General features: G+C 46.1%; 1 protein-coding gene across 1 annotated transcript; it reads right to left on the bottom strand.

Moving 5' to 3' along the window:
• Positions 1–6880: 6880 nt before the first annotated feature.
• mrps2 (mitochondrial ribosomal protein S2) lies at positions 6881–30839 on the bottom strand. The gene is made up of 4 exons (XM_060841172.1): positions 30755–30839; positions 23187–23306; positions 10969–11095; positions 6881–7477 (listed from the first exon to the last, which is right to left on the bottom strand). The coding sequence occupies exons 1-4, from the start codon at positions 30771–30773 to the stop codon at positions 6937–6939; spliced, it is 807 nt and encodes a 268-aa protein (XP_060697155.1). The 5' UTR covers positions 30774–30839; the 3' UTR covers positions 6881–6936.
• Positions 30840–64264: the final 33425 nt, after the last annotated feature.

Raw genomic sequence — 64264 nt, 5'->3', positions numbered from 1 at the left:
AGCTGGGATCTTCTGGGGCATCGCGGTCGACACTGCTATTCCCAGATGGGACTTCTTGAGGACCAGAACACCTTGCAGAGACCTAGCAGAAACCTTGAAGCCCCCAATAAGAACAGAAAACAAAATCTTAATTAAGACATTTCTCAAGGTTTGTGTAACTCTGGTGCCATTTGCAGTTGTAGGTATGTTTAGTGAGCTGGTAAGTTGGTTTGCAGACGTTTCATCCCCTTTCTAGCTGACATCCTCAGGACTGTGGAGCCTCCAGTGAAGCACTGCTGTAGTGTTGGTTGGAACTTATTTGGTTTTGGTCCCGCTACTTCTGGTTTCCAGCTCTAGTTGTTGCAGTGGTCGGTATATTGGCACCAGGTTAATGTGTTTATTGATGGAGTCTGTGGATGAGTGCTATGTTTCTAGAAATTCTCTGGCTGTCTTGTGTTTGGCTTGTCCTATTATTGTTGCATTATCCCAGTTGAATTTGTGTGTCCTTGTTGTCTGTGTGTATGGCCGGTAGGCACGGCTGGTCATGGACGTTTAGTGGCTAGTTGGTGTTCATGAATGTGGATTGCTAACTCCCTGCATGGAATCTTGTACACCACGTTTGTCCTGCACATGATGGGTATTGGGTCTTTTGTTCTGATAAGTTGTTGTCCTAGGCTAATTTTCTTATTCTTATTGTATCTCAAAATGGCACATGAAAATGCCCATGACATCTTGACTCTGTCTTTTATTAGTTAGTCGATCCCTTAACCATGTTAATATACTGCCCCAAAACCATGGGCTCTGATCATGGGTTTCCTCTGGGTGCTCCAGAGGAAAGAACATATATACATATGGTGCCTGTTTCAATTTAAACAACCATTTGCTGGTTCATTTGTCAGGGTAATGCCTGAGCCAATTAGAGTCAAACTGCCTGGTTTAAAATTTAAACAAAGACAAGCAGTTAACTGTCAGTTATTACTAATTGGTACACTCTCCATGGCAACACCTTGAACAATCTGAGTTAACTTGCCAACCAACCAGCACTCTCCTGCCTGCACTTGACCATATCCCTCCAAACATTTCTTATTCATGTCCTTCTGTAAATGTCTTTTAAATGTTGTAACTGTATCCACATCCAGCATTTTCCTGTCATGCATTACAAATGGGGTTTCCCCTTAAACTGGCATTCTTGTGAATTGTCCCAGTGAATGGAAGACAAAAAAACTTTGAAAATATGCATCAAGAATAACAAGTTCTATGTAAGTTTGGAGATACAAGTAATAGAGCTCTCATGGTTAGATTAGATTAGATTACTTACAGTGTGGAAACAGGCCATTCAGCGCAAAAAGTCCACACCGACTCGCCGAAGTGCAACCCACCCATTCCCCTACATTTACCCTTTACCTAACACTACAGACATGGCCAAATCACCTGACCCGCACATCTTTTGACTGTGGGAGGAAACTGGAGCACCCAGAGGAAACCCATGCAGGCACGGGGAGAATGTGCAAACTCCACACAGTCAGTCGCCTGAGTCGGGAATTGAACCCGGGTCTCTGCAGCTTTGAGGCAGCAGTGCTAACTGCTGTGCCACCGCGCCGCCCACTCTTGCTCTAAGCTTTTCAGCCCCACTCCAGGACTTAATGGTCATGGAAGATGTGGTTGTAACATGGACAAGCTAAAAACAAAATCCTCCAAATCCATCTGTGGTGGTAAGAGAGTTCCTTGCTAACCATGCAATGGTTCCCAGCCCCAGATAAATGTGAAAGGTACATATATATATAAAATCAGCTGCCAAATCAGTGAAGTAAACCCAACCCAAAGCCCAACGCAGTAAATGGAAGGTAGGAAATATTTGTATTTAGAAAGCAATTCTCAGTTGAAGCAGGCAAACTGAATTGAGTATTTAAAGCCAAGTTATTCGACCTACAATAGACAGTTGTATGGAGGGAAAAAAACCCCAAGAAGTTGTCAGCTCAAACAAATATTACTCTCTCCTGGAAAAGAGGAAAACTTATAAAGATAACCTATACTGATCTCTCTCAGTAAAGTATCTGCTGGGAACCTGAAAAAGTTCCATGATTCAGTATCTTTAAGGTATCCTGTCAAGGTCTGGAAATTGGGCTGTTACTTCCATTCTAATACTAGAATCTAACAGACTTCCCAATTGAACTGATGTCCTGCACCCATCTGCTCCCAATACCTGGCCCAGTGCCTCATGCTACTCCTTGTCTGGCCCTGCCCCACTGTCACTCATCTTTTCACTGTTATGTGTTGAAATAAACTTTCATTTTTCCATTTTATCTTGGATGGTTCTGTTTTCATTGTTCACAAATTATTGTGTCAGTGAAAGGCAATTTCAGAGGCTGAAATCAAATGGTACTTTCACTGATAGTGAAACTGGAATGACAGAGAACAGGAGAGAAAAAGCAAGGTCAAACTGACGGTGAACAGCAATGAAAATGTGGGTTTATTGTGATACGGAAAAATTGTGAAACAGTGTGTCCCCATAACTATACAGAACAATATTAAGGCAATGAGCTCATAGCAATAATGAAGAGTAGTGAAACAAAATATTCCCAGAATAGTGAACAAAATAGTGGGAGAAATAGATAGTGCTAGAAGTTAATTGGTGACATCAGAGTGAGGGAGAAATTAATGAAATGTAAGTGTGCGTGTATATAAATGTGCAGAGTGGTAAAATAAAATTGATCACTTTTAAGCACATGGAAATATTTTCTTTCCATAAATGAGAAAGCAAAAGACTGGATGTTCAATATTTATGGATACTAGGTACACAGGAAAGAAAAGGAAAAGAGGAAGGGTATTGATTAAGGATGACATTGCAATGCTGAAGCAAGAGTGTGTCCCAGAGAGTCAAGGGCTCATTAAAGATCAAAAAGGCTGCCTTATATGTGGAACCACAGGAGATGGAGAAAGATACTAAATGGGTATTTTGCATCAGTGTTTTCTGTGGAGAAAGATATGGAAGATATAGAACATGGGGGAATTAATAGCAACACCATGAAAATATTATAGAGGAGGTGGTGCTGGACGGCTTAAAACGCATTAAAATGGATAAATCCCTGGGATCTGATCAGGTGTACCCTAGACCTCTGTGGGAAGCTAGGGAAGTGATTGCTGGGCCCCTTGCTTTGTATCATCAATAGCCACAGGTGAGGTTCCAGGAGACTGGAAGAGGGCTAACGTGGTGCCACTATTTTGAAAATGGAGTCACAGGTAGATAGGAGAGAAGATAATGTTTCCTTTATTGGTCAATGCATTGAGTATAGGAGTTTGGAGGTCATGTTGTAGCTATACAGGACATTGGTTAAACCATTTTTGGAATACTGCATGCAATTCTGGTCTCCCTGCTATAGGAAGATGGATGTCGCTAGGGTTGGAGGGTTTGAGCTGTAGGGAGAAGCTGAATAGGCTGGAGCTATTTTCTCTGCAGCATCGGAGGCTGAGGGGTAGCGGTTTATAAAATCATGAGGGGGCATATGCTGTAGGTTGATCCTTAATGCCATTAGAGAGGGAATACCGCAGTGCTCTGATCTCTGTTGTTTCTGAGATCCACAAATGATGAGATGAGATAGTGTGTGTGGGTAGAGAGAGGAGATAAGTAAGCTTGTGAACGACATGCAGATTGGTTAGGAGGCACATCAAGGAGGAGGAAGATTTTCAATTATAGGAAGATATAAATTAATTGGTCAGATCAATGCCAGGTGATATTTAACCTTGATAAGTGTGAAATGATTCACTTTGGAAAATGTAACATGTACTGTGTGAGTGGCAGGATACTTAATGGGACAGAGAAACAAGGGGACCGTTAGTGCTTGTCCACAGATCCGTGAGTGTGGCAGGACAGATTAATAGGTAGTTAAGAAGTCATTTGGGACATGTGCCTTTATCAGTCATCACATAGATTATAAGAGCAGGGAAGTTATGTTGGAGCTGTACAGAACTTTATTTAAGCCACACTGGAGCACTGTGCATAGTTCTAGTCACTGCACTTGAGGAAGGATGTGATTGCACTGGACAGGGTGCAGAGCAAGGTTCACCAGGATGTTGGCTGGAATGGAGTAGTTTAACAACAGACTTGGATTCAGGTGCACAGTTCTCTGAAAGTGCAGTCACAGGTAGACAGGGCAGTGAAGAACACTTTTGGCACACTGGCCTTCATCGGTCAGGGCAATGATTATAGAAGTTGGGAAGAGTCAAGAGTGTGTTACTGGAAAAGCACAGCAGGTCGGGCAGCATCCAAGGACCAGGAAAATCAATGTTTCGGGCAAAAGCCCTTCATCAGGAATGAGGCTGGAAGCCTTGGGGATGGAGAGATAAATGAGAAGGGAGTAGGGCTGGGGAGGGGAGTGGAAGGTAGCTGAGAGTGCAATAGGTGGATGGAGGTGGGGGTAAAGGTGATAGGTCAGAGGGGAGGGTGGAGCAGATAGGTGGGAAGGAAGATGGATAGATGGGACAGGTCATGAAGACTGTGCTGAGCTGGAAGGTTGGAACTGGGGTCAGGTGGGGGAAGGGAAATGAGGAAACTGGTGAAATCCACATTGATGCCCTGGGGTTGGAGAGTCCTGAGGCAAAAGATGAGGCGTTCTTCCTCCAGGCGTTGGGTGGTAAGGGAGTGACGATGAAGGGGGTCCAAGACATGCATGTCCTCAGCAGAGTGGGAGGGGAAGTTAAAGTGTTCGGTGGTGGGATTAATTGGTGTGGGTGTCCTGGAGATGTTCTCTGAAGTGCTTTGCAAGTAGGTGTCCTGTCTCCCCAATGTAGAGGAGACCGCATCGGGAGCAATGGATACAGTAAATGCCATGTGAAAGTGCAGGTAAAATTTTGATGGATGTGGAAGGCTCCTTTGGGGCCTTGGATGGAGGTGAAGGAGGAGGTGTGGGCGTAGGTTTTGCAACCCTGCGGTGGCAGGGTAAGGTGCCAGGATGGGAGGGTGGGTTGTTTAGGGGGCGTGGACCTGACCAGGTAGTCGCAGAGGGAACAGTCTTTACGAATGTGGTCAGGGGTGGGGAGGGAAATATATTTCTGGTGGTGGGGTCTGTTTGAAGGTGGCGGAAATGGCAGACGATGATGCGATGTATACGGAGGTTGGTGGGGTGGAAGGCGAGGACCAGGGAGGTTCTGTCCTTGTTGCAGTGGGGGGGGGGGGGGGGGGGGGGGGTTCAAGGACGGAGGTGCGGGACGTAGATGAAATGTGCTGGAGGGCATCATCAACCAATTGAGAGGGGAAATTGCGGTCTTTAAAGAAGGAGGCCATCTGGTGTGTGATGTGTGGTGGAACTGGTCCTCTTGGGAGCAGAAGCAGTGGAGGTTAAGGAATTGGGAATAAGGAATAGCATTTTTGCAGGGGACAGGGTGGGAGGAGGTGTAATCCAGGTAGCTGTGGGAGTCAGTGGGTTTGTAGAAAATGTCATTGTTGAGTCAATCACCGTTGATGGAGATGGAGAAGTGCAGGAAGGGGAGAGAGGTGTCAGAGATGGTCCTGATGAATTTAAGGTCGGGGTGGAATGTGTTGGTGAAGTTGATGAACTGTTCAACCTCCTCGTGGGAGCATGAGGTGGCATCAATGCAGTCATCACTGTAGCGGAGGATAATGTGGGGAGTGGTGCCGGTGTAGCTGCGGATGGCCGAATACTTTAACTCCCCCTCCCATTCTGCTGAGGACATGCAAGTCCTGGGCATCCTCTATTACCACCTGATGCCTGGAGGAAGAACCCTTCATCTTTCGACTCAGGACTCTCCAACACCATGGCATCAATGTGGATTTCACCAGTTTCCTCATTTACCACCCCCCTCTCCCCCCCCCCACCCCCATCCCAACCTTACCCCAGTTTCAACCTTCCAGCTCAGCACTGTCCTCATGGCCTGTCCCATCTGTCCATCTTCCTTCTCACCTATCTGCACCACCCCCACCTCTATCCACCTATTGCATTCTTAGCTACCTTCCACCCCCAGCCCCACCCCCTTCCATTTATTTTCCATTCTCCTAAGCTCCCAGTCTCATTCCTGAAATGTTGACTTTTCCTGCTCGTCGGAAGCTGCCTGACCTACTGTGCTTTTCCAGCACCACACTCTTGACTCTAATCCTTATTTTATCTTGTAACCCGTGGAACAGCGGGACTACAGTGACAGTACACTCTTCCAGAGTAGTCAGTTGCAGAGTTTTACCACTGGTGTCTAAATTTGTGTTTACTAAATTCACAAACATAGCAACTCATACAGTTGAATTAATTTTCAATTATACCATGTGTGTCCAAACAAATAGCATTGCCATGGGGTCTCCTATAGGCTACGCCCTAGCTAACATCGTCATTGACTGGTCTTCCAAGGAATGACCACTCACCTCCGATATCTTTCATATTTTCGATTCCATCAGATGTAGGAACCTGCCTTTCCTCGTTTCCTCCTTTACACAGCTAACATTTGCACCTATTTGACATCCCTATCTCTCCTTTACCACCATCATCACTGGCTTTGTCTTTTGCTCTAATCAGCCTCGCAATCTGTTCCATTCATTCCTCATCCCCCTCTGCCTTAGCATAAAAGAAACACAATTTTCCAGTTCCTTTTAGTTCTTAAGAAGTCATATCACACTGAAACCTCTAACTCTTTACCTCTCCATAGATGCTGCCAGACCTGCTGAGTTTCTCTAGCACTTAGTTTTTATTTATATTTATGGCTTCTAGTTTTATGTTCCCCACAGTGAAAACATTTTTTTCTATTTCTATCCCATCAAATATTTCCATTTCTTTCACACGCAATAAGTCCTTCCTTCCTATCATTCATCCTCCCTGGTCTGTAACAGCATTCAAATGACATCAAGTGCTGTGAGCAGACTAATTTAATGCACTTTTCTAGTTTTCAATGATGGAGATAATCAGAGTTACAAATCGCTGTATTTGATGATAGGAATGGTTTAATATATTAACAGCTTTATTTGGTCAATTTTTTCTGGATTCCATACAGTAGGTCCATTTGACGTCTCTTGTCTTTTGCTCGAAGAATGGTCATTTTAAAAAGTTTACAGTAGAGATTAATTGCCGAAGGAGAGTCATCATTTCCCGGGATGGGATAAGTGATGAGACTGGGATTACAGTTACTGTCTACTATCCCCACTGTTGGAATATTCATCTTGGCAGCATCTCGCACCGCAACATGCTGCTCAAAGATATTATTCAATGTACTCAGAAAGATGATGAGATCAGGCAGGCGAACACCAGTTCCATACTGGACATGTGCGTTAGTCAGCAATCCACCCTGCCAGTATCTGGTGTGAGCATATTCCCCACACTCCTTCGCAGTTTCCTCTATCAGGTGAGTAAACTGACGCATGCGACTCACAAACAGGATAATCCCTTTTCGATAGGCACAATGGGCTGTAAAGTTCAGAGCTTGCTGAAGGTGAAGAATCGACTGATCCAAATCAATGATGTCCTGATCCAATCGACAACCAAAGAGATATGGCTCCATCAGCCTAATGGAAGCGAAAGAATTCCCATAAATGATAATTAACATTCACACTATTATCTTCATTCTTTTTATTTTACTGAGAAATTACTCTCAAGCAGTTGTGACTAGAAACTGTTGAATTACAGATAGTGAAACTTTGTTATTAGACCTAACCAAAAAAACAAAAAAGGTGGTACCGGAGGCCAGAAATTACATAATAGCAGTCATGATTTGAGGTGCCATTAGACTGGGGTGTACAAAGTTAAACATTACACAACTGAAAATGTGTTGCTGGAAAAGCACAGCAGGTCAGGCAGCATCCAAGGAACAGGAGATTCAACGTTTCTGGCATAAGCCTTTCTTCAGGAATGAGGAAAGTGTGTCCAGCAGGCTAAGATAAAAGGTAGGGAGGAGGGACTTGGGGGAGGGGTGATGGAGATGCGATAGGTGGAAGGAGGTCAAGGTGAGGGTGATAGGCCGGAGTGGGTTGGGGGGGCGGAGAGGTCAGGAAGAAGATTGCAGGTTAGGAGGGCGGTGATGAGTTCAAGGGATTTGACTCAGAGAAGGTGGGGGGGAGGGGAAATGAGAAAACTGGAGAAATCTGAGTTCATCCCTTGTGGTTGGAGGGTTCCCAGGCGGAAGATGATGATGCAGGGAAATTATGATGCAGTGAGGCATGACTTAGGTTGTGTGGATTGGAAAAACAGGCTTCAAGAGAAGAACACTAATGAGATGTGGGGATTGTTCAAGGAGCAGCTACTGCGTGTCCTCGATAGGTATGTACCAGTCAGGCATGGTGTAAAGGGCCTTGTGAGGCAGCCGTGGTTTAGTAAGGAATTGGAGTCCCTTGTGAAAGGGAAGAAGGCGGCATATGTAAAGATGAGGCGTGAAGGTTCAGTAGGGGCGATTGAGAGTTATAAGGTAGCCAGGAAGGAGCTAAAGAGGGAGCTAAGAGAAGCGAGAAGGGGACATGAAAAGTCTTTAGCTGGTAGGATTAGGGAAAACCCAAAGGCTTTCTATAGGTATGTCAAGAATAAAAGGATGACTAGGGTAGGTATCGGTCCAGTCAAGGATAGTAGTGGGAAGTTGTGTGTGGAGGCGGAGGAGATTGGAGAGACATTAAATCAGTACTTTTCATCAGTATTCACTCAGGAACAGGACACTGTTGCTGATGTGAATATGGAATCACAAATAATTAGAATGGATGCCCTGGAAATATGCAGGGAAGAGGTTTTGGGAATATTGGAAAGGATGAATATAGATAAGTCTCCTGGGCCTGATGGCATTTACCCCAGGATCCTATGGGAAGCTAGGGAGGAGATAGCAGAGCCATTGGCCTGGATTTTTATGTCGTCATTGTCAACGGGAATAGTACCAGAGGACTGGAGGATAGCGAATGTGGTCCCATTGTTCAAGAAAGGGAGTAGGGATAGCCCTAGTAATTATAGGCCAGTGAGTCTGACTTCAGTGGTGGGCAAAGTCTTAGAGAGAATGGTAAGGGATAAGATTTATGAACATCTGGGTAGGAATAACGTGATCAGGGATAGCCAGCATGGTTTTGTGAAGGGCAGGTCGTGCCTCACAAACCTTATTGAGTTCTTTGAGAAGGTGACTAAGGAAGTGGATGAGGGTAAAGCAGTAGATGTTGTGTATATGGATTTTAGTAAGGCGTTCGATAAGGTTCCCCATGGTAGGCTAATGCTAAAACTTCGGAGGTATGGCATTGAGGATACATTAGAGGTTTGGATTAGGAATTGGCTGGCTGGAAGGAGACAGAGGGTAGTAGTTGATGGATTATGTTCATCTTGGAGCGCAGTTACTAGCGGTGTACCACAAGGATCTGTTTTGGGACCATTGCTTTTTGTTATCTTTATAAATGATCTAGAGGAAGGACTTGAAAGCTGGGTAAGCAAGTTTGCGGATGACACAAAAGTCGGTGGAGTTGTGGATAGTGAGGAAGGAAGTGGTAGGTTACAGCGGGATATAGATAAGTTGCAGAGCTGGGCGGAAATGTGGCAAATGGAATTCAATGTAGCTAAGTGCGAAGTCGTTCACTTTGGTAGGAATAACAAGATGATGGATTACTGGGCTAATGGTAGGCTACTTGGTAGTGTGGATGAGCAGAGGGATCTTGGTGTCTATGTACACAGATCTCTGAAAGTTGCCACCCAGGTAAATAGTGCTGTGAGGAAGGCATATGGTGTACTGGGCTTTATTGGCAGAGGAATTGAGTTCCGGAGTCCTGAGGTCATGTTGCAGTTGTATAAGACTCTGGTGAGGCCTCATCTGGAGTATTGTGTGCAGTTTTGGTCGCCATACTATAGGAAGGATGTGGAAGCTTTAGAACGAGTGCAGAGGAGGTTTACCAGGATGTTGCCTGGAATGGTAGGAAAATCTTATGAGGAAAGGCTGAGGCACTTGGGGCTGTTCTCATTGGAGAAGAGAAGGTTTAGGGGAGATCTGATAGAAGTGTATAAGATGATTAGGGGTTTAGATAGGGTAGATACTAAGAACCTTTTACCGCTAATGGAGTCAGGTGTTACTAGGGGACATAGCTTTAAATTAAGGGGTGGTAGGTATAGGACAGATGTTAGGGGTAGATTCTTCACACAGCGGGTTGTGAGTTCATGGAATGCCCTGCCCGTATCAGTGGTGAACTCTCCTTCTTTATGTTCATTTAAGCGGGCATTGGATAGGCATTTGGAAGTTATTGGGCTAGTATAGGTTAGGTAGGACTCGGTCGGCGCAACATCGAGGGCCGAAGGGCCTGTACTGCGCTGTATCCTTCTATGTTCTATGTTCTATAAGATGAGGCGCTCTTCCTCCAACCGTCGCGTTGTTATGGTCTGGCGATGGAGGAGTCCAAGGACCTGCATGTCCTTGGTGGTGTGGGAGGGGGAGTTAAAGTGTTGAGCCACGGGGTGGTTGGGTTGATTGGTCCGGGTGTCCCAGAGGTGTTCTCTGAAACGTTCCGCAAGTAGGCGGCCTGTCTCCCCAATATAGAGGAGGCCACATTGGGTGCAGCGGATGCAATAGATGATGTGTGTGGAGGTGCAGGTGAACTTGTGGTGGATATGGAAGAATCCTTTGGGGCCTTGGAGAGAGGTAAGGGAGGAGGTGTGGGCGCAAGTTTTGCATTTCTTGCGATTGCAGGGGAAGGTGCCGGGAGTGGAGGTTAGGTTGGTGGGAGGTGTGGACCTGACGAGGGAGTCACGGAGGGAGTGGTCTTTTTGGAACGCTGATAGGGGAGGGGAGGGAAATATATCCCTGGTGGTGGGAAAGATTGACAGGACTATGGGGTAAAAGGCAGGGTTGTGGGACAGATGGATTTCCTGTTGTGAACAAGCCAGCATGAACACCTTGTGGAATTGACTCCTTCAATGGAATAGCCATTCTATGAGACCAAAGTAATGCAATTATACTCTTCCTTTAACCTCCAATCCTCTTCTACAGAACCACCTGCTTGAGTAGTTTCAAAAGAACCTCACCGTCAGTACCAGCACGTTAATCACCTACCTGTTCCGACAACCTCTTTTGTGACCAAAATGCACCCTGGCATCGAAGAGGTCTTTGAGAGAGAAGAGTTCACTGACGTGAAAGAAGTCTGGATGTTTCAGGGGGTCAGTCAATAGCAAGTCATTTTCTAGAATAATTGCATAAGTCAGTGGTTAATATTCATAACAAAGCACAGGATCAGAATTAATAATGAGCCGTCAGTAATGAGCCATCTACATTTTATCATATTTCTGCACATTCACAGACGAAATGGTCATTCATTCCTCTTACTGTAGCTGGTTGCATTGATATGGCAGCTTTGACCGAAAGTAGACTGACAGGTTGGGATACCTAACCTCGACTGAAACGCAATGATACTTTTCACCATCTGCTGACCTAAACAGTCGTTCTCACAATTTGACTCTTATCACCAAATCTCACCCTGCTCCGACCCCTTTATCCAGCTGTACATACTTTTTAATTAACCTGTTCTGATGTGATATGACAAACCTCTGAAGCAGACAGGTACACTACCACTGCACTACAATTACTTCATTCATATATAACCTCACCTCACAGCTTCTGTACAGAGAGATTCCTAATTCCTAAATGTTTTTTAAAGAGGCAGTACAGGCTTGATGGGCTGAATCTAGGATTCAATCTCCATGTCAATGATAGATGAGGCCTGTATTGCTAACTCCCTTCCATCCCTGGAGAAGCAAAATATGTTCCACCATTTCACTTACAACACCACTTTCAATTCTGTGGCTACATTTCCTAGAACTCCATTTCTGAAACCCTTCAATGAACGTTCCACTTCATCATACACCGAAACAGGATGACATTTGTGATTTTAATAACAGCTATGTGACTGTGCCGGTTAACTTTCCTTTCTCAACCTGTTAGTAGCCTTTGTTATTATCCATTACATCATTGTCCTCTAACACCTGTTCACAGTCATCTAACTGAATACAACCATGCAATCTAGGGCTAGGGAATCACTTGCAAGAGCTCCTTTTCCTGCTCTCGTACCATGATCACTCGTGACCCCTGCTGCTTGTCTCTCTCCTCTTTTCCCCAACTTATGAACACTCCATTCCATCCCCCCACTGCTGTCTCAGGTTAATGCAGACTGCTCAAAATTACTGGTGTCATATTTGATGTTACGTTGAGTTATGGAGTCCTGAACTTGTCTGTTAGCAAGACTATTTTGTTCTGTCTTCATTCCATTACCTTCAGTTCACATGCTGTAAGATCAGAAGACATAAGAACAGAATTAGGCCATTCAGTTATCGGTCTGCTCCATCATTTGATCATGGGTAATATGTATTTCAATGCCATTCCCTTGCCTTCTTGTCATAACCTTTGACCCCCTTATTAACCAAGAACCTACCTATCCTCTGTCTTAAATACACTCAATGACTTGGCCTCCACAATCCTCTGTACCAATGAGTTCCACATATTAACCACCCTCTGGCTGAAGGAATTCCTCCTCATCTCTATTCACTCTGAGCCTATGCCCTAGTCTCTCCTCCTTTTTCTCGTTCTTTCTATCCAAGCCTCTCAGTATAAGTTTCAATCAGATCTTCTTCATTCTCAACTCCATCAAATACAGACTCAGTTCTCAACTGCTCCTCATGGACAGGCCTTTCCTCCCCAAAATCATTCTTGTAAAGCTCCTCTGAATCCCCTCAAAGGTCAGCACGTCCTTTCTTAGATACAAGGCCCAAAACTCCTCACAATATTACAAATGTGGTCTGACCAGATCTTAAACTGCCTCAGCTGTATATTTCTGCTCTTGTATTCTAGCCCTCTTGAGATGAATGCTAACATTGTATTTGCCTTCCTAGCTGCCAAGTGAATGTGCCTGTTACCCTTGAGAATCCTGAACTAGGATTCCCAAGTCCCTGTGTGCTCCAGATTTCCGAAGCCGTTCCCCATTTAGAAAAGCCTCTGTTCTTCCTACCAAAGTACATAATTTCATACATTCCTACACTATTCCATTGGCCACTTCCCTAGCCTGATCAGGTCCTTCTGCAGCCTCTCTGCTTCCTCAGCACTACCTGCCCTTCCACCTTTGTGTCATCTACAAACTTAGCAACAATGCCCTCAATTCCTTTGTTCAGGTCATTAAAGTGTAACATAAACAGTTGTGGTCCCAAAATAGTCCCCTGTGGAACTCCACTACTCACCGGCTACCATCCTGAAAAGGACTCCTTTAGCCCCACCCTCTGCCTTCTGCCAGTCAGCCAATCCTCCATCCATGCCAACACCTTCTCCATAACACCAAGGGCTCTTATCTCATCTTATTTAGCAACCTCTTGTGCGATACCTTGTCAAAGGCCTCTTGGAAAACCAAATGGATCATGTCCACTGGCTCTCCTTTGTCTAACTGGCTCATTATCTCCTCAAAGAACTCTAACAGATTTGTCATGCATGATGTCCATCTGACAAAGCCATGCTGACTCAGCTGTATTTTATCAGGACTTCCAAATACTCTACAATTTCATCTTTAATACTGGACTCTGAAATCTTACCAACAACCAAGGTGAAGCTAACCGGCAGATAACTTTGTGTTCTGCCTCCATAACTTCTTAGAGACAAAAAAACTGCAGATGCTGGAATCCAAAGTGTACAGGCAGGAGGCTGGAAAACACAGCAAGCCAGTCAGCATCACGAGGTGCAGAAGTCGACATTTCGGGTGTAACCCTTTTTTGGGACTGGGGGGAGGTGGGGGCAGGGTGAAGTGGGGATTGGGACTTAAGCAGGGGTGTTACATTGTCCATTATCTGGTCCTCTGGGACCCTCCGTGACTGTAGTCATTCCTGAAAGATCACCAATAATGCCTCTACAGCCTCCTTAGCTATCTCTGTCTATGCGGTGTAATACATCCGTTCTGGGTGATTTATCTTCTTTTAGACATTTGAATTTTCCCAACACCACCTCCTTAACGATGGCCACTACATTCATCTCTGCTCCTGACTGTCTCAAAGGTCTGGTATGCTGTTGGTGTCTTCCATAGTGAAAACTGATGCCAAGTACCTGTTCAATTCCTCTGCCATTTCTTTGCTACCATTACTACTTATCTAGTCTTATTTTCCAGTGGTCCAATAAACACTCTTTCCTCTCTCAAAAAAAAAAATTCTTGCATTACACCTTATAACGAAGCAATGCTCAGAAAACCAGTGCTTTCAAATAAACCTGTTGGAGTTCAACCTGGTATCATGTGATTTTTGACCATGTCCAGTCTAGTCCAACACTGGCACCTCCACATCTTGCGATCTTGTTTCATATTACTGGCTAGCTTACTCTCATTTCATCTTCTTCCCCCTTAATGCTTTTTAGTTATCTTTTGCTAGTTTTCATAAAGGCCTCTGGCTTTCCACTAACCTTGAGTGCTGCTGCTGAAACACTCCAGCATGCCTTTGGAACCAGCAGACCTGTCACTTCCAATGAATTTCTGGCAAGTCTGCTTTCCTGTCCTCTCAAAAATTTGAGATCATCCATAACTTGAGGCCCCATAACCAAGCTGGTACGTGGTTTTGTATCCCTCTTCCCTAAGTTCACTGATTTGTATTATCCACAAATACTCAAAGATCTCGGTGTTCCTATTTCAGACTCTTGCATACCACTGACTCTTTTGTGCCACTATTCGCAACTGTGGTCTCAGTGCAGGAGACCATAAAGCTCTGGAGTTCCTCAGTTGGCCCCGCAGTTCCTTAAAGACACTCCTTGAAACACAACCTTTGAAAAGCTGATGGTCACTTGAATGAACCGCCTTATACAGAGGGTCCCTAACTTAGGAACGTACAACTTGTGTAGTGATTGCAATGAGGTCAGCCAGGTGGACCTTGTAGAATATGGTCCAATCAGGGAGCCCTGGCTCACATACAAGAACAACAGAAGTAAACCAGCTTCTCTGCTTTTGGTTGCACTTCAGTCCCTGATCTTCGGGCACCCGGTACGGAGGAGGGAGGGCAGGTCTGAAGACCTCCTCGTGGGTCTGCTCCTGGGCCTGGCCAAACTGGCCATAAACAGGTCCAGGCAGCGGGCCGTGGAGGGGGTCGTTAGGGCCGACTGCCTGCCCCTCTTCCGCGGTTACGTTAGGGCCCGGGTGTCCTTCGAGAAGGAGCACGCGGTGTCCACCAACCCCCTGGAGTTGTTCAGGGAGAGGTGGGCGCCGCAGGGAGTGGAGTGCATCATTTCCCCCTCCAACTCTATTTTGATTTAGTCCCTGCCCTCCCCTTCACTGTTTGTTCACACAGCATTGCCCTTTGACGTGAAGGGCACTGCTTGTCACAGGCCACTCGGGTGTTTTCCTTCTTTTCCTGGTGGTGGATATTGAATAAAGATTTGTGCACTTTGCGTCTCTCACTGTGTCTCACAACTACACACACACACCATGGGTGCTGGGGAAAATAAGCACTACCACAGTTAGGCAGTAGTGTGGGGTTAATAGAAAAAAAAGGAAAAAAAAGAAAAAAAAGAAAAAAAAAGAACAACAGAAGTAAACCAGCTTCTCTGTTTCTGGTTGCACTTCAGTCCCTGATCTTCGGGCACCCGGTACGAAGGAGGGAGGGCAGGTCTGAGGACCTCCTCGTGGGTCTGCACCTGGGCCTGGCCAAACTGGCCATAAACAGGTCCAGGCAGCGGGCCGTGGAGGGGGTTGTTAGGACCGACTGCCTGCCCCTCTTCCACGGTTACGTTAGAGCCCGGGTGTCCTTGGAGAAACACTCGGGTGTTTCCTTTCTTCCTGATTTGTACATGTTGTGTCTTTCACTGTGTCTCACACCTGCACAAACACACACACAACATGGGTGCCGGGGAAAGAAAAAGAAAAAAGAACAGGAGTGTCAGAGGTTCTGTTCACTCAGAGCTGGCTCTGAGGGAACTGGATCAGGGAAAAGAAAATAAACAGCAGTGACAGAGGCTCTGCTCACTCTAAGAAATAATAAAAAACGAACAACGGGAGTAAACCACCTTCTGTTCCTGGCTGCACTTCAGTCCCATGCTACTGATCTTCAGGCACCCGGTACAGAGTGGAGAGGGCAGGTCTGAGGACCCCCTCATGGGTCTGCACCTGGGCCTGGCCAAACTGGCCATAAACAGGTCCAGGCAGTGGGCCGTGGAGGGTCATTAGGGCCAACTGCCTGTCCCTCTTCCACAAGAATGTCAGAGCCCTGATGTCTGTAATAATTAAGCAGTTACCATAAGATATGTGACATTTAAGAAATGTCTTATTTTAAAAAAAGGTTCCACTGTCCAGGCGTTGAACACCTTAGAAAACAATTATGGATAGCATAGCCATAATCCTCTAAAGCCAACTGCACAAAAATGATGACACATGAAGCACCTTCAGAACACCTCCACACATGAGAACAAAATGGAAAACTTGGCATAGATTGGCTTCCTTTTCCCCAGCCTCATTTTATGGATTAAAATATGCTCAGTAAAATTATTGCATCTTAATGTAGTCCACTGTATTCATTCTGCCCTCATGGAGTTGGGGAAACTAGGGAAAAAAATTTGAAGTAATCCATGTAAAACCAGATCTTTATGAAAAGTGATAATAAATAACTTTGTCCTTTTGATAGAATTCTTCAATTCATTTTAAACAAAATGCATATTATTTCAAATATATCAGTAATATTTGTTACTGTTTAATGACATGCAGAATCACAAAGAAGTTGTCTGTCATGAGCATGGGCCTAGATTAAGGCCTGGAATTTCAATACCAAGGCAAGTGGCAAGCATCATTAACAAAAGGGGTGTTAGCTGCAGTCAGGTCAGCAAACACTGGAAAGAGATTAGAGGCAATATTGGGGGCTGTTGGGTGCTGTGATGAGCTGTTCTGACAACCGACTAAACATGGACATCTACTACAAGTCCACCAACTCCCACACCTAGCTAGACTACACCTCTCCCACCCTATCTCCTGTAAAAACGCCATCCCTTATTCTCAATTCGTCCATATCCGCCAGATCTGCTCCCAGGATGACTAATTCCACTTTAGAAAATCTCAGGTGACCTCCTTCTTCTAAGATTGCAATTTTCCTTCCCACATGGCCGACGATACCCTCCAGCGCCTCTCCTCCACCTACACCCTTGACACACACACCCTCGTCATCACTTTCCACCCCACCAACCTCTGTATACATTGCATCATCCTCCACCACTTCTCCCACCTACAAACGGATCCCACCACCAGAAATATATTTCATTTTATAAATTCCTACTTTGGAAATAGAACCGATCCGACTCAAGGTTAGGTACAGGCATATTCTAACCTTACACCTTTAATGCATTGTCTGTACTGCGATGTCACTTTTGTTTTTATAAAACCTTAAATTATCTCGGGACAGTGACTTGAACAAAGTTCTGAGATTTACATATTAATCAATTAAATATATTGACTTCTCAACCCTAACAGAGTTCCGAACAGACCATTCCCTCCACGACTCCCTAATCAGGCCTACACCCCCCACCAGTACACACCGCACACCCACCACATAGGAAGTGCAAAAGCTGCATCCACACTTCCCCCCTCGCCTCCGTCCCAGGCCCCAAAAGATCCTTCCACATCCAACAGAAATTTACCTCTACTTCCACCAATGTCATCTACTATATCCGTTGCATCCATCTCCTCTACATTTGGGAGATAGGACGCCAACTTGTGGATTGTTTCAGAGAACATCTCTGGGACACTTGCACCAAACAAGCCCACCGCATGACTGAACACTTCAACTAGCCCTCCCACCCTGCCAAGGACATGCTGGTCATGGGCCTCCTCCATCGCCAAATCGTTACCACCCAACACCTGGAAGAAGAACGCCTCATATTCCACCTTGGGATCCCGCAACCACATGGGATCAATGTGAATTTCACCAGCTTTCTCTCTTCCCCTCCCACCACATTATCCCAGTCCCACACCTCCAACTCAGCACCATCTTTTTGACCTGTCCATCACCTTTCCTATCTAAACGCTCCACCCTCCTCTTCAACCTATCACTTTCTCCCCCACCTTTATCTACCTATCACATTCTCAGCTATCTTCACCCCAACCCCACCCCCTCCCATTTATCTCTCAGACCCCCGGCCCACAAGCCTCATTCCTGATGAAGGCCTTATACCCAAAACATTGATTCTCCTGCTCCTTGGATGCTGTCTGACCTGCTGTGCTTTTCCAGCACCACACTCTCGACTTTGATCTCCAGCATCTGCAGACCTCATTTTCTCCAACATTTAGAGTCATCGAGTCATAGAGGTGTATAGCACGGAAACAGACACTTCAATCCAAGTCCCGCATGCCGACCAGATATCCCAACCTAATCTAGTCCCATTTGCCAGCACCCGGCTCATATCCCTCCAAACCCTTCCTATTCATATACCCATCCAGATGCCTTGTTAATGTTGTAATTATACCAGCCCCCACCACATCCTCTGGCAGCTCATTCTATACACGCACCACCCTCTGCATGAAAACGTTGCCCCTTAGATTCTGGACTCCTCGACCCCAGGGAAAAGACTTTATCTATTTATCCTATCCATGCCACTCATAATTTTGTAAACCTCTAGAAGGTCACCCCTCAGCCTCTAACGCTCCAGGGAAAACTGCCCCAGCCTGTTCAGCCTCTCCCTATAACTCAAATCCTCCAACCCTGGCAACATTCTTGTAAATCTTTTCTGAACCCTTTCAAGTGTCATAACATCCTTCCGATAGGAAGGAGACCAGAACGGCATACATTATTCCAACAGTGGCCTGACCAATGTCTTATACAACTGCAACATGACCTCCCAACCCCTGTACTCAATACTCTGACCAATACAGGAAAGCATACCAAACGCTTTCTTCACTGTCCTATCTACCTGCAACTCTACTTTCAACGTACTACGAACCTGCACTCCAAGGTCACTTTGTTCAGCAACACTCCCTAGGACCTTACCATTAAGTGGTTAAGTCCTGCTCAGATTTGCTTTCCCAAAATGCAGCACCTCGCATTTATCTACATTAAACTCCATCTACCACTTCTCAGTTCTCTGGCCCATCTGATCAAGATCCTATTGGAATCTGAGGTAATCTTCTTCGCTATCCACTACACCTCCAATTTTGGTGTCATCTGCAAACTTATCAGCCATACCTCCTATGTTTATATCCAAATCATTTATATAAATGACGAAAAGTAATGGACCCAGCACCGATCCTTGTGGCACTCTACTGGTCACAGGCCTCCAGTCTGAAAAGCAACCCTTCACCACCACCTTCTGTCTTCTACCTTTGAGCCAGTTCTGTATCCAAATGGCTAGTTCTCCCTGTATTCCTTGAGATCTAACCTTGCTAATCAGTATCCCATAGGAAACCTTGTCGAACGCCTTACTGAAGTCCATATAGATCACATCTACCGCTCTGCCCTCATCAATCCTCTTTGTTACTTCTTCAAAAAATTCAATCAAGTGTGTGAGACATGATTTCCCATGCACAAAGCCATGTTGACTATCCCTAATCAGTCCTTGCCTTTCCAAATACATGTATATCCTGTCCCTCAGGATTCCCTCCAACAACTTAACCACCATCGATGTCAGGCTCACTGGTCTATAATTCCCTGGCTTGTCCTTACCGCCTTTCTTAAATAATGGCATCACATTAGCCAATCTCTCGTCTTCTGGCACCTCACCTGTGACTATCGATGATACAAATATCTCAGCAAAGGGCCCAGCAATCACTTCTGTAGGTACCCTCAGAATTCGAGGGTACACCTGATCAGGTCCAGGTCCTTTTTGCTCTCCTGGTTTCGCTCTTAAGTAAACTCCTACTGCCTTTATACTCTAAGGATTCACTCAATCTCTCCTGTCTATACCTGACATTTGCTTCCTTCTTTTTCTTAAGCAAAAGCTCAATTTCTCAAGTCATCCAGCATTCCCTATACCTACCAGCCTTTCCTTTCACCCTAACAGGAATATATTGTCTCTGGACTCTTGTTATCTCATTTCTGAAGGCTTCCCATTTTCCAGCCATCCCCTTACATAGAACATAGAACATAGAAGGATACAGCGCAGTACAGGCCCTTCGGCCCTCGATGTTGCGCCGACCGAATCCTACCTAACCTATACTAGCCCAATAACTTCCAAATGCCTATCCAATGCCCGCTTAAATTACCTACAATCATCTGCACCCAAGAACAAAGAGAACAAAGAACAAAGAAAATTTACAGCCCAGGAACAGGCCCTTCGGCCCTCCAAGCCTGAGCCGATCCAAACGTACTGTCTAAACCTGTCGGTTAGTTCCTAAGCATCTGTATCCCTCTGCTCCCCACCTACTCATGCATCTGTCCAGACGCATCTTAAATGAATCTACCGTGCCTGCCTCTACCACCTCTGCTGGCAACGCCTTCCAGACGCCCAGCACCCTCTGTGTGAAGTACTTACCGCATGTATCCCCTTAAACTTCCGACCTCTCACCTTGAAAGCATGACCTCTCGTTATGGAATCCTTCACCCTGGGTAAAAGCTTGTCTTTATCCACCCTGTCTATACCCTTCTGAGTTTACAAAATCATATCAGGTCACCCCTCAATCTCCTTTTTTCTAATGAAAATAAACCTAACCTGCTCAACCTCTCTTCATAGCTAGCACCTTCCATACCAGGCAACATCCTCATAAACCTTCTCTGCACCCTCTCCAAAGCGTCCACATCCTTTTGGTAATGTGGCGCCCAGAACTGTAGACAGTATTCTAAATGCGGTTGAACCAATGTCTTGTACAATTTTAACATGACTTGCCAGCTCTTATACTCAATACCCTGTCCAATGAAGGCAAGCATACTATATGCCTTCTTGACCACTCTATTCACCTGTGCAGGAACCTTCAGGGTACAATGGATCTGCACTCCCAGATCTCTCTACCCATCAACTTTTCCCAAGGCTCTTCTGTTCATTGTATAATTTGCTCTCGAATTAGTCTTGCCTAAATGCATCACTTTACATTTGTCTGGATTGAAATCCATCTGCCACTTTTCCGCCCACTTCTCCAGTATATCTATATCCTCCTGTATTCTTTGACAGTGTCTTATGCTTTCTGCTACTCCACCAATCTTCGTGGAGTTCTGAAAGTTCTTGCCTAATCCCGTCAAAATTAGCCTTCCTCCAATTTAGGATTGCAACTTTTAGATCTGGTCTATCCTTTTCCATCACTAGATCAGAGTCAGCATGGATTTATGAAGGGGAAATCGTGCTTGACTAATCTTCTGGAGTTTTTTGAGGATGTAACTCTGAAGATGGACGAGGGAGATCCAGTAGATGTAGTGTACCTGGACTTTCAGAAAGCTTTTGATAAAGTCCCACATAGGAGGTTAGTGAGTAAACTTAGGGCGCATGGTATTGGGGGCAAAGTACGAACTTGGATTGAAAGTTGGTTGGCTGATAGGAAACAAAGAGTAGTGATAAACGGCTCCATTTCAGAATGGCAGGCAGTGACCAGTGGGGTACCGCAGGGATCCATGCTGGGACCGTAGCTTTTTACAATATATGTTAATGATATAGAGGATAGTATCAGCAATAACATTAGCAAGTTTGCTGATGATACAAAGCTGGGTGTCAGGGTGAAATGTGAGGAGGATGTTAGGAGATTACAGGGTGACCTGGACAGGTTAGGTGAGTGGGCAGAAGCATGGCAGATGCAGTTTAATGTGGATAAATGTATGGTTATCCACTTTGGTGGCAAGAACAGGAAAGCAGATTACTACCTCAATGGAATTAATTTAGGTAAAGGGGCAGTACAGAGAGATCTGGGTGTTCTTGTACACCAGTCAATGAAGGTAAGCATGCAGGTACAGCAGGTAGTGAAGAAGGCTAATAGCATGCTGGCCTTCATAACAAGAGGGATTGAGTATAGAAGCAAAGAGGTGCTTCTGCAGCTGTACAGGGCCCTGGTGAGACCACACCTGGAGTACTGTGTGCAGTTCTGGTCGCCAAATTTGAGGAAAGACAGTCTGGCTATTGAGGGAGTGCAGCGTAGGTTCACAAGGTCAATTCCTGGAAAGGAGGGATTACCTTACACTGAAAGACTGAAGCGACTGGGCTTGCATACCCTTGAGTTTAGAAGACTGAGAGGGGATCTGATTGAAACATATAAGATTATGAAAGGATTGGACACTCTGGCAGCAGGAAACATGTTTCCGCTGATGGGTGAGTGTCGAACCAGAGGACACAGCTTAAAAATACGGGGTAGACCATTTAGGACAGAGATGAGGAGAGACTTCTTCACCCAGAGAGTGGTGGCTGTGTGGAATGCTCTGCCCCAGAGGACAGTGGAGGCCCAGTCTCTGGATTCATTTAAGAAAGAGTTGGATAAAGCTCTCAAAGATAGTGGAATCAAGGGTTATGGAGATAAGGCAGGGACAGGATACTGATTAAGGATGATCAGCCATGATCATATTGAATGGTGGTGCAGGCTCGAAGGGCAGAATGGCCTACTCCTGCACCTATTGTCTATTGTCTATTATCTATTTTAAAATGAGTAGAATTATGGCGCTGGCCCCAAAGTGCTCCCCCCCCAATGACACCTCAGTTACCTGCCCTGCCTTATTTCCCAACAGTAGGTCAAGTTTTGCACCTTCTCTAGTAGGTACATCCACATACTGAATCAGAAAATTGTCTTGTACACACTTAACAAATTCTTCTCCATCTAAACCCTTAACACTATGGCAATCCCAGTCTATGTTTGGAAAGTTGAAATCCCCGATCATAACTACCCTATTATTCTTACAGATAGCTGAGATCTCCTTACAAGTTTGTTTCTCAATTTCCCTCTGACTATTGGGGGTCTATAGTACAATCCCAATAAGGTGATCATCCCTTTCTTATTTCTCAGTTCCACCCAAATAACTTCCCTAGATGTATTTCCGGGAATGTCCTCCCTCAGCACAGCTGTAATGCTATCCCTTATCAAAAACACCACTCCCCCTCCTCACTTGCCTCCCTTTCTATCCTTCCTGTAGCATTTGTATCCTGGAACATTAAGCTTCCAGTCCTGCCCAACCCTATACCACTTTCTGTAATTGCTGTGATATTCCAGTCCCATGTTCCGAACCCTACCCTGAGTTCATCTGCCTTCCCTGTTAGGCCTCTTGCATTAAGATAAATGCAGTTTAATTTAGCGGTCCTACCTTGTTATCTGCTTTGTTCCTGCCTACCCTGACTGTTTGACTGAATATTGAATATTGCCCAGTAATCAGCTCCTCACTGACCTTGTTGTAGTAAAGCAGCAGCAGCAGGAGGAGGAGGCTGGGCCAGGCCATGAAGCTGAGATCTCGGTTGGTATCTGGAAATGGGCACCGTCAGCCTCACACAGGCCAAACGCGGCAGCACTTGAGCGGGGAAGGAAAACAGAAACATAAGATGTAAATGACAGCCATCTCCAGCCCCTCATCCCCTTCACCTGCAGCTCCTCTCCTTCAACACCGAGAGCGACACCGTGTCAGAGTCAGAGTCTGTGTCAGTGTCAGTGTCAGTGTCTGTGTCAGTGTCTGTGTCACTGTCAGTGTCTGTGTCAGAGTCTGTGTCAGTGTCAGTGTCTGTGTCTGTGTCAGTGTCAGTGTCAGAGTCTGTGTCAGTGTCAGTGTCAGAGTCAGTGTCTGTGTCAGTGTCAGTGTCTGTGTCAGTGTCAGTGTCAGTGTCAGTGTCTGTGTCTGTGTCAGTGTCAGTGTCAGTGTCAGAGTCAGTGTCAGTGTCTGTGTCAGTGTCAGTGTCAGAGTCTGTGTCAGTGTCAGTGTCAGTGTCAGTGTCTGTGTCAGTGTCAGTGTCAGTGTCAGTGTCTGTGTCTGTGTCAGTGTCAGTGTCAGAGTCAGTGTCAGTGTCTGTGTCAGTGTCAGTGTCAGAGTCTGTGTCAGTGTCAGTGTCAGAGTCAGTGTCTGTGTCTGTGTCTGTGTCAGTGTCAGTGTCTGTGTCTGTGTCTGTGTCAGTGTCAGAGTCAGTGTCAGTGTCTGTGTCAGTGTCTGTGTCAGTGTCAGTGTCTGTGTCAGTGTCAGTGTCTGTGTCAGTGTCTGTGTCAGTGTCAGAGTCTGTGTCAGAGTCTGTGTCAGTGTCAGTGTCTGTGTCAGTGTCAGTGTCAGAGTCTGTGTCAGTGTCTGTGTCAGTGTCTGTGTCAGTGTCTGTGTCAGTGTCAGTGTCAGAGTCTGTGTCAGTGTCTGTGTCAGTGTCTGTGTCAGTGTCTGTGTCAGTGTCAGTGTCTGTGTCTGTGTCAGTGTCTGTGTCAGAGTCAGTGTCAGTGTCTGTGTCAGTGTCAGTGTCTGTGTCTGTGTCAGTGTCTGTGTCAGTGTCTGTGTCAGAGTCTGTGTCAGTGTCTGTGTCAGTGTCTGTGTCAGTGTCTGTGTCAGTGTCAGTGTCAGAGTCAGTGTCAGTGTCTGTGTCAGTGTCAGTGTCAGAGTCTGTGTCAGTGTCAGTGTCAGTGTCAGTGTCTGTGTCAGTGTCAGTGTCAGTGTCAGTGTCTGTGTCTGTGTCAGTGTCAGTGTCAGAGTCAGTGTCAGTGTCTGTGTCAGTGTCAGTGTCAGAGTCTGTGTCAGTGTCAGTGTCAGAGTCAGTGTCTGTGTCTGTGTCTGTGTCTGTGTCAGTGTCAGTGTCTGTGTCTGTGTCTGTGTCAGTGTCAGAGTCAGTGTCAGTGTCTGTGTCAGTGTCTGTGTCAGTGTCAGTGTCTGTGTCAGTGTCAGTGTCTGTGTCAGTGTCTGTGTCAGTGTCAGAGTCTGTGTCAGAGTCTGTGTCAGTGTCAGTGTCTGTGTCAGTGTCAGTGTCAGAGTCTGTGTCAGTGTCTGTGTCAGTGTCTGTGTCAGTGTCTGTGTCAGTGTCAGTGTCAGAGTCTGTGTCAGTGTCTGTGTCAGTGTCTGTGTCAGTGTCTGTGTCAGTGTCAGTGTCTGTGTCTGTGTCAGTGTCTGTGTCAGAGTCAGTGTCAGTGTCTGTGTCAGTGTCAGTGTCTGTGTCTGTGTCAGTGTCTGTGTCAGTGTCTGTGTCAGAGTCTGTGTCAGTGTCTGTGTCAGTGTCTGTGTCAGTGTCTGTGTCAGTGTCAGTGTCAGAGTCTGTGTCAGTGTCTGTGTCAGTGTCTGTGTCAGTGTCTGTGTCAGTGTCAGTGTCTGTGTCTGTGTCAGTGTCTGTGTCAGAGTCAGTGTCAGTGTCTGTGTCAGTGTCAGTGTCTGTGTCTGTGTCAGTGTCTGTGTCAGTGTCAGTGTCTGTGTCTGTGTCAGTGTCTGTGTCAGAGTCAGTGTCAGTGTCTGTGTCAGTGTCAGTGTCTGTGTCTGTGTCAGTGTCTGTGTCAGTGTCTGTGTCAGAGTCTGTGTCAGTGTCTGTGTCAGTGTCTGTGTCAGTGTCTGTGTCAGTGTCAGTGTCAGAGTCTGTGTCAGTGTCTGTGTCAGTGTCTGTGTCAGTGTCTGTGTCAGTGTCAGTGTCTGTGTCTGTGTCAGTGTCTGTGTCAGAGTCAGTGTCAGTGTCTGTGTCAGTGTCAGTGTCTGTGTCTGTGTCAGTGTCTGTGTCAGTGTCTGTGTCAGTGTCAGTGTCTGTGTCTGTGTCAGTGTCAGTGTCAGTGTCAGAGTCAGTGTCAGTGTCTGTGTCAGTGTCTGTGTCACTGTCTGTGTCAGTGTCAGTGTCTGTGTCTGTGTCAGTGTCAGTGTCAGAGTCTGTGTCAGTGTCAGTGTCAGTGTCAGAGTCAGTGTCAGTGTCTGTGTCAGTGTCTGTGTCACTGTCAGTGTCTGTGTCAGTGTCAGTGTCAGTGTCAGAGTCAGTGTCAGTGTCTGTGTCAGTGTCTGTGTCACTGTCAGTGTCTGTGTCAGTGTCTGTGTCAGTGTCTGTGTCTGTGTCAGTGTCAGTGTCTGTGTCAGTGTCAGTGTCAGAGTCTGTGTCAGTGTCAGTGTCAGTGTCAGAGTCAGTGTCAGTGTCTGTGTCAGTGTCTGTGTCACTGTCAGTGTCAGTGTCAGTGTCTGTGTCAGAGTCTGTGTCAGTGTCAGTGTCAGTGTCAGAGTCAGTGTCTGTGTCAGTGTCTGTGTCACTGTCAGTGTCAGTGTCTGTGTCAGTGTCTGTGTCACTGTCTGTGTCACTGTCAGTGTCAGTGTCAGTGTCTGTGTCAGTGTCTGTGTCACTGTCTGTGTCAGTGTCAGTGTCTGTGTCTGTGTCAGTGTCAGTGTCAGAGTCTGTGTCAGTGTCAGTGTCAGTGTCAGAGTCAGTGTCAGTGTCTGTGTCAGTGTCTGTGTCACTGTCAGTGTCAGTGTCAGTGTCAGTGTCAGTGTCTGTGTCAGTGTCTGTGTCACTGTCAGTGTCTGTGTCAGTGTCTGTGTCTGTGTCAGTGTCAGTGTCTGTGTCAGTGTCAGTGTCAGAGTCTGTGTCAGTGTCAGTGTCAGTGTCAGAGTCAGTGTCAGTGTCTGTGTCAGTGTCTGTGTCACTGTCAGTGTCTGTGTCAGTGTCTGTGTCAGTGTCAGTGTCAGAGTCTGTGTCAGTGTCAGAGTCTGTGTCAGTGTCAGTGTCAGTGTCAGAGTCAGTGTCAGTGTCTGTGTCAGTGTCAGTGTCTGTGTCACTGTCAGTGTCAGTGTCAGTGTCTGTGTCAGTGTCAGTGTCAGAGTCTGTGTCAGTGTCAGTGTCAGAGTCAGTGTCAGTGTCTGTGTCAGTGTCTGTGTCACTGTCAGTGTCTGTGTCAGTGTCAGTGTCTGTGTCTGTGTCAGTGTCAGTGTCAGAGTCTGTGTCAGTGTCAGTGTCAGAGTCAGTGTCAGTGTCTGTGTCAGTGTCTGTGTCACTGTCAGTGTCTGTGTCAGTGTCTGTGTCTGTGTCAGTGTCAGTGTCAGAGTCTGTGTCAGTGTCTGTGTCAGAGTCTGTGTCAGTGTCAGAGTCTGTGTCTGTGTCTGTGTCAGAGTCTGTGTCAGTGTCAGTGTCTGTGTCTGTGTCAGTGTCAGAGTCTGTGTCTGTGTCAGTGTCAGAGTCTGTGTCAGTGTCAGTGTCAGAGTCTGTGTCTGTGTCTGTGTCAGTGTCAGTGTCAGAGTCTGTGTCTGTGTCTGTGTCAGTGTCAGAGTCTGTGTCAGTGTCAGTGTCAGAGTCTGTGTCTGTGTCTGTGTCAGTGTCAGTGTCAGAGTCTGTGTCTGTGTCAGTGTCTGTGTCTGTGTCAGTGTCAGTGTCAGAGTCTGTGTCAGTGTCAGTGTCAGAGTCAGTGTCAGTGTCTGTGTCAGTGTCTGTGTCACTGTCAGTGTCTGTGTCTGTGTCAGTGTCTGTGTCAGTGTCAGTGTCTGTGTCTGTGTCAGTGTCAGTGTCAGAGTCTGTGTCAGTGTCAGTGTCAGAGTCTGTGTCTGTGTCTGTGTCAGTGTCTGTGTCAGTGTCAGAGTCTGTGTCTGTGTCTGTGTCAGAGTCTGTGTCAGTGTCTGTGTCTGTGTCAGTGTCAGAGTCTGTGTCTGTGTCTGTGTCAGAGTCTGTGTCAGTGTCTGTGTCTGTGTCAGTGTCAGAGTCTGTGTCTGTGTCAGTGTCAGTGTCAGAGTCTGTGTCAGTGTCTGTGTCTGTGTCAGTGTCAGAGTCTGTGTCAGTGTCTGTGTCAGTGTCAGTGTCTGTGTCAGTGTCAGTGTCAGTGTCAGAGTCAGTGTCAGTGTCTGTGTCAGTGTCTGTGTCACTGTCAGTGTCTGTGTCAGTGTCAGTGTCAGTGTCAGTGTCTGTGTCAGTGTCTGTGTCACTGTCAGTGTCTGTGTCAGTGTCTGTGTCTGTGTCAGTGTCAGTGTCTGTGTCAGTGTCAGTGTCAGAGTCTGTGTCAGTGTCAGTGTCAGTGTCAGAGTCAGTGTCAGTGTCTGTGTCAGTGTCTGTGTCACTGTCAGTGTCTGTGTCAGTGTCTGTGTCAGTGTCAGTGTCAGAGTCTGTGTCAGTGTCAGTGTCAGAGTCTGTGTCTGTGTCAGTGTCTGTGTCTGTGTCAGTGTCAGTGTCAGAGTCTGTGTCAGTGTCAGTGTCAGAGTCAGTGTCAGTGTCTGTGTCAGTGTCTGTGTCACTGTCAGTGTCTGTGTCTGTGTCAGTGTCTGTGTCAGTGTCAGTGTCTGTGTCTGTGTCAGTGTCAGTGTCAGAGTCTGTGTCAGTGTCAGTGTCAGAGTCTGTGTCTGTGTCTGTGTCAGTGTCTGTGTCAGTGTCAGAGTCTGTGTCTGTGTCAGAGTCTGTGTCAGTGTCTGTGTCTGTGTCAGTGTCAGAGTCTGTGTCTGTGTCTGTGTCAGAGTCTGTGTCAGTGTCTGTGTCTGTGTCAGTGTCAGAGTCTGTGTCTGTGTCAGTGTCAGTGTCAGAGTCTGTGTCAGTGTCTGTGTCTGTGTCAGTGTCAGAGTCAGTGTCAGTGTCTGTGTCAGTGTCTGTGTCAGTGTCAGAGTCTGTGTCAGTGTCTGTGTCAGTGTCAGTGTCAGTGTCAGAGTCAGTGTCAGTGTCTGTGTCAGTGTCTGTGTCACTGTCAGTGTCAGTGTCAGTGTCAGTGTCAGTGTCTGTGTCAGTGTCTGTGTCACTGTCAGTGTCTGTGTCAGTGTCTGTGTCTGTGTCAGTGTCAGTGTCTGTGTCAGTGTCAGTGTCAGAGTCTGTGTCAGTGTCAGTGTCAGTGTCAGAGTCAGTGTCAGTGTCTGTGTCAGTGTCTGTGTCACTGTCAGTGTCTGTGTCAGTGTCTGTGTCAGTGTCAGTGTCAGAGTCTGTGTCAGTGTCAGAGTCTGTGTCAGTGTCAGTGTCAGTGTCAGAGTCAGTGTCAGTGTCTGTGTCAGTGTCAGTGTCTGTGTCACTGTCAGTGTCAGTGTCAGTGTCTGTGTCAGTGTCAGTGTCAGAGTCTGTGTCAGTGTCAGTGTCAGAGTCAGTGTCAGTGTCTGTGTCAGTGTCTGTGTCACTGTCAGTGTCTGTGTCAGTGTCAGTGTCTGTGTCTGTGTCAGTGTCAGTGTCAGAGTCTGTGTCAGTGTCAGTGTCAGAGTCAGTGTCAGTGTCTGTGTCAGTGTCTGTGTCACTGTCAGTGTCTGTGTCAGTGTCTGTGTCTGTGTCAGTGTCAGTGTCAGAGTCTGTGTCAGTGTCTGTGTCAGAGTCTGTGTCAGTGTCAGAGTCTGTGTCTGTGTCTGTGTCAGAGTCTGTGTCAGTGTCAGTGTCTGTGTCTGTGTCAGTGTCAGAGTCTGTGTCAGTGTCAGTGTCAGAGTCTGTGTCTGTGTCTGTGTCAGTGTCAGTGTCAGAGTCTGTGTCTGTGTCTGTGTCAGTGTCAGAGTCTGTGTCAGTGTCAGTGTCAGAGTCTGTGTCTGTGTCTGTGTCAGTGTCAGTGTCAGAGTCTGTGTCTGTGTCAGTGTCTGTGTCTGTGTCAGTGTCAGTGTCAGAGTCTGTGTCAGTGTCAGTGTCAGAGTCAGTGTCAGTGTCTGTGTCAGTGTCTGTGTCACTGTCAGTGTCTGTGTCTGTGTCAGTGTCAGTGTCAGTGTCAGAGTCTGTGTCAGTGTCAGTGTCAGAGTCTGTGTCTGTGTCTGTGTCAGTGTCTGTGTCAGTGTCAGAGTCTGTGTCTGTGTCTGTGTCAGAGTCTGTGTCAGTGTCTGTGTCTGTGTCAGTGTCAGAGTCTGTGTCTGTGTCTGTGTCAGAGTCTGTGTCAGTGTCTGTGTCTGTGTCAGTGTCAGAGTCTGTGTCTGTGTCAGTGTCAGTGTCAGAGTCTGTGTCAGTGTCTGTGTCTGTGTCAGTGTCAGTGTCAGAGTCTGTGTCAGTGTCTGTGTCTGTGTCAGTGTCAGAGTCTGTGTCAGTGTCTGTGTCAGTGTCAGTGTCTGTGTCAGTGTCAGTGTCAGAGTCTGTGTCAGTGTCAGTGTCAGAGTCAGTGTCAGTGTCTGTGTCAGTGTCTGTGTCACTGTCAGTGTCTGTGTCTGTGTCAGTGTCTGTGTCTGTGTCAGTGTCAGTGTCAGAGTCTGTGTCAGTGTCAGTGTCAGTGTCAGAGTCTGTGTCTGTGTCTGTGTCAGTGTCAGTGTCTGTGTCAGTGTCTGTGTCTGTGTCTGTGTCAGAGTCTGTGTCAGTGTCTGTGTCTGTGTCAGTGTCAGAGTCTGTGTCTGTGTCAGAGTCTGTGTCAGTGTCTGTGTCAGTGTCAGTGTCAGTGTCAGAGTCTGTGTCAGTGTCAGTGTCAGTGTCAGAGTCTGTGTCAGTGTCAGTGTCTGTGTCAGTGTCTGTGTCTGTGTCTGTGTCAGTGTCAGAGTCTGTGGGGAAAATATCTGTTTACAAAACCCAGAGCAGGCCCGAGATCTCAGAGAACCAGCTGTACCCGGGGGGAGGGGGGTCACTGATCCCGGGGGGAGGGGGGTCACAGATCCCGGGGGGAGGGGGGTCACAGATCCCGGGGGGGGAAGGGGGGGTCACTGATCCCGGGGGGAGGGGGGTCACAGATCCCGGGGGGAGGGGGGTCACTGATCCCGGGGGGAGGGGGGGGAGGGGGGTCACTGATCCCGGGGGGAGGGGGGTCACAGATCCCGGGGGGGGAAGGGGGGGTCACTGATCCCGGGGGGAGGGGGGTCACAGATCCCGGGGGGAGGGGGGTCACTGATCCCGGGGGGAGGGGGGGGAGGGGGGTCACTGATCCCGGGGGGAGGGGGGTCACTGATCCCGGGGGGAGGGGGGTCACTGATCCCGGGGGGGGAAGGGGGGGTCACTGATCCCGGGGGGAGGGGGGTCACTGATCCCGGGGGGAGGGGGGTCACTGATCCCGGGGGGAGGGGGGTCACTGATCCCGGGGGGAGGGGGGGGAGGGGGGTCACTGATTCCGGGGGGAGGGTGAGGGGGGTCACTGATCCCGGGGGGAGGGGGGGTCACAGATCCCGGGGGGAGGGGGGGGAGGGGGGTCACTTACCGATCCCCAGCAGCTTCATTATCCGTCGCCTCGTCACGTTCAATAAACTTTATCAATACTTCGAGCCACGACAACAGCCACCTGTCCTCACCAAGATGGCGCCCGGGACGCCACTATCCGCCCTCATCAAGATGGCGCCCGGGACGCCACTATCCGCCCTCATCAAGATGGCGCCGGGAACGCCACCATCCGCCCTCATCAAGATGGCACCCGGGACGCCATCATCCGCCCTCATCAAGATGGCGCCATGGGTTCCCTCTACCCCCCCATCTGTCCTTCACTAAAGGGGGTGGTGTCTGAAATAGGCGGGGCTTCTCGCACAGCTCTCACTCTATTTCTAAACCAGTCCAAACAAAGTTAAAAATCACACAACAGCAGGTTATAGTCCAACAGGTTTAACTGGAAGCACACTGGTGTTGTGAGATTTTTAACTTTGTACACCCCAGTCCAACACCGACATCTCTAATGAAGGGCTTTTTCCTGAAACATTGACCCTCCTGCTTCTCGGATGCTGCCTGACCTGCTGTGCTCTCCCAGCAACACTCATCCAGAATCTGGTTTCCAGCATCTGCAGTCATTGTTTTTACCACCGGCATCTGTAAATCAGTCCAAATAAAGATATAAAGGAGCAGAAACAAACCTGTTGACTACTGTCTGTAGATCCTTATTTTGATGGAGGATTAGTGCTGAGGGCTCTCAATTACCTTTGCCCTCAGGTGAAGAACAGTTTGAGACAAAAAAACTACAGATGCTGGAATCCAAAGTAGACAAGCAGGAGGCTGGAAGATCACTGCAAACCAGGCAACGTCAGGAGGTGGAAATGTGGACGTTTGGGTGTAACACTTCTTCAGGACTCCACCTGCTGATGGTGCCTGGCTTGCTGTGTTCTTTCAGCCTCCTGCTTGTCTACCTTAGATGGAGAACAGCAGCTAACTTCTTGTTCAGTCTTTATTTGTACTTTTTGTGGGAGCTTGCTTTGTGCAAATTGTTTGCAGTGTTTATTTCGTTACAAAATAACTAAACTTCGAGAGGTGGGCACCGCAGGGAGTGGAATGTTATTTCTCCCTCCAACTCTATTTTGATTTAATCCCTGCGCTACGCTTCAATGTTTGATCACACAGCATTGCCCTTTGACGTGAAGGGCACTGTTTGTCACTGGCCACTCAGGTGTTTCCCTTCTTCCTGGTGGTGGAAATTGAATAAAGATTTGTACACCTTGTGTCTTTCACTGTCTCCGACACCTGCACACACATGACATGGGTGCTGGGAAAAATATAATCTCTACCGCATTTAGATGGTAGTGTGGGAAAAAAAACTAAACTTCAAAAGCAATTCACTGGCCCAAGGGATTTTTGGCAAGTTCTGAGGTTTCTTTGAGAGGTATATCTTTCTATTTAGCGTAAGGGCCTCAGTTGATGTTATGATCTTGATTCTATAAAATTACATACTGCAGATTCAGGAAATCTGAATAAAAGCACAAATGTTGGAGAAGTTCAGCAGATCAGGCACTGTTTGTAGTGAGAGAAACTTGAGTGCTTCCTCATCCAGTCCACGTGCTGAGTGTGTATCATAGAGTGGTGCAGCATTGGAAATAGATGCTGCTGCTCAACTCGTCATGTCAACTGGGTTTCCTAAACTGAAGTAGCAGAGTCATTAGGGACATTCACATGGATAGCAGTGAGTTGAGGGGTGCATAGGTTAAATTATTACATTTTCCATTAGTGCTAAACCTCGGCACAACATCGTGGGTCAAAGGGCCTGTCCTGTGCTGCACTCTTCTATGTTCTAGTCCCATTTGCCTGCATTTGGCCCATCCCTCTAAACCTTTCTTATTCATGTACACCCCCTTGCAGGGCCTTTCGGTCTCAGGATCCATCAAAAGAATCACTAGGAGTACGGTCTGTTTAAAGCAAGGTTACCACATTAATAAATTAAGGCAGCCTGGCACAGATTTGTCCAGCAACACGGAGCTTAAAAGCTTCTGTATTCCATGGAGAAATGGCACAATTACATTTGAAAAGTACATATTATTTATATTTTTTTAAAGAGATAGTACAGCCTTAATTACAAGAAAAGACCAATCACATATAATAAGGTGACATGATTTACAGTAGGTTAATCCAATGATATTTCCTGGGAAATGGTTCTTAATTACAAGAAAAGTCTAATCAACTGTAATATGGTGACATGATTGACAACAGGCTAATCCAATGATATTCCCTGGGAAAGGGTTCATAATTTACGTAGCTCACCATCTCATGCTAGCAGTTCAAGGTTAGTTTGAATACTAAATCACTGTCTTTTGATTCATATTATGAAAAAATCTATTGTTCTCTCTAAATGCAACCAATCTAGCAAAGCATCAGTTCAAGTTCGCAGAGTCAAATCGTTACTTGCAGCCATTTTGTTGTGTTATTTTAAATTGAAAAGCCATTTTGTGGTTAATAAAAATCCACATATATTTGTTGCTTCTGACAACAGCCTAAATTCAAATTTTAGATCCTCATTCCCCACTTTGGTCATTCTATGACCACACCATAAAGGCATGAATCAAATTAATCCAATTCAATGGCAGCGAAAGACTGCAATACTTTCTCTTCCTCCAAAGGAGAACCGGGGCAGGCGATGATGGAGAAGAAGCATTTTCTAGATGGAACCAATGTTGTCAATAGAAACTAATATTTTAGCAATAATGCACTTAACAGTAGCAATATTGTCTCCACAGGAAGGATGCTATGATATGATTTTAGCAGAAAAAGGGTGTGTGTGTGTGTGTGTGTGTGTGTTGTTAGGAGGAAGCTGTTGTACCTTTATTCCTAATAACACTGCACCTGATGGTTCAATTACTCGGGCCTTAAGGGGATTGACTACCTTAGCAGAGGAACTGGCTGAGAATTCAGGAGTAGACACATCTCTCACAGGATGGCTTGAATCCTGGTTTGGAAGATGGAAGGGGGTGGTAGTTTCCATCCTTACTTCTCTGATAGTAGTAGTCGGGGTATTGGTGGCCATTGGCTGTTGTATCATACCCTGTATATGAGGGCTCACCCAAAGACTGATTGAGACAGCCTTAATGAAACAGATGCCCCTAAAAGGGAATCATGCAGAGGAACTTTATCGACGAAATAATGAGGGGATGAGTGAGACCAAGATGGATGAAACCACCGGTATGATGCTTGCGAATTTTGTGGGCGATGCTTAAAAGAAAAATGCAGAAGATAACAAATGGTAATTAAAGAAAACGGGGAAATTGTGGGATATAGGTAAATTAATGTTACTTCTGCAATTATAATTGCTTATACAAAGTAAATGAACTCACACCAGTGTGTAATTGTTTCAGCCAGGAGCTGAGTCAACAAGAATGGAAACTATGTGGAGGAAATGCATAATTGTTTTTTTGTATTAGCGAAAAATGTATGCAAGAAAGAAACGGGACTGTAAAACAATGGTAGATATTACAGGTGATTAGATAAGATGCTGTGAGGGGAGGCAGTTGAGCTAGATACACCTGCACAAACAGTAGGTATAAACATCTGCTTCCCACTTTTACAGAAACACAGGAACAAACCCCAATTAAAAGGGTCTTAATGATCTGTATGAGAGGGGTGGCACAGATAGAGGGAGTAGATAATGGAAAGGAAAGGATATGCCTAAGAATGATCCACAGCAGGATGAGGTCAAATGGCCTTATGAGGCCAGAAATAAGCATTTTGTCACAGACAAGGCTGGATAAGGCAAGAGATAAACAGGAGTAATGGGTACCGGTCTTAGGGAAGTGGAAGATGTAAACAGGGGAGGAGCAATGAAAAAAAAAATTTTAGGAACCAAATTATTTAAATATCGAGTATTTGTTGAATTCGGTGTGTAAGTCCCTTGCCTTGTACACAGACAGACAGTGTACTTCACACCCTCTTGCAAGAGTAAAATAAAGGACACTGCTGGTTCATATTTTGTCTTGGACTGAAATTATTGAAGTGTGTGAGCTTAGTTTCTCACAAATACCGACACAAAGACCAACTAAAACAATAGCAGCATACATAGCCATATTGATTAGCCAGTTGTACCATGAACCATCCTGCACCTTCATTCATTTGGTTGACAAAAGTGTGGATGCTATCTATATGTCTAGTAATGTTTTTGATAAGATTAGTGACCCCCATGATGCACTTTCCTTTGACTATGGTGCAAACTCCATCTTCCTTCGCAAGTATGTAATCAAGAGCATAACAGTTTTGTTGGGTAAATAGAGGCAATGCTGAAAGCATGTCTCTAATTTCTATTAGGGCAGCAGTTGCTTCACTTCACAAAATCATGAGTCCACAAATGAGATAATTATGGTGTTTATTACTAATAACTCCTGAAGACCCTCCTATGCAAAGACCATTCTACACAAAAGTCAGGAGAAACTGAACGTTTAACAGGGGAATTTGAGTCTCGTTGCCAGTTAATTGGACAGGGAACAAGAATTCCAAGAAAAAGGAACTAATTAGACTGTGGAGACAATATTGTGATGAAACTCATGAAGAATCAGTTTTGTGCTCATGGCAGGAAAATGCCATTAAATTGGGAATTGAACTAACTGCTGGTGTTACTATGAAATCTATTGAGGTCCTCAAAAATGAATGTGCTTGAGCAAAACGCCAACAGAAACAAAAGGAGAAATCACTAGTGGCTGGTAAGCAAACTCCTGTTCCCCCACCCCTTCCCCAGTTCACTGACCCTGTTGCTTTCAACACTCGCAGTCAGTGGAGATTGAAACAGCACACATCCTCGTTAGATTTTTAGATCCTCACAAGTATGTTTTAAAAGTTGTAACATACCAGCCTCCACCACTTCCTCTGGCAGCTCATTCCATACACATACCACCCTCTGTGTGAAAAAGTTGCCCCTCAGGCCCCTTTTAAATTTTCATCCTCTCACCTGATACCTATGCCCTCTAGTTTTGAACTCCTTATCCTGGGAAAAGACCTTGGCTATCATTTTATCTATGCCTTGCATGATTTTATGAACCTCTGTAAAGGTCGCCTTTAGCCTCCTATGCTTCAGAGAAAAAAGTCCCAGTCTTTCTAGCCTCTCCTTATAATTCAAAACCTCCAGTCTTGGCAAAATCCTCATAAATCTTTGTGTACTCTTTCCAATGTAATGACCAGCCTTCCTATCGCAGAACAACCAGAAATGTACAATGTTTACCAAATGTGGTCTTACCAATGTCTTGTACAGCTGTAACATGACATCCCAACTCCTGTGCTGAATGCTGTGATTGATGAAGACAAGCATATCCCTGAGCATAGTGTGTACTTGCAGCAACATTGAAGTCCGTAAGCTAAGTGTGAGTACATCAAAGATGTCTTCTGAGTGTTCTTAGAGGCTGAGTCATGTCCTGTACATGGGCTGTGTATGGCTGGTGCCCATGTTGCATGTCCTTGAATTTTGGTGGGATATTACTCATGCCCCCTACACATTTACAGAGGTGGACCGAGTGGAGAGTGTCAAGCTCCTGGGAGTGGTCATCCACAACAAGCTTTCTTGGACTCTTCATGTGGAAGCACTGGTTACAAAGGCCCAACAATTTCTGTTCTTCCTCAGGCAGCCGAGGGAAATTTGGCATGATGGTGAATACCCTTGCCGACTTTTATAGGTGCGCCATTGAGAGCATTCTGTCTGGACGTATCACTACCTGGTATGACAACTGTACCATTCAAGATCGGAGACGGTTACAGAGAGTGGTGAACTTGGCCCGAACAATCACAAAGGCCAACCTCCCATTGATAGAACCCATCTACCAGGCCCGCTGTCAAGGAAAGGCCACCAGCATTCTCAAAGATCCATCCCACCCTGGCAACGTTTTTCTACAACGTCTATCATCGGGGAGAAGGTACAGAAGCCTGAACACGCACACCAGCCGGTTTCACAACAGTTGCTATGCTACAGTTGTTAGAATACTGAATGGACTCACAAACTCTTAACATTTGCCTGTACCTGTGTTTTTGTTTTTGCCGCTGTTTATTATTATTAACTTATCTATGCCACTTAACTCGGTGATCTGCCTGTATTGCTCACAAGACAAAGCTTTTGTCTATGTACACGTGACAATAAATTCAATTCAATTCAATTCAAAACAGACCCTTCGGTTCAGATTGTCCATGCCAACCAGATATCTCAATCTGACCTAGTCCAATTTGCCAGCATTCGGCCCATATACCTCTCAGTCCTTCCTATTCATTTACCCATCCAGACGCCTTTTAAATGTGGTAATTGTTGCCAGTTGCTCTGGCAGCTCAATCCATTCATACACCATCCTCTGTGAAAAGGTTGCCCTTTGGGTCCTTTTTAAATCTTTCTACTCTCACCTTAAACCTCTGCCCTCTCGTTCTGGACTCCCCCACCCGAGGTAAAACCCCTTGGTTATTCACCCTATCCACGCCACTCATGATTTTATAGGAACATAACAAGTAGGAGCAGGAGTCGGCTATCTGGCCCCTCTGAGCCCACTCTGCCATTCAATAGGATCATGGCTTTTTGTGAACTCAGCTCCACTTACCTGCACTCTCACTATGACCCTTAATTCCTTTACTGTTCAAAAATCTTTCTTCACTGTAAAACATTCAACAAGAGATCCAAGGTGGTGGCAGTCTGTGTGGTCTGCTATGCTGGGTTCTGTGCCATACCCTGGGACAAGGTGGACCTTTACAACGCCCCTTACCAATCACTCCGAGGAGAAAAAAAGTGCTAATTTAAACTTGCTGATCATCTAGAGTTGTTGAAACTGTGTGTGACATCTTTAAGTCCAGAATGAAATCAAATAAAGGAAAGGGGCCGAAAGGAGTATAGCAGACAGGGCACTCCCCGACTGTATCATGGGTGCCTGCAGCCAGTGGTCAAACACCTGGAGTGGGCCCTTTGAACCTAACAGGACAGCAGCAGTTACTCTTGGAGTTTGACAAACTCCGAGAGAAGATCGAAGCAGCAGTAGAGCCACTGTCTGCCACACTAGAAACGCCTGAGCAGGAAATCCGAAGAATGGAGACAGTGCAGGAGAGGAATGCGGCATCAGCAACCGTGACGGAGATCTCAGGAGGAAGGATCCGAACGCTGGAAGACCAGATTTGGGTCCTTCAGGAACAAGACCTGGAGAATAAAAATAGGAGAAAAAACTTGTGGCTTGTGGGTCTTCCGGAATGCGAGGAAGGCAAGGACCTTGTGGGTTTCCTGGAGAAGTGGCTCACGAAGTTACTGGGGCTGGAGTTGGAGTCGGGCCCATTAGATCACAATGTGCAGGTCCAGGTCACACCCGCGTCCCTGAGCATTCCTGGTACAGCTCCTGCATTATAAAGAAAAGCAGTTAATTGTTGAAACAGCAAGAAGACTGGGAAGAAAAGCACAGGCTTTAATGTACAAAGGCTCAAAGATAATGTTTTTTCAGGGCTTCTCAGGAGCCCTAATTAAGATTTGGAGACGCCAGTATTGGACTGGGGTGGACAAAGTTAAAAATCACACAACACCAGGTTATGGTCCAACAGCTTTATTTGGAAGCTCACTAGCTTTCGGAGCGACGCTCCTTCATCAGGTGGTTGTGTTGATGAAGGAGCAGCACTCTGAAAGCTAGCGCTTCCAAATAAACCTGTTGGACTGTAACCTGGTGTTCTGTGATTTTTAATTTTGTCATTAAGAAGAAAAGAGCATTTGGTGACGTCAAAAAAGAATTAAAGGACCTGAACATTCAATATTTCTTGAGGTACCTGGCTGTGTTGTGTTTCGTCCATGGGGGGGGTGGGGGGATGATTCCACAGAAAAGGCGAAGGACTTTGTGAGGGGGCATCATTCCAGACAATGATATGGGTGTTTTTTATTGTGCCTTCTTTTGTCTTCTCTCTCCCCTTATTTTTGTGGTTATTGGCTTTATACGTACCACCTTGATGTAAAACCGGAATTATTTTATATATCGGTCAGTTGGGTATTATCTAGGGCTCCTTTTATTTTACTGCTGTCCTTTCGATTTTGTATTAGGGGTAGCTATATCTGTGTTAAGATGAGTTGTGGGGGATGGGGGGGGGATAATGGGCATCCATTGTCAACTCTCAGAATGTAAATAACAGGTTTTCCTCATTTGTGAATTGCCTGGGTCTAGGGCACAGCCTCAACTACAGGGAGTTAAGATGGTGGCAAGGATTGGGAGGAGTGCCCCCTATGGGCAAAGGTGACAATCTCTAGTGAATTGAGGGTTATTTGGGTGTTTGCTTCAGTTAAATGTAGTGATTAGTTTTTTAGTTGTAGTACTTTTTATAGGAGTAGTTTTCAGACTTCATAGAGTTAACGTCTTAGTTGCTCGCCACACGTCAGATAAGCTCCCTCCTCTTGGGAAACCACAGGTTGCCCTGGACGACCATGGCTAGTGATTTGTTCAGGTGGTGTATGTGGAGTATAAAAGGGAGCCATTCCCCTATTAAAAGAATGAAGATGTTGTCAAGCCTTCGGAAGGAAAGGGTAGACATTGCCCTACTGCAAGAAACGCATCTAATCGATAAGGAACATCTAAAACTGCAGCAGGGAGGCTACGGCAGGCTATTCTTCTCTTTCTTTAGCTCTAGGAGTAGAGGAGCAGCTATACTGGTAAGAAGGAACCTCCCCTTTCAAGTAACGGAACAAATTAAGGACGAACATGGATGGTTTATCATTCTTAAAGCTCTAATACTTGGAGAAGAGTATGGCGTCTTGAATGTTTATTGTCCCCCACCGCACCTTCTTACATTTCTAATTGATGCAGTTGCTAAATTAATGAATCTTGGGGTGCACCACATAGTCAGTTTAATCGCCTAGGATTTTAATCGCCTAATGGATCCCAGGGTAGACAGGACTTGTGTGAAGAGTCAGGACTAGCGGATGTGTGGAGGCATCTCCACCCCAATGGGAGAGACTTTACTTTCTACACCCAACTCACACAAGTGCTGTATGTGAATTGACATGTTTTTATGCCAACTGATGGTTTGGACAAGATATTAGCGTACAAAATTGGGAAAATAGCTGTCTCAGATCATGCGCCAGTGTATTTAGATGTTAAAATCAAGGGTAGGGGAATGGATGCACGTCACTGGGGCATGGACCCATTTCTGTTAAGGGATAGCAAATTTGTTGAGTACATCAGAAGAGAGATCAGGGCCTTCTGGGATATCAAGCCAGGTGCAGCCAGTATTTCGGCAATACTTTGGGAGGCCACTAAGGCATATTTACGAGGCCTGATCATTTTGTATTCTGTGACCAGAAGGAGGCAGAGAGAACAGCAATAACGGATGCTGGAGGCCCGGCTGCAGATAGCTGAGGAAATATATTATAATAGGCCCTCTTTGGTCAAGTTGCAGCTTGTCATGGACCTACAGGCGGCTCTCGACTCAAGTGGCTAAAAAAAAGGTCTCCTTTGCTAAACAAAGACTGTTTGAACTTGGAGATAAGCCTGTTAGATATCTGGCATATTTGGCTAGGAGGAAAAAAGCTTCCCTATCTATTACATCTGTAAGGGAGAAGGTTGGCATGATTACCCGTGAGTTGAAGAAGATTAATGTTAAACTTAGGGAATATTTTGCAGAGCTATATCAGTCGGAGAGATGTGAACATGGTGCAGCAAGAATTCAGTCCTTTTTTGAAAATTTGATGGAGTCCCAAGTGATTTCTATAAAGAATTCATTAATGTGTTGGTGGAGCCACTTCTGGGGATGTGTAGCTATTCACATAGGTAAAAGCAATGACTGCAGATGCTGGAAACCAGATTCTGGATTAGTGGTGCTGGAAGAGCACAGCCGTTGAAGTTCAACCCCAGGGCATCAATGTGGACTTCAACAGTTTCCTCATTTCCCCTTCCCCCACCTCACCCCAGTTCCAAACTTCCAGCTCAGCTCTGTCCCCATGACTTGTCCGGACTTGTCCTACCTGCCTATCTCCTTTTCCACCTATCCACTCCACCCTCTCCTCCCCGACCTATCACCTTCATCCCCTCCCCCACTCACCCATTGTACTCTATGCTACTCTCTCCCCACCCCCACCCTCCTCTAGCTTATCTCTCCACGCTTCAGGCTCACTGCCTTTATTCCTGATGAAGGGCTTTTGCCCGAAACGTCGATTTCGCTGAACTTTGGATGCTGCCTGAACTGCTGTGCTCTTCCAGCACCACTAATCCAGAAATTGCTATTCATATACACAGGATTGTCTGCTGCCGTCTCATAGGGAGGCGAATATCGCCCTCATTTTAAAGAAGGAGAAAGACCCTGAAGAATGTGCCTCGTACAGACCAATCTTACAGTTGAATGTAGATTTTAAAATTCTATCCAAGATGCTGGCCCTGAGATTGGAAAACGTCCTGCCCCATGTTATAAAAGATCAGACAGGTTTTGTTAAGGGCCATAGCTCCTCCAACACATCAGGAGGGGACTGAACATGGTGAGGGTATGCCAGCAAAGATTGATTCCGGGTTTTGTGGTCTCCCTAGACGCAGAAAAGGTGTTTGATCGGATAGAATGGTCATATCTGTTTGGAGTCCTAGAGCACTTTGGTATGGAGGGATCCTTTCCTAGATGGGGGGGGCAGTATTGTATAATGATCCGAAAGTGACAGTCATAACAAACGGTTCTATGTCAGATAACTTTAACATTGGGAGAGGTAATCGACACCTCTCTCACTGCAGCTATTTACCTTGGCAGTTGAGCCGTTAGCTAAGGCTATCAGGAGGGATCCTGAAATAGTGGTGCCAGGGGTGGGAATGGGGGAACATAAGATCACCCTATATGCTAATGACATCCTCTTATTCTTGGCCAATTCGGAGGAGTCCATTCCTCGATTGATTCAAACAATTAATTTATTTGGCAGATTCTCAGGCTACAGGATCAACTTTACAAAATCGGAAGCCATGCCAGAGGGGGGAGTAGTGGAGGTCCCTGATCTGAAGGATGGAATACAATTCCCATTTAGATGGTTGTCAAAAGGTTTTTTGTATTTGGGAATTTTTATTTCCCCTTCTTTCCACCAGCTGTATAACGCTAACTATGTACAACTATTGGAGAGGATAAAACAGGATTTGCAGTCGTGGGAGGGGTTACTGATTGAGCCGAATAGCCCTGATTAAAATGAATGTTTTTCTCCAGCTGTTGTATGCCATGAGAATGCTCCCGTTGCTGCTACCCAGACAAGTATTAGGGAGGCTCAATGGTTGGCTAGGGGCCTTTATTTGGTGCCACAGGTGTCCTCTCATTAAATTCACTAAATTGCAGTTTTCGCAGGGTGGGGGAGGGGTGGACCATCCAGATTTGAAGAAATATCAAATAAGTGCCCCTGTTAGCATATGTTAGTGACTGGGGGGGATTCGGGGGCAATTTAGCTTGATGTTGAAGCCTCGCAGTCGAGATGTCCTCAAGATGTATTATTTATGGATAAGATGAAAGCCATGACCGAGCAGTGTAAGAGTCCAATCATTTTAAATACAGTGACAGGCTGGAGGATAATGGGGCAAGACAAAGGCACTTGGTCTAATACCTCGCCATTTACCCCATTGGTGGGAGCCCAAGGATTTAAACCTGAGGCAATGGACTCTGGCTTTAAGCTATTGGAGAATAGGGGAATCTCATGCCTGGGAAATTTGTTCGAGGGGGAGATCTTGATGTCATTTAGTCAGTTAAGCCAGAAATATGGATTGTCTAACAGGGACCTTTTCTCATACTTTCAGATAAGGGACTACACACAGAGGAAGACCACGCTCCCAGCTCAGTGTTACAAGTCCGACATAGAGAAAAGAGTACTCCGGTGTACAGGCGCTCTTTCAGTTAGTACTTTGTATCATTTACAGAAAGGACGTGTCTTGGGAGACTTGAAAGGACTCTGTAGGGAATGGAATTGAAAGCTAGGAGAGGATATTTCATCAGAGGTATGGGTTGAAATGGGGGAAAATGTAAGGAAAATCTCAGTATGTAACAGAGCGCAGGCCATGCAATTGAAGATCTTACACAGGGCTTATATGGCGCCAGAGAGGCTAGCTAAGTTCAAGAGAGGAGTGTCATCAGGGTGTGTCCCAAATGTAAAATTAATGTAGGCACTCTTACACACTGCTACTAGTCATGTTGTAAGATCCAGAGATACTGGAGCGCTATAGTAAGGGAGCTAAAGGACATCCTGGGGATTGAAATTGAGATGGATCCGGTATTTCTTCTGGGGTTGCAAAATCTGTCCTCTCTGGGGGAATACAGGAATAGAGTGTATAACATTCTTACCCACTGTGCGAGGAAGAATATTCTAGTGAATTGAATGTCAGAAAAGCCACCAGCTCTTATGGGGTGGCGCGGGCTGGTGATGGAGCATCTCCCCCTAGAACTACCTCACAAATACGGTGCACCACAAAATGGAGCAGTTTTACAAGACGTGGTGGCCCTTTTTAAATTATATTGATGCTGACTTATTAGGGCCGTGGTATAGCCGTGGGAAGCAGTATGGACGCCCTTGAGACCCTGGGAGGGGGAGGCTGGGGGAGAAAGAATACGAGTACAATAGCTAGTGCTCCCAGGGTTGGGAGCCTCAGTGGAGGTGTGATAAATGAAATAGAATAAAGTAGTGAGATATAATTTAATTGAAGTTATTTGAATTTAGTTTAATGTAATATTTATTTGTAGTTTAGTTTAAGTTAAGTAGATATGTTTGTTCTGGTAGAATAGTAGGGCGTTCATTACTAAGAGTATTGCGTTATGACTTTGTTGTACTGCCTCTACTTTTCTGTTTTTTTTAGGTTTTTTTGTATATAGATGTTTTGTAAAAGATTTAAAAAGGTCTTTAATAAAAAATATTTATTTAAAAAATTCAGCAAGGTAGCCTCAACTGCTTCAAGATTCACGACCCTTTGGAAGAAGAATTTTATTCTCAACTCAGAGCTAAATCTGCTCCCCCTTATTTTGAGGCTAAGCCTCTTAGTTCTAGTTTCCCCCACCAGTGGAAATGAATCTCCCTGCTTTTTTGTTATAGATTAAAGAAGATAATAGAATCCCTACAGTGTGGAAACAGGCCCTTTATCCCAACAAGTCCATACCGATCCTCTGAAGAGTAACCCACCCACACCCATTCCCCTACATTTAACCCCTGACTAATGCATCTAATGTACATATCCCTGAACACAGTGGACAATTTAGCATGGCCAATCCACCCTGACCTGCACATCTTTGGACTGTGGGAGCAAACTGGAGCACCTGCAGGAAACCCACGCAGACACGGGGAGAATGTGCAACCTCTACACAGACAGTCACCCGAGGCTGGCATTGAACCCAGATTCCAGGCACTGTGAGGCAGCAGTGCTAACCTAACCACTGAACTACCATGCCGCCTTATCTATTCCCTTCATACTATTATATGTTTCTATAAGATCACCCCTCATTCTTTTAAATACCAATGAGTACAATCCCAATCTAGAACAAAGAACAAAGAACAATACAGCACAGGCCATCCGGCGCTCCAAGCCTGGACCGATCCAGACCCTCTATCTAAACCTGTCACTTATTTTCCAAGGCTCTTTACCCCTCTGCTTCCTGCCTATTCTGTCTAGATACATCTTAAATGACAATCCTCTACCACCCCTGTTGACAACACATTCCAGATATGTGGAACAGTCCATCTTCTGCAACTACACTGGCACCACCCCCCACCTTTTCCTCCGCTACATCGATGACTGTATCGGCGCTGCCTCGTGCTCCCACGAGGAGGTTGACCAGTTTATCAACTTTACTAACACCTTCCATCCCGACCTGAAATTCACCTGGACTGTCTCAGACTCCTCCCTCCCCTTCCTAGACCTTTCCATTTCTATCTCGGGCGACCGACTCAACACAGACATCTATTATAAACCGACTGACTCCCACAGCTACCTGGACTACACCTCCTCCCACCCTGCCCCCTGTAAAAACGCCATCCCATATTCCCAATTCCTTCGCCTCCGCCGCATCTGCTCCCAGGAGGACCAATTCCAACACCGCACAGCCCAGATGGCCTCCTTCTTTAAGGACCGCAGATTCCCCCCAGACGTGATCGACGATGCCCTCCACCGCATCTCCTCCACTTCCCGCTCCTCCGCCCTTGAGCCCCGCTCCTCCAACCGCCACCAAGACAGAACCCCACTGGTTCTCACCTACCACCCCACCAACCTCCGCATACAACGTATCATCCGCCGCCATTTCCGCCACCTCCAAACGGACCCCACCACCAAGGATATATTTCTCTCCCCTCCCCTATCAGCGTTCCGCAAGGACCACTCCCTTCGTGACTCCCTCGTCAGATCCACACCCCCCACCAACCCAACCTCCACCCCCGGCACCTTCCCCTGCAACCGCAGGAAATGTAAAACTTGCGCCCACACCTCCACACTCACTTCCCTCCAAGGCCCCAAGGGATCCTTCCATATCCGCCACAAGTTCACCTGTACCTCCACAAACATCATCTATTGCATCCGCTGCACACGATGTGGCCTCCTCTATATTGGTGAGACAGGCCGCTTACTTGCGGAACGCTTCAGAGAACACCTCCGGGCCGCCCGAACCAACCAACCCAATCACCCCGTGGCTCAACACTTTAACTCTCCCTCCCACTCCACCGAGGACATGCAGGTCCTTGGACTCCTCCACCGGCAGAACACAACAACACGACGGCTGGAGGAGGAGCGCCTCATCTTCCGCCTGGGAACCCTCCAACCACAAGGTATGAATTCAGATTTCTCCAGTTTCCTCATTTCCCCTCCCCCCACCTTGTCTCAGTCGGTTCCCTCAACTCAGCACCGCCCTCCTAACCTGCAATCCTCTTCCTGACCTCTCCGCCCCCACCCCACTCCGGCCTATCACCCTCACCTTGACCTCCTTCCACCTATCCCACCTCCATCGCCCCTCCCCCTAGTCCCTCCTCCCTACCTTTTATCTTAGCCTGCTTGGCTCTCTCTCTCTCATTCCTGATGAAGGGCTTATGCTCGAAACGTCGAATTCTCTATTCCTGAGATGCTGCCTGACCTGCTGTGCTTTGACCAGCAACACATTTGCAACACATTCCAGATACCCACCACCCTCTGTGAAAAGAACTTTCCACACATCTCCTTTAAACTTATCCCCTCTCACTTTGAACTCATCACCCCTGGCTAGGGGTCCTCTTAGCTAGTCTTACAATTTCACTGTCATCCATGGTTCCCTACTCTTGCCATTTCTAACCCTAATTTTTACAGGGACGTGTCTGTCCCGCACTCTAATCAACCTCTCTTTAAAAGTCTACTCAATCTGTCCTCATAAACTAACCGTCTCAACTTCAAAATCAACTTAGTGACCCTCCTCTGCACCCCCTCCAGTATCAGTACATCCTTTCTCAAGTAAGGAGACCAAAACTGTACATAGTGCTCCAGGTATGGCCTCACCCTCACCTATACAGCTGCAACATAACCTCCCTATTTTCAAACTCCGTCCTCTTTAGCAATGATAAACAATATACTATTTGCCTTCTTAATCACGTGCTGCACCTGCAAACAACTTTTTAATTCATGCGCACATACCTCGGAGTGCAGGTTCATAGCTCCTTGAAAGTGGACTCGCAGACAGACAGGATAGTGAAAAAGGTGCTTAGTATGATTTCCTTTATTGATCAGAGAATTGAGTATAGGAGTTGGGGGATCATGTTGCAGCTGTACAGGACATTGGTTAGGAAAGATATCATGGAACTTGAAAGGGTTCAGAAAAGATTTTCAAGGATGTTGCCAGGGTTGGAGGGTTTGAGTGATAGGGAGAAGCTGAACAGACTTGGGTTGTTTTCCCTGGAGTGTCAGATGCTGAGGGGTGACTTTATAGAGGTTTATAAAATCTTGAGGGGCATGGATATGGTAAATAGATAAGGTGTTTTCCCTGGGATAGTGGAGTCCAAAGCTAGAGGGCATAGGTTTAATGTGAGAGGGGAAAGATTTAAAAGGACCTAAGGGGCAATTTTTTAACGCAGAGAGTGGTGTGTGAATGGAATGAGCTGCCGGAGGAAATGGTGGAGGCTGGTACATTTACAGCATTTAAAAGGCATTGGGATGAGTATATGAATAGGAAGGGTTTAAAGGGATATAGGCCAAGTGCTGGCAAATGGACTAGGTTTATCTAGGATGTCTGGTCAGCATGGAAAAGTTGGACTGAAGGGTCTTTTCTTTCTTGTACATCTCTATGATTCTATGACACTCCACTGCACAGCAGCAAGCTGCAATTTTTCACTACTTAAATAATACATCATTTTGCTGTTATTCAAAATGGATTTCCTCCCATTTAATAACATAGTACTCTATCAGCCAGACTCTTGCCCTCTCACTTAAACTGTCTATATCCTGCTGCACAGTTTGCTGTACCAATTACCTTCATGTCATCTGCAAACCATGACACACTGCACTTAGTCCACAACTCCAAAATATCTATGTATATTGAAAGAAGAGATAGGTGAGGTCCTAAACAAATATTTTGTCCTGGTATTCAACAAAGACAAGGAATTGATGGAGAAGGAAGTGTCAAATTTCTAAGCCAAGTTACTATTAAAAAGGAAGAGGCTTTGTGCATCTTAAAAAGTATTAAGATAGATAGGTCCCTGGGGCCTGATGGGATTGATCCCAGAATATTGAGGGAGGCAAGAGAACAAATTGCTGGAGCATTGACCGACATTTTTGGATCCTCTTTGGCCACAGGTGAGGTCCCAGAGAACTGGAGAATAGCCAATGTTGTCCTTTAGTTTAAGAAGGGAGGCAGGGAGAATCCTGGAAATAACAGGCCTGTGAGCTCACATTGGTGGTAGGGAAATTATTGGAAAGATTCTGAGGGACAAGATCGATATGTATTTAGAAGCAAATGAACTTATTAATGATCAGTGGTGCTGGAAGAGCACAGCAGTTCAGGCAGCATCCAAAGTGCAGCGAAATCGACGTTTCGGGCTAAAGCCCTTCATCAGGGGTCCTCACCCTTAACAATTTCTCCTTCAAATCCTCCCACTTCCTCCAGACCAAAAGGGGTAGCCATGGGCACACGTATGGGTCCCAGCTATGCCTGTCTTCTTGTTGGCTACGTAGAACAGTCCATCTTCCGTAATTACACCGGCACCACTCCCCACCTCTTCCTCTGCTACATTGATGACTGCATTGGTCCCACCTCATGCTCCCGCGAGGAGGTTGAGCAATTCACAACTTCACCAACACATTCCACCCTGACCTTAAATTTACCTGGACCATCTCTGACACCTCCCTCCCCTTCCTGAACCTCTCCATCTCCATTAATGACGACTGACTTGACACTGACATTTTTTAAAAACCCACTGACTCCCACAGCTACCTGGATTACACCTCTTCCCACCCTACCTCTTGCAAAAATGCCATCCCGTATTCCCAATTCCTCCGCCTCCGCCGTATCTGCTCCCAGGAGGACCAGTTCCACCACAGAACACACCAGATGGCCTCCTTCTTTAGAGACCGCAAATTCTCTTCCCACGTGGTTAAAGATGCCCTCCAACGCATCTTGTCCACATCCCGCACCTCCGCCCTCAGACCCCACCCCTCCAACTGTAACAAGGACAGAACGCCCCTGGTGCTCACCTTCCACCCTACCAACCTTCACATAAACCAAATCATCCGCCGACATTTCCGCCACCTCCAAAAAGACCCCACCACCAGGGATATATTTCCCTTCCCACCCCTTTCCACCTTCCGCAAAGACTGTTCCCTCCGTGACTACCTGGTCAGGTCAACACCCCCCCCCACAACCCACTCTCCCATCCTGGCACTTTCCCCTGCCACCGCAGGAACTGTAAAACCTGTGCCCACACCTCCTCCCTCACCTCTATCCAAGGCCCCAAAGGAGCCTTTCACATCCATCAAAGTTTTACCTGCACATCCAACAATATCATTTATTGTATCCGTTGCTCCCGATGCGGTCTCCTCTACATTGGGGAGACTGGGCGCCTCCTAACAGAGCGCTTTAGGGAACATCTCCGGGACACCAGCACCAATCAACCACACCGCCCCGTGGCCCAATATTTCAACTCCCCCTCCCACTCTGCCGAGGACATGGAGGTCCTGGGCCTCCTTCACCGCCGCTCCCTCACCACCAGACGCCTGGAGGAAGAATGCCTCATCTTCCGCCTTGTAACACTTCAACCCCAGGGCATCAATGTGGACTTCAACAGTTTCCTCATTTCCCCTTCCCCCACCTCACCCTAGTTCCAAACTTCCAGCTCAGCACTGTCCCCATGACTTGTCCGGACTTATCCTACCTGCCTATCTTCTTTTCCACCTATCCACTCCACCCTCTCCTCCCTGACCTATCACCTTCATCCCCTCCCTCACTCACCCATTGCACTCTATGCTACTTTCTCCCCACTCCCACCCTCCTCTAGCTTATCTCTCCACGCTACAGGCTCACTGCCTTTATTCCTGATGAAGGGCTTTTGCCCGAAACGTCGATTTTGCTGCTCGTTGGATGCTGCCTGAACTGCAGTGCTCTTCCAGCACCATTAATCCAGAATCTGGTTTCCACCATCTGCAGTCATTGGTTTTGCCTTATTAATGATTAGACAGAGTGGGCTTGTGTTGGGGCATTGTGCCTCACTAACGTGATCGAGTGTTTTGTGGAGGTGACAAAGATGATCAATGAGGGAAAGTGGTTGATGTTGTCTGCATGAACTTCAGTAAAGCCTTTGACCAGGACCTCACTGTACAAAAGGTGAAGTCACATGATACCGTGGTGTCAGGAGGTGAGTTGATAAGAACTGGCTGAGTCATAGGATACAGAGGTACTAGAAATAAAGATTAGTATATTTGAATTGCAGCTTACTAATACCTTTCTTATCTCCCTAAAATCCTCCGAGAGTATCTTATTTTTTATATTTGGAGATGTTGGTGTTAGACTGGGGTGTACAAAGTTAAAAATCACACAACACCAGGTGTGTGACGCTCCTTCATCAGGTGGTTATGGAGTATAAGATCGTAAGACATGGAATTTTTAGCAAAAGTTTACAACGTGATGTAACTAGAATTATATACTGAAAAAGACCTGGATTGTTTGTTAAGTCTCTCATCTGTTAGAATGACCATGTTGGTTTCAGTTTTTTCATATGCAAATCACAACATTTTTTAAAAAGTTACATTCTCAAGTGATCTTTAACAATTGGTGTCATGTTGGCCCAGAGAATGTATTAACCTTCAATACTGGGCCAACATGACAACCTCCACAACCACCGCCCGATAAAGGAGCCACGCTCCAAAAGCTAGTGCTTCTAATTAAACCTGTTGGACTATAACCTGGTGTTGTGTGATTTTTAACTTTATTTTTTATACCTTTTGTAGCTGGTACCAATATGAACTGCAATCACTGACTGTTCATCCTTCCCCAAAATAATTCCCTGCAGCTGCACAATGACATCCCTGATTCTGGCATCAAGGACACAGAATAACATCCTGAATTCTCAAAAGTAAAATACTGTGCATGCTGGAAAAATGAAATAAAAACAAGGTGCTGGAGAATCCCAGCAGATCTGGCAGCATCTGTGCAGAGAGAAACAGAGTTAACATTTTGACTCTGCATGACTGTGCTTTAGAACTCCTGGGTCCATGTCTGCCTGTTCCTGTGACTCTGTAATTTAAGACCATAAGACCATAAGACATAGGAGTGGAAGTAAGGCCATTTGGCCCATCGAGTCCACTCCACCATTCAATCATGGCTGATGGGCATTTCAACTCCACTTACCAGCGTTCTCCCCGTATCCCTTAATTCCTCGTGACATCAAGAATTTATCAATCTCTGCCTTGAAGACATTTAGCGTCTCGGCCTCCACTGCACTCTGCGGCAATGAATTCCACAGGCCCACCACTCTCTGGCTGAAGAAATGTCTCCGTATTTCTGGTCTGAATTGATCCCCTCTAACTCTAAGGCCGTTTACAAGGGGTCTTAGTCTCCTCGCCTAACGGAAACAATTTCCGAGCGTCCACCCTTTCCAAGCCATGTATTATCTTGTAAGTTTCTATTAGATCTCCCCTTAATCTTCTAAACTCCAATGAATACAATCCCAGGATCCTCAGCCATTCCTCGTATGTTAGACCTACCATTCCAGGGATCATCCGTGTGAATCTCCGCTGGACACGTTCCAGTGCCAGTATGTCCTTCCTGAGGTGTGGGGACCAAAACTGGACACAGTACTCCAAATGGGGCCTAACCAGGGCTTTATAAAGTCTCAGTAGCACAACGGTGCTTTTATATTCCAACCCTCTTGAGATAAGTGACAACATTGCATTCGCTTACTTAATCACAGACTCAACCTGCATGTTTACCTTTAGAGAATCCTTGACTAGCACTCCCAGATCCCTTTGTACTTTGGCTTTATGAATTTTCTCACCGTTTAGAAAGTAGTCTATGCTTTTATTCTTTTTTCCAAAGTGCAAGACCTCACATTTGCTCATGTTGAATTCCATCAGCCATTTCCTGGACCACTCTCCCAAACTGTCTAGATCCTTCTGCAGCCTCCCCACTTCCTCAGTACTACCTGCCTGTCCACCTAACTTCGTATCATCGGCAAACTTCACTAGAATGCCCCCAGTCCCTTCATCCAAATCATTAATACATAATGCAAACAGCTGTGGCTCCAACACTGAACCCTGCGGGACACCGCTTGTCACCGGCTGCCATTCCGAAAAAGAACCTTTTATCCCAACTCTCTGCCTTCTGTCAGACAGCCAATCCTCAATCCATACCAGTAGCTCACCTCGAACACCATGGGCCCTCACCTTGCTCAGCAGCCTTCCGTGTGGCAGCTTATCAAAGGCCTTTTGGAAGTCTAGATAGACCACATCCACTGGGTTTCCCTGGTCTAACCTACTTGTCACCTCTTCAAAGAATGCCAACAGGTTTGTCAGGCACAACCTCCCCTTACTAAATCCATGTTGACTTGTTCTAATCAGACTCTGCTCTTCCAAGAATTTAGAAACCTCATCCTTAATGATGGATTCTAGAATTTTCCCAACAACCGAGGTTAGGCTAATTGGCCTATAATTTTCCATCTTTTGTCTTGATCCTTTCTTGAACAAGGGGGTTACAACAGCGATCTTCCAAACATCTGAGACTTTTCCTGACTCCAGTGACTTTAGAAAGATCTCAACCAATGCCTCCGCTATTTCCTCAGCCACCTCTCTCAGAACTCTAGGATGTATCCCATCGAGGCCAGGAGATTTATCAATCTTAAGACCTTTTAGCTTTTCTAGCACTTTCTCTTTTGTAATGGCAACCATACTCAACTCAGCCCCCTGACTCCCTTTAATTGTTGGGATATTACTCATGTCTTCCACTGTGAAGACTGACGCAAAGTACTTGTTAAGTTCTCCTGCTATTTCCTTATCTCCTATCACTGGGCTTCCAGCATCAGTTTGAAGTGGCCCAATGTCTACTTTTGCCTGTTGTTTGTTTCTTATGTATTGAAAGAAACTTTTACTATCATTTCTAATATTACTGGCTAGTCTACCTTCATATTTGATCCTCTCTTTCCTTATTACTCTCTTTGTTATCCTCTGTTTGTTTGTGCAGCCTTCCCAATCTTCTGATTTCCCACTGTTCTTGGCCACTTAATAGGATCTCTCTTTTTCTTTAATACATTTCCTGACTTCCTTTGTCAGCCATGGCTGTCTAATCCCTCCCCGGATAATCTTTCTTTTCTTGGGGATGAACCTCTGTACAGTGTCCTCAATTATACCCACAAACTCCTGCCATTTTTGCTCTACTGTCTTCCCCGCTAGGCTCTGCTTTCAGTCTATTTTTGTCAGTTCCTCTCTCATGCCCTCATAATTACCTTTATTTAACTGTAACACCATTACTTCCGATTTTGCCTTCTCTCTTTCAAACTCCAGACTGAACTCTACCATATTATGATCGCTGCTTCCTAAGTGTTCCCTTACTTTAAGATTTTTTATAAAGTCTGGTTCATTACATAGCACTAGGTCCAGAATAGCCTGCTCCCTTGTGGGCTCCATGACAAGCTGTTCCAAAGAGCCATCCTGTAAGCATTCCATGAATTCCCTTTCTTTGGATCCAGTGGCAACATTATTTACCCAGTCCACCTGCATATTGAAGTCTCCCGTGATCACCGTGACCTTGCCTTTCTGACATGCCTTCTCTATTTCCCGGTACATGTTGCGTCCCTGGTCCTGACCAATGTTAGGAGGTCTGTACATAACTCCCATTATGGTTTTTTTGCCTTTGTGGTTCCTCAATTCCACCCACACAGACTCCACATCATCCGACGTTATGCCGTTCAGTGCCATAGATTTAATTTTGTTCTTAACTAACAAGGCAACCCCACCCCCTCTGCCCACCTCCCTGTCTTTTCGATAAGTTGTAAATCCTTGGAGGTTTAACTGCCAGTCCTGACCCTCCTGTAACCACGTCTCCGTGATGCCTACCACATCATAATCATTCACGATGATCTGTGCCATTAGTTCATTTGCTTTGTTACGAATGCTACGAGCATTCAGGTAAAGTGCCTTAATGCTAACTTTCTTATCATTAGAGATATTGGAAGTCATAAGATGTTCTAAGTTATCCTTCCTTTTATGCTGCATTCCCAGTCTGCCTCGAGTTTAAATCCGCCTGCACATATGCTATCCTGTTACTTACCTTTCCATTTAACTCCATACTCCTGTCGCTTTCACTTTCCCTTCCCCCAGCTCAGAAGCTTAAAGTCCTACTGACCACCCTATTTATCCTCTTCGCTAGAACATTGGTACCTGATAGGTTCAGGTGGAGACCGTCCCAACGGTACAGATCCCCCCGGTTCCAAAACTGCTGCCAATGCCCCTTTAAGTGGAATCCCTCTTTCCCACACCAATTTCTTTCAGTATTGCCCCAATCCTGTTTCCTGCCCCTGGAACTATCCCTCTCCATTCCACCCCAACAAAATTGCTGTTCACTCTGATTGAAATGAGCATTTACACATGTGCTGAAATGACCAGGTGACACCTGTAGGAGAGGCAGAGGACTGAGTGCAGGCTCTGGCTCTAGCATTGGTTCCACCAGTTTATCCAGTAACTGTGAGTGGAACCAGACAGACTGATCCTGGATTCATGTTTCCATGAGAATCTGGCATTCACAGATATACCTGGGCCAGGACTCCTTCAGATGAGGAAGGGTAGAGGAAGTATGTTGCAGTTCCTGCATCTTCTCCTCAGGTCCTGCCTCCTGGACCCTCCTGTTGCCTCCAGGGAGGGAGTATTGCCTCCCATACTCTTCCTGCCTGGGTGAACCTCCAGTGGCTGAGCAGACAGAGGACAGGTCATGTTCTGAAAACCTGGAAACAGATCACATTGTGGGACTGTCTTGGCAAATGTGAGACATTGAATGACCCTGGAGAGTATTCCCCAACTGCCACCTCCCCCCACTCCCATTCTTCACCTTTCCGCACATGCAAAGCCTCTTCCTCCATCCCTGCATGAATGCCTGAGTGCCTCTTTCTCCCTCACTAGTTGGTCACCCCAATTGGAAGGTTCTTGGGAGGGATTTTTTTAAACAAAATTAGAAATTGTTGGAAAAGCTCAGCAGGTCTGATAACACCTGTGGAGAGTGAGCAGAGTTTGTGTTTCAGGTCCAATAGGTTCAGAAGGGTCTCTTGGCCTGAACTCATCAGACCTGAGACATTAACTCTGCTTTCTCTTCACTGAGTCAAACAGTGTGCTGCTGGAAAAGCACAGCCTGTCGGGCAGCATCCGAGGAGCAGGGGAGTCGACATTTCAGGAATGGCAAACATTCCTGATGAAGAGCTAATGCTCGAAACATCGACTCTCCTGCTCCTCAGATGCTGCCTGACCGGCTGTGCTTTTCCAGCGTCACATTTTTTGACTGATCACCAGCATCTGCAGTCTTCATTTTCTCCTAGTTTACTTCACAGATGCTTCCAGATCTACTGAGCTTTTCCAGCAATTCCTGTTTTTGTTTCAAATTTCCAGGATCTACAATTCTTTGGGTTTTTTTGGATGGGACTTTTCTCTGTTTGATCAGCTGGGGGTCAGGTGTGGCCACCTGTTGGGATAAACTGTATTCCTTACTTCCAATGTGCTTAATATTTTTCATAATGTGACTCTCATCATCAAAAATTGGTACACAAACATCTTCGTCTCTCTGTTCTTGTAGCTCATTTTAAAGCTAAACCTTTTGGAATGTTGATCTTTCCTCATACTTTCTTCACAATGTATCAGTTCATATATTTCTGTGGTGGATTTAATCTGCCTAGCATGTTTTATCAGCCTAACTGCCCTGTTTATCTGTCTAGTACAGTATTTGACCTGTCCCTCAGACTACCTTTATGTTGTACCTGCATTTGACTATATTTTGTTTTAATTGATGTACTTCAATGTATTTGAGAGAAGAGATCATTAATAAATAAATGCAAGCCTTTCACCTTTAATATTTATCACAGATGAGACTAGCTTCATGGATGTGTTTCATGAAAAGGCAGCAGAGGCTTGGTGCAGCAGTTTTGAACATAGCTGTTACTGCTATGAAACACAATCCAGTCAGCAGACTCAGCGTGAAGTGTCTCTGGAGTCTGACTTTTCTGCTTCAATAAAACTCATTGCCATCTTGAATTTGTTCTTTGTAACTGTCACAACCATTTTCTCACCCGCCCTGACTTTGATAAAGTATTCTAGGAGAAAGGGAGGACTGCAGATGCTGGAGATCAGAGCTGAAAATGTGTTGCTGGAAAAGTGCAGCAGGTCAGGCAGTATCCAAGGAGCAGGAGAATCAACGTTTCGGGCATGAGCCCTTCTTCAGGAATGAGGAGAGTGTGTCCAGCAGGCTAAGATAAAAGGTAGGGAGGAGGGACTTGGCGGAGGGGCGTTGGAAATGCGATAGGTGGAAGGAGGTCAAGGTGAGGGTGATAGGCCAGAGTGGGGGTTGGGGTGGAGAGGTCAGGAAGAAGATTGCAGGTTAGGAAGGCGGTGCTGAGTTCGAGGGATTTGACTGAGACAAGGTGGGGGGAGGGAAATGAGGAAACTGGAGAAATCTGAATTCATCCCTTGTGGTTGGAGGGTTCCTAGGCGGAAGATGAAGCTCTTCCTCCAACCGTCGTGTTGCTATGGTCTGGCGATGGAGGAGTCCAAGGACCTGCATGTCCTTGGTGGAGTGGGAGGGGGAGTTGAAGTGTTGAGCCACGGGGTGGTTGGGTTGGTTGGTCCGGGTGTCCCAGAGGTGTTCTCTGAAACGTTCCACAAGTAGGCGGCATGTCTCCCCAATATAGAGGAGGCCACATCGGGTGCAGCGGATGCAGTAAATGATGTGTGTGGAGGTGCAGGTGAATTTGTGGCGGATATGGAAGGATCCCTTGGGGTCTTGGAGGGAAGTGAGGGAGGAGGTGTGGGCGCAAGTTTTACATTTCTTGCGGTTGCAGGGGAAGGTGCCAGGAGTGGAGGTTGAGTTGGTGGGGGGTGTGGACCTGACGAGGGAGTCATGGAGGGAGTGGTCTTTTCGGAATGCTGATAGGGGAGGGGAGGGAAATATATCCCTGGTGGTGGGGTCCGTTTGGAGGTGGCGGAAGTGACGACGGATGATACAATGTATCTGGAGGTTGGTGGGGTGGTATGTGAGGACCAGTGGGGTTCTGTCCTGCTGGCGATTGGAGGGGCGGGGCTCAAGGGCGGAGGAGCGGGAAGTGGAGGAGATGCGGTGGAGAATCGTTGATCACGTCTGGGGGGAAATTGCGGTCCTTGAAGAAGGAGGCCATCTGGGTTGTTCGGTGTTGGAACTGGTCCTCCTGGGAGCAGATGCAGCGAAGACAAAGGAATTGGGAATATGGGATGGAGTTTTTACAGGGGGCAGGGTGGGAGGAGGTGTAATCTAGGTAGCTGTGGGAGTCAGTCGGTTTATAGTAAATGTCCGTGTTGATTCAGTCACCTGATATAGAAATGGAGAGGTCTAGGAAAGGGAGGGAGGAGTCTGAGACAGTCCAGGTAAATTTGAGGTCAGGGTGGAGTATAACTGACAACATTCTTGGAATTACAGGCTCAGGATGTCATAGAATCCCTACAGTGTGGAAGCAGGTCAATTGGCCCATCAAGTCCACACCAACCCTCCAAACAGCATCCCATCCAGATCCCCCAGTCCTGTAACTCTGCATTTCCCTTGTCAACAACCTAAACTACATATCCCTTGACTCCATAGGCAATTTCCCATGGCCAATCCACCTGACCTGTAAATATTTGGACTGTGGGAGGAAAACCACGCAGACACAGGGAGAACGTGCAAACTCCGCACGGGCAGTCACTGAGACTTGAATCGAACCTGGGTCTCTGGCACTGTGAGGCAGCAGTGCTAACCACTGAGCTACTTTGCTGCTCTTTCCAAGTCAGTCAGAAAGTTTCTGGAAGGTTCTGGAAAATGTTTTCAAATCTTGACTCACTGGAAATTCAGTTACTTCGAGTTGGTTTGACGATTCTTGGAATACAATGCTTTGTTTTTCTAGGATTAGTGTCAAGTTCCTATTAATCACAGATGGTGATTCTGCTTCCATGACAATGAGCATGGTGCTGGATTACAGCCTGATTCTTTGCTCACAACCCAGTCCTGCTCCCAATCAGGCACTTCCACCCTTGTCATTGTGAAACGTCAAAGCCAGTTTTGTAATGTTACCTTGAGCTTTCATCCTGTTGCCATCTTAACAGCTGCGCAGCTCAACCCTACCTCAGCATGGTGTTTTAATGCAGGGCCTATGCCCTTTTGTGGAGCAGTAGTAGTGTCCCTATCCCAGGACCAAGAGACCCAGGTTTAAGTCACATGTGATCCAGAGGTGCATAAAAACATCTCTGAACAACTTGATTAGAAAAATAGGTTCAATATTTATTAATGCAGAGCCTGGGGTACAAAGGTTTCTTGCTCAGAACTTTGCATTGCCTCAAACTCAGTGCACCAACCAAATCCCAAACACACATATTGTGGTGAAACCTGAAGTCTATTTGCAAAGTGGCTCTCTGTGCTAAATCTGGTTTAGTCTGCCCCTTGAGCACTGCTTTCACCAGCTATTTCAATTGATAAATGGATCTGAAACAAAACTGAATATGAACAGCCATTTGGTTGCAAAATTAGCTAGAAGGTAGGAAACAGAGGGTGGTGGTAGAGGGTTGCTTTTTGGACTAGACCCCTGTGACCAGTGGTGTGCCACAAGTTTTGTTATTTGTGTAAATGATTTGGAAGTGAATTTAGGAGGCACGCGTAGCAAGTTTGCTGATGACATCCAATGTTATCTCAGAGTACACAGAGTCAGATGGGTCAATGGGTTAAGGACTGGCAGATAGAGTTTAATCTAGATAAATATGAAATGCTACATTTTGGTAGGACAGGAGTTACATACTTAATGGTAAGATCTCAGGGAATGTTGCCAAACAAAGAGACCATTGAGTTATACAGCACAGAAACAGATCCATTGGTCCAACTTTTCTATGCTGATCAGATTCTAAACTCCTCCTATTCATATATCCATCCAGATGCCTTTTAAATGTTGTAATTGTACTAGCCTCTACCACTTCCTCTGGCAGCTCATTGCATACACGTACCACCCTCTGTGTGAAAAAGTTGCCTGGCAGGTCCCTTTTACATTTTTCCATCTCACCTTAAACCTTTGGGTTGGAGGATCTGAGCTATAGGGAGAGGCTGAACAGGCTGGGGCTGTTTTCCCTAGAGCGTTGGAGGCTGAGGGGTGACCTTACAGAGGTTTACAAAATTATGAGGGACATGGATAGGATAAATAGACAAAGTCTTTTCCCTGGAATCGGGGAGTCCAGAACTAGAGGGCATAGGTTTAGGGTGAGAGGGGAAAGATATAAAAGAGACCTAAGGGGCAACTTTTTCACTCAGAGGGTGGTACGTGTATGGAATGAGCTGCCAGAGGAAGTGGTGGAGGCTGGTACAATTGCAACATTTAAGAGGCAGTTGGATAGATATATGAATAGGAAGCGTTTGGAGGGATATGGGCCGGGTGCTGGCAGGTGGGACTAGATTGGGTTGGGATATCTGGTTGGCATGGATGGGTTGGACCAAAGGGTCTGTTTCCATGCTGTATATTTCTATGACTCTAAACCTGCTTGGATGCACCAACAAATTCTGCCCCATCCAAATCCCTGGCAGTATTGGAATCCCAGTCAATATGGGGGAAGTTAAATTCACCCACTGCAACAACCCTGTCGTTTTTCCATCTTTCCATGATCTGTCACATATCTCTTCCTCTATCCCCCGATGGCTATTGGGAGGCCTATAATATAACCCTATCATCATGATTGCATCTTTCTTAATCCTAAACTCTAGCCATATGGCCTTGTTGGTTGAGCTCTCCAAGATGTCCTCTCTTTGTGCAGCTCTGACACTCTCCTTAATCAGTAACGTAACTCCCCCACCCCTTTTACATCCCTCTCTATCATGCCTGAAACATCGAAATGTTGTAATGCTGAGCTGCCAGTCCTACCTGTCTCTCAACTAAGTTTCTCTAATGGCAACATTATAGTTCCATGTACTAATCCAGGCTCGAAGCTCATCTGCTTTACCCCTTGCATTAAAATAAATACACTTCAGCCCCACCCTGTTTATTAACCTGGCCCTGCCTGTCTTTCTTATTAGACTTTTTTAACTGAACCTCTACTTTCTTCTCAAGACTTCAATATGTGCATTGAGGAGATTGAGCTTATTTGGTAACTGTGGCCAAGACTTGTTAGGCTAAACAAATGAAATGAAATTTGAAACACACAAAAAAACTTGCTGGTGAAACTCAGCAGATCCAGTTGCAGCTATGAAGAAAAACAGAGTTAACGTTTGGGGTCCAGTGACCCTTCCTCAGAACAGATATGACCTTCCTCTATTGTCACAATCTCAAATACTGTGATTCATAATCATTAATTATTAATTATGGTGCAGTCATTCATTGCATTTAATTCTATTGTAAGTTAAAGCTATTATATTGTTGAACATATCCTGCACAAACCATTTTCAACAGAGGAACTTTCTTAGAGAGGCCAAAAAATGGAGTGAATTGAAATTAAGCAAAATTGCAACCTTAACATGCTGTCCTTAATATGGAGGAGCCAGTGTTTGATGGAGTAGACAAAGTCAAAAACTTTCCAGATGAAGGCCTTTTGCCTGAAACATTGATTTTCCTGCTCCTCAGCTGCTGCCTGACCTGCTGTGCTTTCCCAGAACCACACTCTCGACTCTAACCTCCAGCATCTGCAGTCCTCACTTTTGCAAAGTCAGAAACCACACCACACCAGATTGTAGTCCAACAGGTTTATTTGAAATTACAAGCTTTCAGAGCGTAGCCCCTTCGTAACGTGAGGTGAGAGGGAAGCACACAGACCACAGACTTTATGGGCAGAGAGATCAAAGAACCATACAAATGGTGTGAGTGGAGCGTCAAATAATAAGGCTCTGCAGGTGACCGAGAGTGTTAGACGGTGGGGGGAAAGTGTCAACAGCTGAATCACAACTGAAGGGATGACCTATCATCTGATTAAATGATGCAGAGAGGTAATTACACAAAAATAAAAATAAGGTGATACTAGAGCCAAACCAAATGGCTGGGAGAACATGGAACAAAACCAGAAACTGCTGGAAAAGCCCAGCAGGTCGGGCAGCATCTTTGAAGAAAAGCCAGAGGAAGGGTCCCTGGACCTGAATCATTAACTCGGATTTTTCTTCACAGAAGCTGCCAGGGTCACTGAGCCCCCACTCCAACCCCTGCCCTTGTTCCTGATTTACAACATCCACAGTTCTTTTGGTTTATATTTGGCTGGAATAACATGGTAGGTATAAGAGTCACATGTCGAGGGTCTAACCAAAATAATAAATAAACTAAAACTGTACAAACTAATCAAGGTAGGGAGATCATAAGTTATCGTGGTTAAGTTATAGTGTCAAAACAGGACAGTAGGAAGATTTTACAAATACAGAACAGTGCGGTGAGGTCACATGTAGTGCAACACAAACCCAAGATCACGGTTGAGGCTGTTGTCAGGGTTTGGAACTTTGCTATTGGTTTCTGCTTGGCAATTCTGCATTGTTGAAAATGTGTTGCTGGAAAAGCGCAGCAGGTCAGGCAGCATTAAAGGAGCAGGAGAATCGACGTTTCAGGCATAAGCCCTTCTTCAGGAAAAGGGCTCACGCCTGAAACGTCGATTCTCCTGCTCCTTGGATGCTGCCTGACCTGCTGCACTTTTCCAGCAACACATTTTCAGCTCTGATCTCCAGTATCTGCAGTCCTCACTTTCTCCTAGAAAATTATGCATTGTTGTATATCTTGAAGGCTGCCTTGGAGGAGGCTTCCCTGAAGATCGGGGGCTGAATGTGTATTGTGTATTGTGAAAGCCATCTTGGAGGATGCTTACCCAAAGATCGGGGGCTGAATGCCCTTGACCTCTGAAGTGTTTCCCAACTGGGAGGGAACATTCCTGGCTGGCGCTTGTTGTGCAGCATCCATTCATCTGTTGCCATTGCACCTGCATTGCCTCACCAAATTTGCCATGCCTTGGGGCATCCTTGCCTGCAGCATATGAGATTGCCAACGTTGGCAGAGTCACATGAATATCTGCTGTATATGTGGTGAGTGGCATTTCCAAGTGTGACGGTAAGTATCCATGTCAATGATCTAACATGACTTAGAGGTTCCCATGGCAGGGGTGGTGTGGTGTTGTGATCAATGTTGTCCTGAATGCTGGGTAGTTTGCTGCAAACGAAAGTCTGTTTAAAGGTGTGGCGGTTGTTTGAAGATGACAAGTAGGGATGATCTTGGTGAGATGCTTGTCACCATTGATGACATGTTGAAGGTTGCAAACATGGCATACTTTCTCCACTCTGGGGAAGTACTGGATGACGAAGAGCACACTCAGTTGTATCCTGGGTTTGCCTTCTGAGGAGGTCATTGCAGTTTGTCACTGTGGCACGTTGGAACGGGCAATGAATTGAGCACCATATCACGTTCTTATGAGGACATCCTTCAAAATCTTTAGATGTCAGTAGTGTTCCTCCTCATCTGAGCAGATCCTGTGTATGTGCAGGACTCATCTGTAGGGAATAGCTTCTAACACTCTCGGTCTCCTACCCAGAGCCTTATCATTTGATGCTCCACTCACAACATTTGCATGATCTTTTGATCTCTCTGCCCATAAAGTCTGTGCTCTGAGGGCTTCCCTCTCACCTCATCTGACAAAGGCCTACACTCTGAAAACTGGTCATTTCAAATAAACCTGTTGGACTATAACCTGCAGTGATTTTAGATACTGTCCACTAGAGGGTAGGTTTGACCATATTATGAACCAGGAACAAACTTTAACATCAGGTTTCAATCACTCAGCCTTATTCTGAAGGCCTGATAGCAGTTGGAGCAGCAGAATCCACAGGAATTGCCTGGAAAATTGAAGATTCTGATGAGCAATTCCTCTGCATCTGAAATCATCTGAAAAAAATCCTTTACCGTTGGAGAATTCAATGTGTTCCACTTCTTGACAGCCAATAGTTTCCAGGAAAAGGTAGACAACCAAAGACTTACACTAACTCCTGGATAACTCTTAAGCTGACCCCGAGTTACCGTTCACTCCCCAATGATCCCTTAAAGCCTTGGATCCCTGACACCTGAAAGTAACCACCCCAACACACACAAACGAAGCTGCGTCAGGACACTATTCAAAAGAGCCACAACACACTGCAGTACACCAGAACTGCAAAAAGAGGAAGAGGAACACCTATACAAGGTATTCGCCAAAAACGGATACCCGCGCAACTTTATCAACAGATGCCTAAGAGATAGACCACGGAACGAGGACATGCCACAACCAAAAGGACTAGCCACACTACCATACATCAGGAGCATTTCTGAACTGACAGCCAGACTACTGCGACCCTTAGGACTCATAACGGCACACAAACCAACAGCCACGCTCAGACAACAACTCACTAGAACAAAGGACCCGATACCCAACATGAGCAAAACTAATGTAGTTTACAAAATACCATGCAAGGACTGCACAAAACACTATATAGGACAAACCGGAAGACAGCTAACAATCCGCATACATGAACATCAACTAGCCACGAAACGACACGACCAGCTATCCCTAATAGCCACACACTCAGACAACAAGCAACATGAATTTGACTGGGAAAACACTACTATCATAGGGCAAGCCAGACAGAGAACAGCCAGGGAATTCCTAGAGGCATGGCATTCATCCACAAACTCCATCAACAAACACATCGACCTGGACCCAATATACCAACCACTACAGCGGACAGCTGAAACTGACACCCGGAAGCGGCAAGGACAGACCACTATAAATTACCGGAAGAAACATCAAAGAAGCGCTTCGCAGGAGGCTCCAGAGCACTGATGATGTCGCCTAGCCAGGGGACAAAACGTTTGCAACAAAAACTTCCAGCTCGGTGAACAGAACCACAACAACGAGCACCCGAGCTACAAATCTTCGCACAAACCTTGAAGGGTCATAGCTTTTTGTTTTTTGTTTTAAAAACTGAGGACTGAAATGAGAAAGAACTGTTTAGAATGGGAGAACTGGCCACGCCCCTGTTATTGTTCAAAGTGACTATTCCCAGATAAATTGTCACCTCTGCCTTTACAACTCATCTTGAAAAAACCCAAGGCCAGCATCGTCACAGAGTTGATTGATCTATAGTTTAGTTACCGGTTATCAATGACAGATACCATTTTGTCTGAAGGTTACCTCAGATTACAACAGGATCTTGACCAGATGGGCCAATGGGCTGAGAAGTGGCAGATGAAGTTTAATTCAGATAAATGCGAGGTGCTGCATTTTGGGAAAGCAAATCTTAGCAGGACTTATACACTTAATGGTAAGGTCCTAGAGAGTGTTGCTGAACAAGGAGACCTTGGAGTGCAGGTTCATAGCTCCTTGAAAGTGGAGTCGCAGGTAGATAGGATAGTGAAGAAGGCATTTTGAATGCTTTCCTTTTTTGGTCAGAGTGTTGAGTACAGAAGTTAAGAGGTTGTGTTGCAGCTGTACAGGACATTGGTTAGGCCACTGTTGGAATATTGGGTGCAATTCTGGTCTCCTTCAGAACTAGAGGGCATAGGTTCAGGGTGAAGGGGAAAGATATAAAAGAGACCTAAGGGGCAACCTTTAAACGCAGAGGGTGGTGCATCTATGGAATGAGCTGCCAGAGGATGTGGTGGAGGCTGGTACAATTGCAACATTAACAAGGTATTTGGATGGGTACATGAATAGGAAGGGTTTGGAGGGATATGGGCCGGGTGCTGGCAGGTGGGACTAGGTTGTGTTGGGATGTCTGGTTGGCATGGACGGGTTGGACCGAAGGGTCTGTTTCCATGCTGTGCATTTCTATGACTCTGACTGTGAAATTGATTCTCAAGTAACTGGAACAGCTTGGAACTGGGAACAAGTTATAGTGAGGGAAAGTATTCAGTTCTTCTCCCACTCAGCAGTAGTCTCTCTGTTCTCTGCAGTTA

Source organism: Hemiscyllium ocellatum, chromosome 21 (genome assembly GCF_020745735.1).
Source record: "Hemiscyllium ocellatum isolate sHemOce1 chromosome 21, sHemOce1.pat.X.cur, whole genome shotgun sequence".
NCBI classification, from domain to species: Eukaryota; Metazoa; Chordata; class Chondrichthyes; order Orectolobiformes; family Hemiscylliidae; genus Hemiscyllium; species Hemiscyllium ocellatum.
This window is presented reverse-complemented; position numbering and strand designations above follow the sequence as displayed.

Bases quoted from the DNA above. Each gene is read 5' to 3' on its own strand.
- mrps2 (XM_060841172.1), bottom strand. The intron at 11,096-23,186 runs GTCAGTGAGGAG...CAATTATTCTAG, and splicing joins TGCTGCTTTACTACAACAAG to AAAATGACTTGCTATTGACT. The intron at 7,478-10,968 runs GTAGGTGATTAA...CGCTTCCATTAG, and splicing joins AAAAGAGGTTGTCGGAACAG to GCTGATGGAGCCATATCTCT.